The sequence below is a fragment of the Cynocephalus volans genome, chromosome 16 (genome assembly GCF_027409185.1).
Source record: "Cynocephalus volans isolate mCynVol1 chromosome 16, mCynVol1.pri, whole genome shotgun sequence".
Lineage (NCBI taxonomy): Eukaryota > Metazoa > Chordata > Mammalia > Dermoptera > Cynocephalidae > Cynocephalus > Cynocephalus volans.
This window is the reverse complement of record NC_084475.1, coordinates 71,148,639-71,220,727: the sequence shown is the minus strand read 5'-3', so window position 1 is coordinate 71,220,727 and position 72,089 is coordinate 71,148,639.

Genomic DNA, 72,089 nt, shown 5'->3' with positions numbered 1-72,089 from the left:
AGTGGCCCCCAATCAGATGTTTGCTGGAGCCAGCTTGCACTGGGTTGGAGAGCTGATTGTTTATCATCTCCACTCAACTCCTCTCTTCCTGATGACACTTTTATTAATGGCAAGTTCACAGTCTGAGATTAGACATAGCTGAAATTTGTATCATGGGCACCTGTAGTTGCTGGTTGTATTATTATTATTAATTATTTTTTCTGGCATAGTGCTGAACATACTCTGTTTCAACTTGACAATGGGCTTAGAATTCTGTCACTTAACATGGATATTAAATACCTTAAACAGGAAACAATCTATTCATAATGCTGCAATAGAAAGCAAAACCATGGAGACTTTTCATTGGTACTTAGTAGACAATACCAGGATGCTTATCTCACTCCACTTTCATAGCTATCTAATTCATTGGAATAAGAGATGGATGAAGAAGGTGAAGAGAGTTTGAATTTCTTTTTTTTTTATGTAAAGAAGAGCTTTATAGGAAGGTTCACTTTGTCTCATTTATACATATTAAGAATAATACCCAATAATTTCAGAGAGCTTTGTCCTCTATAAGAGTTAACATAATTTTTTCCCTATTTAATACTAAGAACAGTCTCATGAACCATATATGACTATTTTCATTTTATATGTGAATATAAAGAAAGGCTCATAAAATCAAATACATGGCATCAAATTCAGGATTTCTATCTCTATGTTCAATGTTCTCTTCACCATACCGCATCATTGTTTATGTACACGATCTTATTTAAACTACCTGGTTTGGGGTGTACAATAAAATTAGTCAGAATTCTTGCTAGTAGCTGGCAGCACAGTATCCTTTCTGTTCAACAACATCATGCTGAAGTTAAAAAAAAAAAAAAAGCATGAAACAAGTAGGCCTTCCCCAAAAGCCCTCATGAGACTGAAGTTTGCTCTTTCTAAAATTCCATATAAAATATTGGCATTGTCAAGGTGGGCATAGCATGGTTGAAATTTGTGTGGTGGAGGGGATGGGCATGCAGGCATTACTTTTGCATATTAGAAACGGGACTCACAGTTTATTTTTTATCCTTGAATTGATTAAACATTTCAGAATTTTATTTTTTAATTTGGTTTGAGACAAAATTCAAAACTCAAATGACAGTTTGTGCTCTGCCATAAAGCATGATATGAAGGATATATGTTTCATATATCTCCTTATATCCAACTCTTGTATGTTATTTTACAGACTATGTCACCAAAGATTAACATTCCTCAAATTCCTCAATCATTAACCAAAACCAAAACTCAAACAAAAGTCAATATTTCTAATTGAACTGTCTCTGCTTTTAGTCAAAACCAAAGAAGAAAATATTTATATCTAGGAAAAAAAGGAAATCAAATTAAGTTATCAGAATTTATAAAAAATACAGAAATTTCTCACAACAAAAATGTCTATGAATCTATAGTCCCTATAACAGAGAAAATTCTTGCTACTGTACAATTACGCAAAATGATTTAAACCAGTTATTAAACTTCTGGAAATTCTGAGAACATGAGAGAGAGTCTTTGGGAAAATAAAAACCTCCAGCTTCCAGAAAAATTTTTAGCATACTAGACATTAAAAGACATTAAGATATTAAAAATGTAAAATATTCCCATAATCTGTTATGATTTACAACATAACTAAAAACTATGTGCCATTAATTAATTTGGAGATCACCTGTTCCTACCTCCTCGTTTTACAAGTGTTAATACTGAAGCTGTGAATGACTGATAGTTGCAAAGATTAGTTACCGAAGTGGGACTCCTTTTCTCTTTAATCTAGTGCCACTTGTTCATTACCAAATGTGACAGAACTGTCATACTTATGAGATATCAGATATAATAAATAGAGAAATTAATTACTCAGTTGTGAATCAAGTCAGATGACTTCTCTGGCCAAGAAGAAACTGCTTAAGTGAGTATTTCTTTTTGTAACTATAATGAAATTCTAGAGACCTGTAGCATGCCAGTCAGAAAATCTGAATTCAGTCTTGGCCTTCCCATTCACATGTTAGGCTCTGAGTCTGTTTTCTCCTGAGTAAAAATGTCAATTAAAATTACTAGCTTTGAGAATCGTGAAAATCCAATAAGAAGGTGGATATTATTGTGTTGGAAAATCTTCAAGTGCTATCTAGACAAAGAAATACTGCTAATATGACAATTTAGATATAGTAGATGTTGGAGCAGCATTAACACCTACAAAAATGCTTGCTAGGGATGGGATCCAGAAGCTCTTCACCTGGAACGGAAAGTATGTGCTTACTCTCCTTTTAGATTTTTAGACAAGTAATAAATTATTATTGAGAAATCAAGTATCAATTCAAATGAACTAACAAGCAGGAAAATAACTGTTAATCCTTTCAGGAGCTTTCAACCCTAGTATATAGATATCTAAATATCACACTTGTCCAAATCCTGAATTTAGTCACCATTATTAAGATAAATGCTGCTGGCCCTGTTGATGTTTTAATCAACTTTTTGAAAGGAAATTGGAAGGAAAGATGGATGACTGAAGTCCCTAGCATGAGCTTCCAAGGTAATTGTTACCAGTCCAAAATGTCATTTTGAGGGCTTTTAGCCTCGACATAGTGCATTAGGCAAAACTCTAGATCAAATTATTAATTTGTACATTGTTCAACTTATGAAAAAGTGAAGACAAGCTTTGGAAAATAACTTTGTACTATGAATGGCATATTTATTAATATTTAGACATGTTTAGTCTTTCATCTTTAAAAGGTAATGTCCTTGAAAAGCACCTCCTGTAAATATGTGCTGTGCAGCTTGGTTTTTAGACTAAAGTAATTTACACAATGATACATCTTACTTATTATGCCTTGTGTGCTGCTTACTGAAAATCTATACAATTATTAAAGTGATGAAATACTTTAGCCATACTGTAGTTACCTTAGCAACTTGTTGCAATGTAGGTTGTAAATAACTGCCTCTTTTATATTACGCACCAATTTTTTTGAAAAATGATCATGCCATATAGGCTACTTTAAAATGACTTGAAGAACTCATGTTTTTGAATTTTAGCTTCATAACAGCAGTGTTAATTTAGCTGTAATCTAGTGTCGTTGTGGTAATTTTATACTTATATGTAAAACCAATCTATCACTAACTCAGTTAATTTTTCAAAAATGAACTATGCTTTTATGCATTTATTTGTTGAAAAAAATATTTAGTATTGTTCTCTGTAAGGCACTGTCCTAAGAGAAATAAAATAGTGACGAGACAATGTCCCCGTCCGTTTTAGCTTAGATACCATTGTGAAAGATAGATCAAAAATATGTCAAATGCATAGTTCAAAAACATAGCAAAATAAAATCATATAGAATGACCTGGGTTTGGGAGTGAGAGATTTAGATAGGTTTGCATGGGGTCAAGTTTATTACTTAGAGAGTGGAACAGAAGTCCTCTCCAGAGAGATGACATTTAAACACAGATCTGAGTGAAGACATGAGAACCTACTGGGGAGAATTACTCCAGGCAGAGGAATAAGGAACTAACAAGGTCCAAGTACAAAAGGAAGGCTGGTGTAGCTAAAGGTTGGTATAAGTTGAATAGATATGGTATCATCAGGGTTAGAATTTCTTAAAATTTTCTCTGGTTGTTGTGTGCAGATAGTGGGGTTAGGGAGCAGGGAGGGAAGAAGAGGTAGGAGTGGAAACTTGAGAGAAGTTAGGAAGACAATGCTGGAATCTAAAGAGAAATGATGGTAGCATAGTCCACTGTCATCATAAAAGGAATAATAATTAACCTTTTTCAAAGCATATTTTGAATAAAGAATTTATAGGTCTTGAGGCTTTCTTAAATCCAGGATCATAGGGTCTCTGGAGGCCTCCTTTAGAGATGACAGTGAGCAGTGCTTCCTGGAGCAAATTTCATTAATTTTGTAAGTGTTGATATTGACTTCAAAGGTCATCTCACCCAATTTTTCAGATGCATATGAACTCTTCCTGCAGGAGACCACCTGCAGGTGGTCATTCAGTCTTTTTGAATACAATCGCAAGAATGTCTTCTACTTTTCTGATATTGAACCTAAAATTGGCTACCTGGTCCTCCCTTTCGAAGAGGACATAAACCAAATTCACTACTTCTTCTATAACTATCATTTCTTCTTACAGTGACTTTACTGTAAGGCAAAAGTTTTAGATATACTACAATAAAGAATTTTTTTCATTTTGATTAAGACTGTGTTCCTAAAACTTATTATATCATGGAACCCTTGCATTTTTTAACATATTTATTCATATTTCAGAAAATTAGTGGATGTTTCATATTCTTTGTAATACCAAATGACTCTTCAACCTTTCTATATATGATATGATATTCAGATCCTAATGCAATGTTGGCTAGCTTATTCTGCACAGATTTATCTTGACACTATACATCGATAAATATGGCAGATAATTTAACAAAACAATTCTGATGTGGTCCAAGTAGAAGAATATTTTCTGTGGCTATCACTTCATGTAGATCTGAATGCATGTTCCTTTTGAAGTAATGTATGACTGTGTGAAATATGTTGTAACCATATCACATCATTGGTCAGAATAAACAGATGCCTCCTCTAGTGAAAGACTTGCCAAGGCATTTCTTCCCTACGTAGCTGATGTTTTTAGCATATAGGCTGGACTTAGAATTCCTTTTGAATTTCAACAGGAGTAAAGAGATTAACAAATAATTTTCATTTTTGATTCTATCCTTGTTTTTACTGGCAATACCGCCCAGCTTTGCATCATCTGCATCCTTCATATGTCTTGATCTTGGGCACTGATGGAATATGAATAAAAAAGAAGGCCAAAGACAGAAACTTAAGTCAATTTATTAGAGCCTTCTCCACAGTTTGATATTAGCTTGTTAACAAAAGTACAGTGAGTATAGTGATACTACTGGACAAAATTTGAATACAGACAAAATTTTGCCACCTTATTCCAAAGAAGTCATTGGAATTACATTTTTGAAAGAAAAATATACATTTACTGTGTTCTCACCTAATATACCAGTCTCTCTCTAATTTGAAAAGCATATGTTTATTCATTCTTAGACAACATATGTAGATTCTTAGTGCTTCCTATGCTTTCTAAATTTTCTTAAAAACCATTAGGTAAAAAAACTTCTGTTTTTTCTATGATTGGGAAATCTCTTAACCAACTTACATTTCTCAAGGCTCATTCTTGCCTTACGGCAAAGCAAAACATTTGCCAATTCCCTTTTTAATCTCTCTCAGGTCCTCTATGATTTCTCAAAGTTTTCCAAAGGTAGTCCTGAAGTCACATTTACAAGTGCTTTGATAGCATAATTCAATGAACTTAAAAATTTAAATCACTTTACAGCTGAAGCTGATATTGTGCATGTAGCTATTCTGGAGGTGAAGGGAGCCAACATAGCTAAAGAGAAGTGGGAAGGCAATTTGAAGAGGATGGATACTTAAAAAAAACCAAGAAACTGATTAATTTAACTACTCATATCTTGACAGGGTCAGCTGTGAGCAAAATAGGTATGTCTCACACAAACTGTACCAGTGTTTTGAAAAACTGCCTACAAGATATTATTCTGCCCTGCCAAACACATAAGAACACTAGCAGTACATTTAAATATATCATAAATTTTAGGTCCTGCCATTTTGTTGATTTAGCATATGAACAATAAATAATGCAAGAGTAAGAAATAATAAAGTAGACAGTTAAAGGGAGGTCTTGCCCATCTTAATGGTATTAGAAATCAGAAGATTTACCAATTCATAAGTTGCTATATCCATATGAATACTAGTTACCCAATTCATGGCACAAAAAGCTCTTCCAACCATGTGTACTCTGATCCTTCCTATCAACATAGGTTAGTGATGTGATTGGATACAACAGAGGGAGCTGTGATCATGAGAAACTATTTTTATTAACATGAATAAATAAAAAATATCAACTCTGTATATATGGGAATGCTGAAAGCAAACTTAACTGTAACATAGCAGATAAACATTCATTTGGTAAGTCAATGAGTTCCTTAAACATTCAGTAAGCACCTACTATGTGCCAAGAATTTTGCTGGGAATTGGAGAAGCAAGTATGAATGTATTATTATTATCCCTGCCCTCACAGAGTTCAAGACACAATCTAATCTAGGAGTCAGACATTCAAGCAAATACATCCTAATAGTAAATGGTAAGAATAATAGTTGCATGCCTAAGATATAGAGGTAACTAAGTGATGAGTGTGTTTAACTCTATTAGGAAAGGCAGGGAAATCTTTAGAAAGAATATTTTTGCATTTGCATTCCTATAGGAAAGAATATCATTTTCAAACAAAATAAAGCAAGAGCTGACTTTTTCACTGAATCGTTAATGTAACAGGCATTACAAGTTACTGTAGTTAAAATTAACAGGAAAATAAAAAGAGAATGGGAAAAATTAACCATTTTCTTTAACAAATTAGGTAGTAACCCTTAAGGTAAATGAGCCATAAGTTAAAGCCAGAGAAATTAGATTTTGCTCATCTTGAGAGCAAAATTTTCACTTAAGAGCATGGAACCTATGTAACAAATTATCTTTCCCACTTAATTTTTTAAAATATATCTACTTTTGTTGAATTCTATGTATAAATTGCTTCCTGAAATGTTAAGATATTGAATAAACAAAATCAATACATATCCTAATAACATCTGCAATACGGAGTCAGAAATTTTGTAAGTTAGGATGAATGACTATATAGGTAAGTATGAAACCAACAACATACAAGAAGGTGCGAAAAGAGATCTTAGGCATGGAAGGCAGTGGAGGGAGATGTGGGTACAAGTTTTGAGATTTCCTTAGAATGTATGAACAACTGATGCTTTGAGAGTAGAATGCTAGAACACTATTTTTTAGATTAGTTCTCAAAAGACCCAAAGATTTAATTGCACAGGAGGATTTAAAATAGTATAGATTACATTCTTTTTTAAGCTTGGATCATTGTATCAGGATCATTTTAAGGTGCTAAAAGATTAAACAGGAAGAACAGTAAAATAACAGGTGATACCAATTACAAACGAGAAGATTTTTGTGTTTATGTGGACAAAAAACATCAGGTCTAAGAATATATAGAGGATTTCTACAAGTCAGCAAAGAAGAGTACAGACAACCACACTAAAAAACGGGCAAGAGTCATGTTCAGGCATTTTACAGAAGAGGAATTAAGAATGGCTAAAAAATACAGAGATGGTGAGAATCTAAATTGGTCATAGAAATGCAAACAAACACCATATTAGAGTACTGTTTCATATTCTTTTGATTACAAAAATAAAAAAGCCTGTATAAACCCATATTGGAGATTCTGTATATTCACATGATATTTTATACATTCCTGCTAGAAATGTAATTTCATACAAACTCTTTGGACAGAAATTTGAGATTTCCCTCTATTGTGGAAAAGGCATATTCTCTATGACCCAGCAATTCCACTTGTACATTAGGGAACATATACAATAATGTTCATAGCAGAATTATGCACAATAGAATATAGAAATCACTTAGGTGCCCATCATTAGAGAGTAGATGAATTGTGGCATATTCACATAAAAGAGTCCAAAGAAATAAATTATTATACAACATATGAACAATATAACAATACATGGAAAAATACAAGCCCCCAATGATTAAATACAGGGGTATTTTTTTAAGTTTATGAAAATATTCATATTATCATTGAATTGTATTTTTCCACGAACCTTTTCAAATATCCTTTTATAGCATGATACTTCTTTCATAAAATTCAACAAATAAATAAAACTAAATTATCTTGTAGAATAGACATGGAAAGCAATATAAAAAGGAAACAAACAAATGATGAACATAGGATTCAAAATGATGTTGGAGAAAGGCAGGTTAGTTAAAGGATGGGAAGATAAACAGTGAGATATAAATTATTTTCAAAATGCCAACTTCTGTTATGAGTGATGGGGTTATGGTTGCCTAGAACAGTCTCAGAAGAAAAAAAAAAATTAAGTAACTACATTTTTAAAAAAGTGGGCCATTTATTCTTGTCATTTTTTTTTTCTTTTTTCTTGTTGGCAGCTGACCTTGATGGCTGAAGAGAGGAGATTGAATGTCCTCATCATAAAGAAATGATAAAGTTTTATGATAATGAATATGCTAATTATCCTGATTTAATCATCACACATTTTATACAGGGATTGATATTCAACTCTGTACTCCACAAATATGTATAATCAATTATGTTTCAATAAAAAAGTGCATCATGCATAGAACAATGATGAGGTGTGTCACGAACCAAGGATTAATAGTCATAAAATTCTGTAAAACTGTGGTCCTGTATGTAATACAAATTTATAACAAAAATATATGAAACTCTACTGAATATCCTAGACAAAGCCTATAAATTTGTTTCTGCTACAAGCCTAATATCCTCTTTCCTAATATTCCTGTAAAAGAAGCATAGTACAGTATAGAATTATGGTTAATATAGTCATTGTGCTGTGCATTAGATCTCTATTCATCCTGACAACTGCAACTTTGTACCCTTTGACCAGCATTTCCACATTTCCCCCTCACACCACACACACCTTCCTCTGTCCCTGGTAACACTAGAAGTTTACCAAGAGAATAGAGTTCAGGCGTTCTTACCACAATAAATAAATAAATAAATAAACAAACAAATAAATAAATACTTTAGGAAATGAATATGTTAATTCACTTGGGCATAGTAATAATTTCACCACGTATATGTGTATCAAAGCATCATTTTTTACCCTTTAAATACATAGAGTATTCCCTCTTATCCACAAGGGATACCTTCCAGGATCCCCAGTGGATGCCTATAACTGCAGATAATACCAAACCCTATACATACTTTGCATAAATTTACTTTTCCTTTTTCACAACTGCATGAATAGAAAATTCATTCTTACCATAGATCTTTGCAACCTCAGTTTACAATTTTTTTTCTTTTCTTATTTAGCTGAGAAATTTTACCTTTTCACTTAAAGGAAGCACTTTACAGCTTCTCTTTGGCATATCCAAATCATTTTTGAGCTTTGGGGCCATTATGAAGTACAATAAGGTTTTCTCGAACACAAGCACTGAGATACCTTGACAGGATCTGAAAGTCATTTAGGCTAGTAAGTGACGAACTGGCTGGTAACGCACATGGCATGGATATGCTGGACAAAGGGATGATTCACATCCTGGGCAAGATGAAGCTGGACAGTGTGAAATTTCATCATGCTACTCAGAATGGTGCACAGTTCAAAAATTTACAAATTGTTTACTTCTGGAATTTTGCAATTAATATTTTTGGGCTGTGATTAAGTACAGGTAAGCAAAGCCACAGATAAGGGGGTACAATACAAAATTCTAAAGAATAATTGTGGTTAATTCATTACTGGATAATTCAGATTATTCTGTATTTCACACAGTCAACCACTTACCCTTTCTCTCACATCCCATAACCATTTCCTGGTGGAAATAATCTGAGTACTGTTAGAGAGGTCAAATTGCCTTATTGCTATTTTATTGATGGAGGAAAGAAAGAGCAAATCATAATCCCTTTGATAATAAGGTTACCTGCCATTTAAGACTTTGTGGATCACGTTATAATTCAAAAATTTGAAGTATATTATGAAACAAAGAAAAAGAAATGGTCTCAAAGATATTGTTGTACAACTTGGACGGGAGGCTAAAGCAAGTACTACCCTCCCTATATCTATTGTTTATACAACTGAGACTACTCAGGATTCATTTAAAGAGATTAAAAAACAATGACAGCAAACAACAAAACTTGTATCCCAGAAAATTAGTAAAATTCATTTTCTAAAATTTTACCAGGTGTTCTTTTTTCTTTCAAAAAGTTGTGTTGGGCAAGTGGATCATTGCTTTCTTGAAATTTGTCAACACAGTCAGCAACTGAGTCTATCACTATGTTGCTTTATCTCTCCACTAAGAAAAAGAGTTGGCACTCTTTTTTATTCTTTGAGTTGGCACTCTTTCAGAAAGATGCATATTCATCTTACTGCCAGTACATTTCTTGGAACAGAAGCTATACTTTGTCTTCCTGATGTTGGTAAAGCTTTAGAAAACCTAACATCAACTGGCACAGGGCTGAAGCATGTTATACAACATTCAATCTAATGATGAAATTTTTCATTGATGTTTTATGCTATGTAACTGGCTTTAGAACAAAATTTTGGCAATATTTTCTTCAAAACTATTCTATTAAGAGACATGATTCTGTGACTGTAGGAATGTGAAAAAGGAAATTACAGAGTGTTTTTATTGGTTAAAATGCTTTGGAGAGATAATTGGGTGGGGGAAACAGGGTATAATCACAATTTGTGGTTATGGGCATGCTGCCAGTATGGATCTGGCCATCACATTTTAGGCACGAGTGGTGACAATTTGCTTTGTACCCGATGAATATTGATAACAAATTTTTTAAAAAAGGAAGAAAAAAAAAAAAAGAAAACGTTTTGGAAGCTATAAATTTTCAAGGAACAAAAGTTTAGTTCTGTGCTACTTGGTACTATTATCAACTACTTCATATGGCATTGTCACTGGAAGAATTGATATAATCCTGGTTATATCATTCATATAATCAATCATATTTTATTGATGAAAACATTTCAAAATCTATTTTTTGCACTTATGTGTGTAAACCGAAAGCATGCAAAACTAAAATATTTCAATACATTAATATTTGGTACTATTTAGCAAGGTCAAATTTTAGTGAGAACAAAAAAGGTTAATAATTTGAGACAAACGAACATAAAAAGTAAAAATATCTAGAGAAACTTAAGGATAATAATAAGACACCTATTAAAAATTCTGAGAAAATGTATTTAAACCCAAAATAACTAATAGCAGAGACTGAACAGCCTCTGACTTAGACAATTGGTTTTCTCTTTAGCTTTCAATAAGAGATCTCCAATTATCCATTGAGCGTACTTCCACATGGCTAAAAAGAGAACAGTTCCCTCAACATGCCTTACAGTCTGTTGACAGTCTGGGTGAAGATATTTTGGAAGAAGTATTATGTGGGACATTGTTGAGGTTGCCTTTTCACCTTCCTTTATCCTACTTTGTTGGATTTCTCCTGACTTCTTGGACCACAAAAAGACCTTGGGCGTGGAAGCCACGTTTAGCAGAACAACCTAAGACAGCCTGTGACTCTGACACAATGAAGCCTCTATATAAGTCCTGAAGTGCTCATCTCCAGACTTCTTTCATACAAAAGAAATAAAGTAATATATTATTTAAGTCACAAAATTACTGACAACTGAACCTAATTCTTACTAATATATGACCTATTGACAATTACACATCCACAATGTAATCAAGATGATTATAATCCCGATATTTATCTCAGAATTCAAGACAATCTCACTCAAGTTTAGTTTCAAAACAACTTCCGTCTATATTCTTTCATTAAGTGTCTTGTCCAATCTGTTTTACTTTCTGTGTATGAATATCCTTTTTATAGTCCCACAATATCTTGTTTCATTTCATCTTTATGCACTTTTTCTCTCTCTCCATTCGACTTCACATTCTCAAGTATTACATCCTTGAGAAAACAACTCCAATCTTTAGGAATCCTTTTTTGATCTTCCAATCTAGGTAATCTCATTTTTTCATATTTATAGACCTATTTTTTTAAACAAGCATTTGCACTTAATTGCATTCTGACTTGAGACACATTGTTTTCTTACATTGCCATTTAATGTTTGTTTTGATCTTTTTATGTGTTCATTTTGTCACCCTTAACTCTGCTTAAGTCCTCTTCCATAATGATCCACGAGCAAAAGCAGACAAATATCAAAAAAACTCTCCTGCCTGTACCTCCCTCATTTCCTGCCTTGGAAAACAGAAGTATCATTTGGATCTATACTTCTCCCACACCACTGCTACTCACATGAGATCAATCCTTAAATCCTGTTTTGTCTACCTTCTCTATCTCTCAATTTCTACACCTCTTTGCATACCTATGTTCACTGTCTTACTTCAGGCAACACCTCCAATTGCTAACTGGCCCAGTCTGCCCTCCTTCATTCTTCTTCCTCTAACCTGATCTAACGAGAATGAGCTTCTTAATGTCACACCAAGCTTCAAGCTGACTCTCCTGTCCCATCTCTTAGTTGCTCTTCCCTTCCATATTAGTTTGCTAGAGCTGCCATAACAGAATACTAAAGAGTGGGTGGATTATACAACAGAATTTGTTTTCTTCCAGTTCTGGAGGCCAGAAAGTCCAAGACCAAGGTGTCAACAGGTTTGTTTTCTTGCGTGGCTCTCTGCTTGGCTTGCAGATGGCTGCCTTCTTGCTGCCTCTTCATGTGGTCCTCCCTTTGTGCACATGCAACCCTGGTGTCTCTCTGTGTGCTTTAATCTCTTCTTTTTATAAGTATACCACTGAGATGAGATTTGAGCCCACGCTAATGGCTTCTTTTTATCTTAGTTACCTCTTTAAAGGCCCTGTCTCCTAATACAGTCATATTCTGAGATACTGAGGGTTAGTCATTGCTTAAACTTTGGTTTGAACATCTGTCTGCAGTTATCCCCAAAGGTAACAAACTCTCTCTCTCATCTCTCTTCTTCCCCTCCCCCACCCCATCCTATTTTTGAAAATTTTGCATAAGTTTCTGCCTCTCTGAATATTCAGGCTTCTGCCAGTTCTTCCTTCGAATGTATTCCTCTAGGTAGCAATCCCTGAACTTTGCTTCCTCATCTTTCACCCCATTTCTTTGTGTCCTACAATGATTTACAGGGCCCTTGAATGGGCTCCTACAGTACCCTTGATTATCTTTGGAAGAGTCTGAACAACAAGCAAGTCTCAGAGCCAGAATTCAAACCCAGAGGATTTAACTCCAGAGTCTGCAGATTAATTGTACACAGAGGTGCATGAATCAAGAGATAAGTTGTCCACAAGCTGCATGTTATCATCAGGGTGAATTTCAAACGCGTTGGCCTGTTATGTGAGCCCCATCCAAAGCTGTTCCCTAGATGATGACTCCAGTCTCACCTTCCGACTCTCATTCTAAGCACTGCTTTATGTTTAGGATTTAAGGAAAAGGGAAATTTGAACAAGGGCAGAAGTAAAAGCCTTTATCGGTTGTTTCATTTTTCTAATGTGCAATAGAGAATGGCATTCTGAAATTTTATAGAATAGCTCATGAATCCACTGACTGACAGACTGAGAGTTGAAGAAAAACATGCACCACTTCTGTATAAAAAAATCAAAGGGGCCAAAGTTATTGTAAAAAGAAAGGAACATTTATGTTTTATTCTGACCACATTACTTTGTCTGATTTCCTCCCTTGTCAAAAAGATGTCAAAAACAGTCACCAGGGTACCCACTTATCTTAGGAGGATGGTAAATGGTAAATCACCAACACTTAAAACAGTTTCTTCAGCAAACACTCCAACTGCTTAGAAAGGTATTTATTCCAACTCTGTGTTTGGTCTCTACTTATTTGTGCTAGGATGTGTTTTGAATTGAAACACGAGAATGGTGACTGAATTTTAAGCAAGTGACTTAACTGCAAACAAAACATTATAATTTAAATTAATAGTTTAAGATAAAGGCAGTGTCGCATAATGGTTAAAGCAATATGTTCTGGGTTTAAATTCTGTTTCTATATTTAGCGGCTGTGACACTTTGAGGAGACAATTAGCCTGATGTTGATTATTAGTAGAATGATTATAATATTGCCTAATTCATGGAGTTATTGTGAAAATTAAATAAGATAATACATATTATGCAATTAGCACAGTGCATGCCACACAGGAGATAGTTATTGTTATTGCCACTTGTACTTCTTCCTACACTGTTCAGTTTTTATCCAGTCAGGAGCCATGTACATGTCTGGCCTGGGAAGCCTGTGATGAACAGTAAAGCCAAGTTCCTGTCCTAACAGGCTTTAGGGCTACTAGAAGCCTTCTAGTACAGGTTAAGTAGCTGGGCTCTGAATTTAGATAGTTAAGATTTAAATCCTTCCTGTACCACTTTAGTAGCTATGTGACCCTGAAAAGGTTACTTAATCTCTCTGTGACTGTTTCATCTATAAAATGAAGATAATAATAATTAAGAGGTTTATTGTTAGTATAAATGAATCAATAAATCTAGTTCTCTTAGAATATACCTGGTACGTAAAAGGTGTTCAAGAAAAGTTGATTACTATTAGAATTAAACCAGAAATTTTTTGACCTATTTCACAAAAACAGATTTTTCAAATCAGACTGCCATGAATCAGAGATCATAAGTACTATCAACCTGAACTAAATATTTTCAGGGAGACAAACAAGAGGTTCACCAAGAACAGCTTTTTCCTTCCTATAACTGTCATGGCCTTCTAGACCAGAAGAGATCAGAGCTCCAAGAGAACAATGCATGGTTCCTCACATATGGGGTAGCATTTTAATTATTAAATATCTCCATTTTTACCCCAGAGTTGGACAACTTATATGAAATTCTCCAGGGAGTGATACTTCAAAGACCCCAGTTCTATCCATTATAGGTAATCCTTCACCAGAGACATTCTGTTAAGGACACTTCAATGGTAGACCTCTTCCTCCTAGCAAAAATTAGTAGTCTATTTACTCAAAGTAGGTCCAATTGACAAGGAGATTAGATCTGGTCACTTTCTGTTATGGACTGAAACTCCTCAAATTCATATGTTGAAGCCCCAACTCCCAATGAGGTGGTATTTGGAGAGGAGGCCTTTGGGGGGTAATTAGGGTTAGATAGGTCACGAAGATTGAGTCCTCATGATGGGATTAGTGGCCTTATAAAAGAGGAAGAAAGATCTCTGTCTCTTACTTCTGTATACACACTGAGGAAAGAACATGTGAGAATAAAGTCAGAAGGTGGCTGTTTGCAAGCCAAGAAGAAAGCATTTAGCAGGAACCAAATTGGCTGACACCTTGCTCTTGGACTTCCCAGCTTTTAGAACTGTAAGAAATAAATGTCTGCTGTTTAAGCTATCCAGGCTATGGTACTCTGTTACAGCAGCCCAAGTTAAGACACTTCCCTTCTTTCCCCCAAGGTCTCTCCCTTGAGCACATTTATTGGACAGGTTCTTTAACACCTCCATCCCACTGTCTTTTTTTTTTTTTTTTTAAGAAAAACTTTTTTAAGTAAAGGAGGAGATGCATCTGTTACACCCTTCTTTCCACGAAACTCCTCAAAGACACTATGTTCTTACCTCTGCCTTTGACACCATCTGCCTACTTACCCCAGAATGGGTAAATCCCTTTCATTAATCTCTGGAGACAACACCTTGCTCTCCCTTGCTATTTTCACCTAAAAATATTATGAAGACCTTTCCATATCAATACAAAGAGAACTTCCTCATTCTTTTCCATAGCAACATAGTCTCCCACAGTATGGATGTACTGTATCTGTACCAAATGATACAAACTGAAAACAATATTTTGTAATATGAGTTGCTGGAAATGACAACTACATCTCTGTACCATGCTCCTTTGTTATTCTGTATTCAGTGTTGTCTGTGTTCAGAGGCTTTTACTTTTACTTTTTAAATTGTGATACACAACATGAGATCTATCTTCTCAACAAATTCTTAAGTGTAAAATACATATTAACTATCTAGGCACAAAGTTGTACAGCAGATCTCTAGAACTTATTCATCTTACCTAACTGAAACTTTATAATAACATTTATAATAACATCTTCTCTTTTTTAAACATAGGGATATAAACATGAAGATAAACATGAAAAGTTTTCTATAATCATAAATTCATAGTGGCCTGACCCCTTCTCTCTTCAAGGAAACTTGCAACTCAGAATTTAACATTTTCATAGTAATAACGCCAAGAAGACATTATCATATTTTAATATAATAAGGAAACTAACTGTTCCAATGTTCCTGCACTCAAGTCAATATTGATTAGATTGCATAAGAGCTAAAGAGCTTATCCTAAATTTGCCATATTCCCTTATTCAGCATTACAAATATATAAATTTCCTTTAACCTTGAATAATTGAAAATATGGATGTCTGGCTATTTAAATAAAGCAAAGTGGTTAACACTGCTGGCTTCAAAGTCAGGCAGATATAGGTTCCATACTAACTCAATTATGGCAAAATAGTTTTGTGACCTTGGATAAAGTTGCATAAGGTTCATTCTCCCCATAATTTAAGTATACAGAATTTAGGTTAGTGGGTTGTGAAGAGGATCAACTGAGATGATGTACATAAATTACATTATATGGCAGCTACTCAATAAATGGCAGCTTTCATTATCATCATCATTTTATTCATCGATTTTATTCTGTATTAGATTCTGAACTAGATATTGGGGAATAACAATGTATATGACACCTTCCTTGCTCTCAGAGCTCACAATGTAGTGGGAAAGACATTCTAGTAAACAAAAAATAACTTTAATGTATAACAAAGCAATACATCAGTAGATTAAATCCTTTGCTCCAGGGAAATAAAAAGTGTTCTGAGAATATATTTTATAGAGCAATGATCTTAGGAGGTCAGAGATTCAAGATAGTCTTCACTGGAAGAGATACCACATATACCAACTTCAGTTTTCACTTCACAGAGAACATAGAGAAATATACAACAGTAGAACAATGAAGTAGTTATTTTAATTTTGTGGTAATGGTGAGATTTCGAAGGCTCTTGGATCTGACAATACATCAGAATCTCAATAGTTTTTTCTCAGTTCTTTAGATAGATGTATAGGTGTACCCTTTGACCTTGAGGCTTGCCTTTCTTATTTATTGCTAATTATGTTTTCTCCTTAAAAGCAAAGTGTGAAAAGTGAGGGTGATTCCTATCCTCCACTTTATTTGTGCAACAAAAAATAAATGTGAGCTTGGTTTTGCAACACTCCAAAAATCATTGAAGAAACTGCTCTTTTGCAAGAGGAATAAGAAGTGAATGCTTCTTGAAGAGGATCCATAAATCCACAGGTTTTTCACTTTGTTGAAGGTATTTAAAGTTAAGAATATTATGCTCCTAATTGCCACTGCTGTCTACACACCTTATAAACCAAAAACTCAATAAAGTGAAAAAAGACTCTTCCCTGGCTGCCACATGAGTTTCCACAACATTCCCCTACACCTTAAGGCACCCTTCAGGTATTAAACTTAATGAATGTTAAATGACCTATGTTTAAAAAAGGCTTCAAGAGCTGACAATGGCCTGTAAGTCAACAGCAACTACAAAAGGAATTTCAAGCCAGAATCTTTCTGGAGAGGAGTCTGCTCTAAACTCTGAATTTTCTTTCACCAACTTAGTTTCTTAATTATAGCTCTGTAATTCATGTCTAATAGTTTGCCACAATATTTTAATAACTGATAGGCTTAGATAATTAGAAATAAGTTAAAACAGATTTTTGTTGTAAATAGCTTATTAAAATTTTTATTCCCACTTCACTTTAGTATTCAACAGCCATGTATTAATTAGGAATAAAAATTAGAACTCGAAGAGCATCAAACCTTGTGGTAAGCAGACAACTTATAGATTCATACCAGGTTCAAGAACACTGCCGAATATCCTCCACTCTTGAGTCGCTGCAAAAAGTCAGTGTCCAACATATATCTCGAATATCAAACCTAAAAGGTCGCTCGTGACAAACCAATACACGAGGAGATACAATGACTCTATTTATTCCTTAGCATCTCAACTACCAAATTCATTCTTCCCTTTTCCTTCATGCAAGCTCCGCGTTTTAGCTTCAAGCCCTTGCCTCAATTGCATCCGAGGGAAAGTCCACGCGTTGGACCCACGCACTCCGACTCTTCACGCGCGGGTCTGTGAGTAGGCGAGCAAGTTAGCGAGAGGGTGTCGCCAGCGGTCGGTTAATTCCAAGGGGAAGCCTCTCGATGGATCAGCCAGCCTAATGACCAATAGTCCCTGTTGGTCAGTGCTTCCGCCAGAGTCGCCTTACACGGAATACAAAGCAGGCTCATCCCTAAATTCAGATTTAACGGCTGTAGCTACTGGCCCGCGGCCCCTGGGCGCTGTAACGCACTTTGAGATGCTCTGGATTGATGTCTGAGCTGTGAGTAGCGCTGTCTGCTAGAGCTTCTACCAACACTTTTCAACGTGCACTAAATCTTCCTCTTGTTCCAGTTTCGCGTTCCGCGACTCCAAGTTCAGCGCTCAGGTCCTCTCTTCCCAGCAACTTGAAGAGGACCAGTCAGGAGCCCCTGATTCCGAGGAGCGACCCGGTTGGAGACCGTGGCGGAGCGGTGTGCACAGCGCCAGAGCAAAGGGACCCAGCGACATCTTCGTACTGCACAACTTTGCGTTTTCCGCTAGAACGTCCCAAACCTTAGAGATTCGCTAAGCCCTCGAGCGGAGAAACTCATAGCAATCCTCCCTCTGTCCAGCACCGGGGAAGACAGAGCAGAGCACAAAGGCGAACGACGGTAAAAAACCAAGGGGCAAAAAGTTTACTTTCTGCCAACAATTAATTCCTGCAGCCCAGTCAGGGTAAAACAAACTCCGCTGGGAAGCTTCTTTCCAGAACGCTGTGGATGATCCTGGGACGCTCCTGAGAGCGAAGTCTCTTCGGGTTGGGACGCCCCAGTTGTGCGACACCCAGTGATCCCTCCTGGCCGTCGAAGGAAGAGAAAGAAGTTGTTGCATGAGCTAGCCAAGTCTCTGGTGCAAGCTACTACAGTGCAAAACCTTGGAAATGGCCGTTAAAGGGGCTGGGTCTCCAGCCTCCTAATCCCGCCCCTTTCTTCAGCTGCGCCATTCACCTGCTACCGTCCAGTTTACAATATAAGCGTAGATCATTAATTAGCCCAGTTGCAATAGTAGGCATCACAAATCCCTACGCAGTTCTTTTCAAAAACATCTAAAAGAGCTTCAGGAACTCCTTGAGGGAAATGTCACCTGAGGGAGTGGGCAAGAAAGGTGTGATGAATGGAGACTGTGTCCTGGAAACGATCCATGGGCACCTCTATTCGGAGGACCTCGGGGAGCCCCTCAGCTCCCTAGCGAGCTGCAGCAGCCACTTCAATTCTCCAAGATAGAAGATGCTGAGGTGGCCCTGGAGGGTGGGGATAGGGACAGGGTTAATCTGTAGTCCTGCGACCTCACGTAGGGTGCCAGGAGAAAGTTCTAGGGAGAGCAGATGTCAGACAGGGCAGGGACCAGGATGGTGGCAAAAGGGACTTGAGGGCTTGCAGCGAGAAACTGGCTGCCAGAAATCCGCTCACTAGTGAGGAGTGACTGAGTCTTCCGGTCATCTGCGTCCTAGGAATCCCTTGCCTCTCCTGGCCTCTCTCGCTTGCCAGTGGCCTGGGGCCGCCAGCGCGGGGCTGGGCGTGCGTGTGTTGGTGCGCGCGCGCGCGCGGTGCTGAGCGTGTGTCTGTGTGTGAGCGCGCACCTCGCGCGCCGAGCTCGGCCGCCGGGACCCAGCCGCCAGCCGCCCGTTGCCCATCTCCCGCGGTCCACCTGGTGTCCCTCCTTGCAGCCGCCTCCTCGCAGCTTCCTCACCTGGCATCCGCCGCCAGCCGCCCGCCCAGCCCCGCTCTGCTGCTGCTGCCACCCCTCAAAGTTTCCTCAGCCCAGACACCTCCGCGCTGGGGCTGCCCAGGAAGACGGGGTTCTGAAGCAGTGCCTTGGAGTGGCTCTTCTCACAGCACCGCTCCACCTCGTTCGCCCCTACGCCGAGCAGAGTAGAAGATTTTTCAAATTAAGGGGCGGAAAAAGGCAGGGGTATTATCGAGAGAAGGAAAGAGGAACGCCGCAACTGAGAATTACACTGCCCAATGCCAGGGCAGTGACTGACATGACTGTGGGGTTACAGAGGAAGACTGAATAGGCAGCCAAGTTGGCCGAGGAGGGGCTGGGAGGCTTCCGGATGCCCGGAAGGAAGGTTGTCCCGGTCTCCGTTTCCACAGGCGTGGAGGTTTGGAAGCGCCTCCACTGCGAGGGCTTTTTAACCGCCACCCCCTCCCGATCCCTTTGAAAGAAAAAGCCGGTAGAGTCGAGGCAGGGGCAGTCAGGGAAAAGCCCCTGGACTTGGGTGCGTCGCATCCTTGGCTGTGGATTTTAAGGGCATGAAGGAGAATTAACAGCGCCTCAAGGTAAGAGACAGCAAAACTGCTGCGTGAATTGTCAAAGAGAAGAATAACTTAAAGTAGGTGTTGGGGATGGGTTGGGGGTTAAACCAAGTTACGATGTTCTCTCCAGGCGTCGTCACGCGATTGCACAACCCGCGCGAATGGCTCGGGGCGGGCAAGCCAGGGAGTAGCCGGTGCTGCTGGTGCCCAGTTGGGAGGCAGGAAGGCGAAGGAGCGTCCTGTCCTTACTCTTTTTGGTACATATTGGAAACAGGTGTCGGGCTGGGTCGTCTGTCCAGGCTAATTTACAGCGTGGATTTGTTTTTTTGTTTTTTGGGTTTTTTTCCGGTGAGATTTTTTTTTTTTTTTTTTTTTTTTTTTTTTTTTAGCACTATAGACCCCCTCGTTGCCACAGAGAGCTGTGGGCATCGGCGAATGCAGCTAGGACGCTGTGGCAGGTGAGCCTGGCGCAGGTAGGCAGGTGGGGGCGGCGGCATCCGGCAGGCGGATTTGGGGACGCGCGGAGCCCACGCCGCCGCCTGGCCGGCTCCCTGCAGCCGGCGTCGGAGGCCGGCAGCGGCGGGTCGGCTGCGGTTCCCTTCGCCTCCGCTAGAGGCTCCCAGCGGGCGCCGCGAAGCGGGTGGGTGTGGGGGCACCGGGAGGCGGAGGGGCGAGCGCGGGGAGCGAGCGTGCCCGCGGGGTGGCGGAGCCGGCGCGGCAGGGGGAGCCGAGCCCGGCTGGGGCGGGGGACGTGAGCGGGAGTCCCGGCTCGCGTCCCGGCTACGCGCAGCGCCGCGGGGCGCTGGTCCGAATTCCGGCTGAGCTCCGCAAAGCTGTGCCCCGAGCGAGCTACTTCGGGGATACGATCCTGGCCCGCGCCCTGAGGGCAGCCCCGGGAGGTAATGCCCTCTTTCTCCTCTCTCCTTTGCCCCCCGGTTCTCTTTAAATTCTCGGCCAAATAGCCAAGGTGGGAGGGAGAGGAGGGCGCGAGCGAGTCTGCAGGGTCTATACCTAAAGGTGCCTTTCACTCTCGCTTGGCGGAGCTCCTGGGAATGTGTATGCGAACTAATCTCTAATTTCGGCCGCCTCCCCTGAATATTTGCCGGCTTTAAGAGAAGTTTTCTGCAGAGAGCGCCGCGTGCCTGGTCTGGGCCGGGCTGCTCGGAGACGAGCGAAGGGACCCGCTGTGCCCCCTCGGAGCTGCAGTGGACAGAAGTGTGAGACTGGAGGGTTGGGGTGTGGTGGAGGAAAAGAGTACCACACCCTCTTCTTTCCCTCTCCTTTCCTCTTCACCTGGTGGTGAAGTGTCCCCATTCGGCATTTTACCGATTTCCTTTCCCCAAGGATTGGCTCAGAGGGAACAGAGCAAAGCTGCTGAAAGACTTGGAGAGAGAGAGAGAGAGATAAGGAAGGGTGAGAAGGAAGTCATGGCCGGAACATCAGGGCAGGGAGGAGGGTGAAGTTAGGCTTGTGTGTTTGGGAGCGGGGTCCGGGAGTCTAGTTTGCTCAAGCCACTAACAAATACCATTTGTGCCACATACTGCCTTGGGCACGGTGGGCACTGAATGTGTTTGATGGTTGTGTCTAAGAAAAAAACAAAACAAACAAAAAACGGATATTGCGTGCGCTTCGTGGGATTACCTCGTGTCTGTCAGCCAGCAATGTACGTGTTTTTTAGTGTGCTGTGTTGTGTTTGTGAATACCATATGTGGCCATTTTACACTCTGTAATGCAATTTCAGGGTCCTCGAAAGGTGGCTCTTAACAAACACGACTTGTGATATTAAACCTACCGCAGAATAATACAAAGAAGACAAAAAAAAAAAAAAAAAAAATGGGGCATGGAATATTCTAGGAATATTGAATGAAAGCCGAGATCCAGCATTTGTGAAATATTGGCCACATGCCGAAAGAGTGAAAAAATATTTTTCAAAAATGGGAAGCAGTGGTTAACATTTTAAAAGAAGGAAATATACTTCCAATACAGTTGGAGTACAAGGAAGAAAAAAATAATGCACTTCCTGCTGAAAACCAGTAAAATATTTTGTGAGGTACTGTCAGGTATTTCACCTTAAGAATTTTAATGGAATGGATTGCTCATTAATGATGGTTGAAGTGGTTTGGTTATCATTTATGTAAAGGACATCTATTATTTTTGATTAAGGTAAATATGTAAGTTAATATATTTTATGTAATAAGTGTACTTTAGTGGAAATGAAAGCAAGACAGTTATTAATGGTTTTCATTCCAGACTAACACATAGCATCATCTCAGGGAAGACATATAAAGTTTGCCTTTCATGCATTTGATAGAGCTCTGTGTGGATGGAAGGCAAGAATAAATACCTTGCTGAAGTTCCCAAAGGATGGTTTACGTTCTTTTTTTTTTTTTTTTTTTTTTTTTTTTTTGTCTTTTTCGTGACCGGCACTCAACCCGTGAGTGCACGGGCCATTCCTATATAGGATCCGAACCCGCGGCGGAAGAGTCGCTGCGCTCCCAGCGCCGCACTCTCCCTAGTGCGCCACGGGCTCGGCCCTGGTTTACGTTCTTAAAATATACTGTTTTAGAAATTGTATGCTGTAAAAAAATATACTCATTTAAATATCGTTATGTTCGTTAACAGACAGGAATTACTTATTTGTTGAGCTAACCAAGACAAATACATATTATGGGCTCAATTGTCTTTTTGAAAGACACCTCTGAAACTAAAGGAAGATTTGCTAGTATTAAGAATCTGTGTATATGATTCATAAGGGATATTGTATACCTCTTGACATTTCATTGAATCAAACTAGTGAGTCTGGTTTGTAATCTCAAATTCAGCTTCAGGACTCTATCTCTAAAGATTTTCTCTCTCTAATAAATAATTTTAAAAGAGACCAGACATTGAAATGTTCTAGGGATGTATGGACCTGAAAACCATTTGAGTCCTCTGAAACTTCATGTCAAGAATAAGAAGTGAAAGGAAGTTGTCACAAATTAATTGGCTTGATGCTTCAATTAAAAACTGATTATTATCTGGCTCTGGCAGTCATTATGGTTGATTTCATTTGGTCTCTAGGTATTCTGTGAAAGGACTCTAGGTGGAAATGTATTCCTGTAGTACAAGGAGGGAGGTCACTAAATGCAAACAGGCTTGTCAGTTACTGATTCTCCAGTTTGGGTGCATTGTATGCATAAGGCAGCATGTTAGGTTGAACAACAACAACAAAAAATCAGTTTGCTGAATTTACATGAATATTTCGCTCTTTGTCCTATCCCTCAAACAACCAGTGTACTCCAATTATAATTTTGATGAAGAAATATGTCACCAAGCCCTTTCCCTGTATGGTTTAGAGGCTACTTTGGTGTTAAGAACTTAAAGAAGTATTTAAGCGTAAAATACCATATTTCCTGAAAGAAGATAAATTTAGCTTTCAAAAGATGTTCGATAAGGAAATGAAAGAAGAATAGGAGAGACAGGTTAAATCCCAGGTATCAGGCTTACCCACTGAACTGCACATACCTTAACAATTTCTTTATTTGCCACCATTTTTTGTTATGCTTGCTTTTAAATATTTTTTTTCTATTCTTCCTTCCTTTTGTTCTTCTTTTTCCTTTCTTTTCTTTTTTTTTCTTTCCTCTTCTCTTTTTTGGTTAAAATATTTCTTTTAGAATGAAATTATGCTAATTTATAGTAATTTTACAATTACCAGCCCATGATTAAATTTTAAATGTAATGTAATCTTATAAGATTAATACTGTCGCTTTTATTTTTGAATTTTATATGCAAAACGCTCCACTAGAATGTGGGTTTGATTCTTTAGGGAGTCCCAGTCATTGGTTGATCATCATCTCCTATGTTGTGGATGTCTCTTGTGTCTGGCTGCAACTCCACTGGCTTTTGTTTATAGGATCATGGACAGTTAGTCATTTAAGATAGATGGACTGTGTAGGAACATGGTGTATTTGTGCTTTAAGTAACTTATTTCCATGTAGTCAATATTCTCTGTATGTGCAAATTGGCCCATGTAATCAGATATGAAATGTTCATGTTAAACAAATAGTTCAAATTATACTTATCCATGTATACCTGTTCAGTAATTAGTAACCCATTTTAGGAAACCTTAATTCCATCTAAGCCTTTAGTAAATGTTATTTTTTTTTTCTCTAAGTGAAGACACTCTACAAATACAGTTGCTAAATGGTTCTTAAATGTCCTCAGAGAGAAAATCCATCTTCCAAAAGTCTCCCATGAGAGACTAACTCAGTGCCACTGGGAGGCAGCATGAATAAGTAGAAAAAGTATTGCATCTGATAACAGAAGACTTGAATTTTCCTTATGTCCCGTATGATCTAGTGTCACTTTTGGAAAGCTCTTTTATTTTTCTAAGTCTCAATGTTGATTTCTGTATAATGCGAAAAGTTAATATCTATCCACTCTATTCTTATGTTTAAAATTTGATCACACCTAAGTTTAAGCTTTGGAAAAAGAAAAACAAAACTTTCAGGTGTCAAGTAAATGTCTGGCATTGTAACACTTGATACAAGAACAAATGAAATATATTTAATGGATACTTACAAAATTTCATGAAGAAGCATGGATTTTGACATGACTTTGATGAGAGGATTTTTTTTTTTTTCTGGATGAGCTATTAACAAGTGTCATGAAAATCAAATTTAAATTAATACATATGTATGGGAGATGATTTTCTCAGTGTTATCATTAATGTGGCACAAATTTTGTGATGTATGACGATTGTGTAATACTTATTGTATGAGACATAAAAGTCCATCTCGGAATTTGAGCTGTTCTTAAAGAGTCGTGATGACAAAGAGAGGCAAAAGAAAAGAAGAGTAAAATATTTTTTAATAATAAAGTTTCCATGGAGTCTGTGTTCTTTTGTTTGTTCTTTTGTTTTTTAGCAATTCTATGTTATTTTTTCTTCTTGTGCATACTTAATATGACACAGGTATCAGCTATCATTGCTTTCATTACTGTCAGGTCAGTTACCCAATTTCTTTGAATACTTTAAAAATATTTAGCTTGTGAAATGTTGGTTCAATTGTTTGATCTATAAAATTGAATGTAACCTAATACAGTATCTTAGATTGTTTTTTTCTTTATTTTAAATTTTTTTTGCAGCTGGCTGGTATGGGGATCTGAACCCTTAATTTCAGTGTTACAAGGCTGTGCTCTAACCAATTGAGCTAACCAGCAAGTCCATATATCTTAGTTTATATAGTGAAATTTGCCCAGGAACAGTGATAGGCCATTTTGTCCCATTTTATTGTAGTGATTTTAGTGCCAGTAATATTAGTTATAAGTTATTTTCATCAAATGAATTAGTAAATGGTAGATATTAAATGACTCATGGATTTGAATAAAATTTTAAAAGCTCCATTGAAATAATTATTTGCTCTTTTGATAAAATATGAGGCCTGGTAGGATTTGAAAGTGGAATACATTTTGTTTCTTAAATGTATTCACTAGTTAATATTAAGAACAGCCTATCTTTATTGGTTGTAAGGTTAAATCAAATACCATTTCCTTCTCTAGAATTCTGGCGTCATTGTCAGTGTAAACCATGAGTGTATTGTCTCTAACAAAATGAGTAAGACTAAATGCAGACCTAGAAACCTAGGCTAGAAAACTAGTTACGTTTTTTGTTGTTATTGCAGATATAATGTCATAAAACATAATATCAAATTGTCTATAAAGACAAAATTATTGTCTTTAGAAAAATAACTAAATTTCAGCATAACAGAAATATATGCAAAAATCTAAGATTCTCAGAACATTTCAGTTTCTAGGTGTAGCACCACAGAGTTTTTGAAATGGATTCTAAATTGGACTGCATAAGAGGATTTTGTGTCTTCATACAGTCTCATTTTATTATAATGTAACTATGGTTAACTGCAAGATATCAATCTAGTAGCCAGCATGAAAGGAAATAATTAGCATAAAAACTGTATTGCTCTTGGCGTACCAGGGGAGCCAACAACAGTGCCTTGTGATAAAATGCCGATTTTAAAATGGTGGGCTTGATTTTTCAAAAGAAAAGCATCTTCATATTAATAATTTTTTACTGGGACATAAAGATGCACACACAATACATTATATAATATATAGATATACATATGCATACATGCTCCATATATACAGTACTTTATATACACTATACTTTATATGTATTCTATACTTTAAATAAACATTCTCTGTGTGCGTGTGTGTGTATAAAACTTGCTGAAAGCAGTCCTTCTGAGAATGTTTTTGATTGTCACCTGCTGGTTAAGCATATAATTATAGATTGCAAGTAGTTTCTCATTATGCAATTTCATTTGCAGATAATACTAAAATGCTAGCTTTGGTCTCAATTACTTAAATTCACATCAATACGCAAATATTTGTCGATGTTAAAGTGATTTTCTGTTTGATATTCAGGATATAATGGTGTATGTGAATTGGTCTTTTCCTTGTTCTTTGGAAACTTGTGATCTGGTCAAGCGGAGAAGGCAAAAGTGGGTTATAAGCTAACAAATACAGAATAGGCTGTCACCTCATTCAGGAAATACTTAAGTATTTATTGTTTACAAAGCTATACAAAATGACGATGCAAGAGTTGTGTTACAAAATGACGATGCAAGAGTTGTGTTACCGGGCAATTCAGAATAGGGTGAAGTGAGAGTGGCCTGGGAAAGACTCATAAAGGTGGAGGAAATTAGACTGAGGGTGAGTATTATATAAATTAACAATAAATACATAACCCCACTAATAATCAAAGGAATGTAAATTAATGCAATAGTGAGATGGTCTTTGCTGATGAGTTGGGACAAATTTGAAAATATTGATAGACTCACTATGTTGGTAATGGAATGAGGAAATGATACTCATATTTAATTGGTATCATGAACTGGTTCAACCCATCTGGAGTAAAATTTTAATAATTATATAAATGCATTAAATTATAGATGTTCATAATAATTGCCTTCATAGTTCCTTTTTCAGGAATTTATCTTCAGAAATGCTCTCATGAATCTTCAGAGATATATTATGTATACACCAGAAGATATAGATAACTTTAATGGCTATGAATCTTTTAAAGAAATTATATTTGTAGTTAAAACCTTTCCATACCAAATCACCTAATGAATAAACAAAATAAGGTATATCCATACTGTGGAAAAATATGCATCAATAAAAAGAAATGGAATATTGAAACATCTACAACATGGATAAGCCTTAACAACATTATGCTGTGTGAAAGAAGCCAGAAAGAAAAGACCACATATTGTGTGCTTCCATTTATACCAAATGTCCAGAAAAACAAATCTATAGAATTTGAAAGTAGATTGGTGTTTGCCTGGCACTAGGAATAGGGCTAGTGAGTGACTGAAAACAGAGATGAGGAATCTTTTGGGGTGATAGAATAGTTTTATAATTAGTTTTATAATTGGATTGTGGTGATGGTTGCACAGATCTGTAAATTTACTAAAAATCAGTTCATTGTTCACATAAAATGAGTAAATTTTATGTTATGTAAATTATATTGCAAATCAGCTGTTACAAACTCAAACACAAAATGAAATCCCCAAATTTTCCCACAAAGTATACCCGCAGACACATATGACCTCACTAATCAAGTCTTCCTAACATTTAAGGAAAAAAATAATACCAATTCTATATAAACTTTTTGGTGAAATTATAGAATAGGTAACATCTCCCAACTCATCCTATGAGACCAGCATTACTCTAGTACCAACACCATGAAACGTTTTATAAGAAAACTACAGACCAATATCCTTCATAAACATTGATATAAACATAATTAACGAAACTTTAGCAAATATAAATATCAACAGTATAAGAAAAGATAATACATCATGACCAAATTGGGTTCATCCCAGAAATGTATTTTTTTTTGTAACATTAGAAAATAAATAGTTTATCATATTAACAGAGTAAAAAAGAAAAAAACAATATGATCATCTCAGTACATGCAGAAAAAAGTATTTGAGAAAATCCAACATTTATTCTTGGTAAGAACTCATAGCAAACTAGGAATGGAAGGGAACTTCTTCAACTTGATAAAGAATATCTGCAATAAACCTACAGTTAATATCATACTTAAGGTGAAAGACCAAATGTTTTTCCTCTAAACCTGGAAGTAAGGCAAGAATGTATGCTCTCATCATTTCTACTCCACGTAATAGAAATTCTAACCAATGAAATAAGGCACCCCCCCCCCAAAAAAAAAACCAAAGAAACAGTCATGAAAGCAGACAGATTGGAAAGGATAAAGCAAAACTATCTAAACACACATTTGTTGAAGAATTGAAAAAAAATAATCCAAATGTACAATAGGAAAATAGTTACACAAACTTTGGGATATTTATACAATGGATGCTATACTACTGCTTTAGTAAGAATGTAAATGGAATGTTGTAGTTCTTTTGTTACTGAGACCCCAAAGGTCTGTTTGCTCGCCACTCAATAGCCAACAATTGAAAGACAAGTGTAGATGTCAGGAACGGTAGCCTTGAATTAGGAAGCCAGCAACCTGGGGAAATGGTGAACTTATGTCTCAAAGACCATCCCTGCCTCTTCCAGGTTTGTCAAAGAGTTTTTTTTATAGGGGTCTGTGTTGGAAAGTTGATTCATGGTGACCAAGTGGGTATGTGCGGACATGCTTGAGTGTTTCAGATAATCATCAAGGAACTTCCCTGGGTGGGAGTTGACCAGCGTCATACGTCATTCTCCATGGGTTCAGTTCCTGTTATTCGCAAATAAGATCAGGTTAGCAAGCTAGCAAAGAATGGCCATCTGTGTTAATAACTTTCACTTAATTATTTATGAACAATGTGAGAGCAAGATCATTGTGTTCTGGCAATTAACTGCAGACTATGTCGCTCGGGTTACAGAGAAAGTTTTTAAATTCTAATGTTTAACAAAATGGAGTCTCTTCTGTTTAAGTTGTTACACATTAAATACCATCATGGGAAAATCTGCAAGATATATTGTTAAGGAGGAAAATGTGGTTGTAGAACAATTCTTAGTCTATGGTGGATTGGTCGATGCATTCAACAGGTATTTATAATGTACCTTCTTTGTGTTAACCACTGGGGTAGGCTCTGGGTCATATATTATCTGTGGGAAGGGGACAGATACAATCCTGCCTTTGAGAGACTTACAAGCTAATTTAAGAAAGAACTTACAAGCGATTGAAAGAAACTAAATACATAATGAGAAATTGTATTATGTGCATGTAAGAAACAAAGTTAAGTGTGACAGGAATTTACCCATGAGTCTTGGGAGAGGGTCGGGGAGATTTCTCTAAGAGGTGTGTGGTCCCTAATAAGCACTAAGTAGAGAATTATTTTGATAATAGACTAATCCAAATCATTTGTCTTTTTTTAATCTCACCTTATTTTCTTTCATATCTAGTAAATTTAAGGAATACTTGGTATACTTCCTATCACAATAACTTCCCTTGTGTTGTCGTTACAGTCTTTCCTCACTGGGAATAATTCCCATTATCGTCAACATCATTCCTCTAGCATCTACTGTGCACACATGCATTATTCTAAGTAACACAGGTTCATAATTGTTTAAGGCATATACTTATTAATTTATTTAGTCTAATTGAAGACCTTTTCTTTGTATGTAATTTTTTTATGGTTACAAAAGTAAAAATTTGCATCAGAAAAATATTTAATGTTACAGAAATACATGATTTACAGAGTGAAAAAGCTTCCTGGGTCTCCTTTGCACCTAAGGTTTTGACAAAGTAGGAAGCTATGCTGCACAAGAAATGAGAAAAGAGAAGAAGGGTGGGACTAAGTGCTGTGTGGGTAAAAGGCAAGAGGATTAAATGTCTGGGGACCAGAAGGGACTTGAGAAGATACAATTTTTCAGTTACAGTATTGATCTCTGTGTGTGGCACTGCTTCCTGTGAACTCAAAATCTTGAGCAAAGTCACATGACTCTTAGTAACAGTATGTTTAGAGGCTGAAGAGGTAGAGGCTGGAGACAGAGTTTATTTTTGTCAAAATTGGGGCAGCAGTGCAAAGAGGTGGCTTGTGTGATAAGAGACTTGGGTCACAGCACACATGTGAGTCACAGATGCTCTCCCTTGGATCTTTACCATGAGTGGCCTTAACCATCTAGTTCATTTACTCATGCCTTAGATATCTTCCTTTCAAATCATCCCCTCCAAGTAGGTGTCTAACATATTTTTGAAACACTGAAGCAGATTGTCTTTCTGTATATGGTTTTAATTAATATTTAAATTCCTTTTTCCATAAAAACTCATCCTTCAGAACTAAATTAGATCGATGGTAGTACATTTCCCTTTTTTTTCCTAAAGACATTGTTATTGCAGTTAGTGGAGAACATTCTAGAACAAATTCATGAGTTAGTGATCTTATGTTTGTAGATGCTCAAAATAAGATAGAAGCATTTGTGTATATGGTTGGTTCTGAATTCAAAAGTCTTCTCACAGGGTACTACATAAATTTTCACTAAAGACGTAATCCATCTTCAGCATATTGTAATCATAATAATCATCGTAATGATCATCGTAATAAAAGCATGAGGTATTTTGATTAATTACACTTAATATGTGTACGAACAAGATTGATGAAATAAAGTAAAGTGAAATAAATTCTGTGCGTTATTTATACTTTTAAGGTTTTATGTAGCCTAAAAAAATAGTTAGGTCCAAGTGACTGCTAAGAAGAGGTGGATTAGATGACTGTCCTCTTGGACCTGGAGTTTCTGTTCCATCCATCCACAGGAGCACCTGGTTTTTGTAGAGATGTTAGGAGAGTAAAGCTAAGAGCATTACTAGCTGGCTCAAAAAAGTAGATTCAATGATTATGTTAAAGTAAAGCTAAAGGGAGGGTGTGAATTTTGATTCAGTAGAAATTAATGGTTTCAATTATAGCTTTAGAATCTGGATTATAATCAGATATTTTTTCAGTAATAATGATAGAAAACAATGGAAGTTATTTGAATTTTTGACAGGGATAATCGACCATCTTTCCATTTAGCTTTTCTTGTGGGATAAGAATATAGATATATCAACTGTATTAATCGCTTTAGAAGAATAATGTACTAATGAATTTAATTAATAATTCATACTTAATATTTAGGTGTTGGAAACAGTATTTAAATGTAAAATAATCTAGTACTTACTAATAAAACTGTTCCATTTTTGTATATCTTCATGGCTTTACATATTGGGATCCTTTCAGCTGACATAACCTTTTCCAGATCATTTGGGCTTACTCCTAGTCATCCTTTAAGAGCGAACCTAGTATTGTATTTTCAATAAAACATTCCAGAAGCCCTGCACAAGCTCTCTACTTGTACAAGCTTCTGTTTTTATATGTATTATTTAATATATTATTATTTTTGTTCATTGGTGTGTGTATCTTTCCAAACCATGTGGCCCTGGAAGATCAAGTTGTATCTTATCAATGATTTTTAAAAAATAATTTTGATCTATCTACCCGAACTGAATCATTGTGCAGTATATTCATGTATTGAAACAACATACTGTACCCCTCAAATATGTACAAATAAATGTCAAAATATTTAGGAAAAAAATAGTTTGGGGTATAGTCAGTTCTTATTAAGTATTTTTGGAATAAATTGAAATGTGATTTTTAGAACACTTAGTTTTAAATTGTATCAAAATCATAGTAATTTCCAATAGGTAAAGGAGATAACATGAAATCTTTAAATTTTTAATCATTGCATTTCAAATCCTGACTCTGCCATTGATTGCTAATTATTGGAACCTGAGTAATCTCTTAATCTCTTGAACTATTATTTTCCCAATATGTAAAATAGAGCTAATGACAGTTTTTTGCCCTGCACACCTTACATGGAGTATCTCACGATAGGATAGATCATAGGTAGCATATGAAATAAACTTGTATATTCAATACCTACACAAATGAAGTCATTCCTGTGTTAAGTGTACAATTAAATGCCACTGATAAAATAATCTTAAATGTATCACTTTTGTGGTGCACGAGTGGGGAATTTGTACAGAAAAACAAAACAAAACCAGTAAACTTGAAATATGTTTCTTTTTATTGGATTTCACTGTCTTCTTGTAACATAATTTCCTTAAATTTTCATGCAATATAAATTTTATTTTATAGATTATAAAATAAGTATAACAGTATAAATCAGAATATTATAGGACCTGATTATAGCTGGCCAAATTGATAACTTTCATTTGGCCATTTAGACCTGGTTTAAAGACTGTGGAGCAACTCTGTTTCTGAATAAGGACCACTTGTTACCCTGCCTTCAAATTACAGGCAATTTACATAAAACAGTTAGTATTTTACTCTTTTTTTTATTTTGCGTGTTTGACCTCATCAAGCACTTGTACCCTATATTCTGTTTTGATACTTTCTGTATCACTGACAGAGAAAAATTCAAAGATCAAATAGTTACTGATTTAATGGTAGTTTGGTTCTGGGAGTTCCACTATTAATGTGTTCTGATAGTATAAGGGGTTATCGCTCCATGACTAAATCTAGTTTGTTGGAAATAAATTATGTTTTTTGTTTCTGCTTGGCATTCCTATTTGGCCAATCTTACAGAGTCTAATCAGATTTTCTGCCGTTCAGTTTGCTGTGATGGAATATTTTTCTAGGTGTTTGTGACTTAAGTCAGATCCTCACAGCATTTTTATCTTTAATTTTGGTTTCATGTATCTGGGAAACACTCCATGGTAGTCTAGCCGGATTTCTAAACTTTTTTTCTATTTCTATAATAGCTTTTATCTTAATGCTTCTGTGATTCTCTTGGTTATATGTGATATTTTTGTCTGATTTTCTAAAGATACTCTAATAGTTTTGTTTTTGTTTGGATTCACTTTGAAGTTTTATTTTTCCAGTTACTTCTTCTCTCTGGCTTTACCATTCACTGAAACTTTATTCATCTAGCACAAAGTTTTTTTCATATGTATGTTTCTTATTTAAGCAAACTGGTGTTTCTCCCCTTTGCCTCCACTACTCTTCATTCAAACCTGCTCTATGGGGCTAAAATTTTTCTTACTCAAAATCTCAGACAATTTCCATATTTTACTTACTGTCAGAAAATAAAACATTCTTCACTAATTACTAATTATGTAAATAGTATCTTCTCTTTTTCATGTTTCCCCTACCTTAATTCCAGCCAGCTTCATTTCAAATCCTGACTCTGCCATTGATTGCTAATTATTGGAACCTGAGTAATCTCTTAATCACTTGCATTGAGTAAAAGAGGAGTTGCTCAGCTTCTCCTGTGTTTCCGCAATTGCCTTCCATAGTGTCTATCCTTTTCAAGGAGGCTGCCTCTGGCTTTTCTAGGGGTTGAGCCTCCGAAAGATAGGAGAGGAAGTTGAGGTCTGACTTGATTGACTTGAATGTAACCTGGGATAAACTTCCATGGGTTTGGTGGATTCAATCTCACTTTTTTTTTTTTTTAGTGACTGTTTTACCTTAGGGTTGTGTGGTAGATGTGTGCCTCCTGGACGCATGGCAGGATTGAACTTCCTGGTTTTCTGTGGTCGGGTGAGGCCATGTAAGTAGTTCTTACCAATGAGTTGTGAGCAGAAGTGGGAAGTGTCCCTGATAGACTGAGCTGTTATGAGAGTCTCCAGAGTTCTTTTCCTTCTGACACAACTTTAGAGATGATGGCTGTTCCTTTACTGTGAATCACTGAAGCATCAATGGAAGGAGCTGGCCTCTGCCCACCACTGATTCACAACTGTGTTGCATGAGCAGGAAGTAAATATTTGCAGTTTTAAGCCATTAAAATTAAGGGGGAGTTTGTTGCCATAGCATAACATAACCTACTGAAGCAGAAAGATATGACTGTTTCTCAGAGGCCCCTACTGTGACTATTCAGCTACATTTTCTGTGACACAGGAAATGCATTTTCTTTTCTTTTTTTTTTAGATTTGTATTATCTTTTTATTCTATTTTTTCATCAACTTTTTTTATTGATTATGCATTTGTGTAGTACAGAATTGAATATCAATACATGTGTATAATATGTGGTGATGAGGATAATTAATATACTCATGTTTACAAAACGTAATCAATCTTTGTGACCCTTAACTAGTTTCTTGCCAGCCCCCCTCCATTTCCCCTATCCTACCTCTAATAACCACAGTTCTGTTCTCTTTCTCTTTTCTTTTTTGAAGATTAATGTATTATCGTGTTTCTTTGTTTGTTTCTTTATTGTAGCTCCCATTTATGAGTGAGGACATGCCTTATTTCTCTTTCTGTGCCTGCCTTATTTCACCTAACATAATTTTCTCTAAGTTCATCCATGTTGCTGTGAATGGCCGAATTTCATTTTTTTTATGGCAGAGTACTATTCTATTGAGTATATATACCACATTTTCCTTATCCAGTCATCTGTCAATGGACCGATGTACTAATTGACAGTCTCACCAACAGTGTTCCCTTCTCTCCACGTCCTTGCCAGCATTTGCTGTTCTCTTTTTGATAATAGCCAGTCTAACTGGGGTGAGATGATATCTCAGTGTGGTTTTGATTTGCATTTCCCTGATGCTGAGTGATGTTGAGCATTTTTTCATTTGTCTTTTGGCCATTTGTATATCTTCATATGAGAAATGGCTATTCTGTTCCTTTGTCCATTTTTTAATTGGGTTACTCGTTTCCTTACTGTTGAGTTGTTTCAGTTCTTTGTATATTCTGGATATTAATCACTTGTCAGATATGTAGTTTGCAAATATTTTCACCCATTCTGTAGGTTGTCTTTTCACTGTGTTGATTGCTTCTTTTGTTGTGTGGAAGCTTTTTAGTTTGATGTAATCCCATTTCTTTATTTTTTCTTTTGTTGCCTGTGCTTTGGGGTCTTATTCATAAAGTCTTTGCCCAGTTCTACTTCCTGAAGTGTTCCCCTACATTTCCTTTTAGGAGGTTCATAGGTCTTTCATTTAAGTCTTTAATTCATTTTGAGTTGATTTTAGATATCATGAGAGGACTGGATCTAGTTTCATTCTTCTACATATGGATGTCCAGTTTGCCCAGCACCATTTATTGAAGAGGCAGTCTTTTCCTCAATGTATGTTCTTGTTGCCTTTGTCAAAGATCAGTTGGCTATGAGGGTTGACTTCTGGGTACTCTGTTCTGTTTCATATGTCTGAGTGTCTGTTTTTATGCCAGCACTATGCTGTTGTGGTTACTATAGCTTTGTAGTATAGTTTGAAGTTGGGGAGTGTTATGCCTCTGACTTTATTTTTGTGCTCAGGATTGCTTTGGCTATTTAGGGTCTTTTGTTGTTCCATATGAATGTTAGGATTTTTTTTTTCTGTGAAGAATATCATTGGTATTTTGATGGGGATTGCATAGAACCTATAGATTGCTTATGGTAATATGGACATTTTCACAATGTTAATTCTTCCAGTCTGAGAGCATGGAATATCTTTCTATGTTTTTGTGTCCTCTTTAACTTCATTCAGCAGTGTTTTGTAGTTCTCACTGTAGAGATCTTTCATCTTCTTTGTTAAATTGGTTCCCAGGTATTTTATTTTTTTGGAGACTATTTTAAATGGGGCTGCTTTCTTGATTTCTTTTTCTGTTAGTTTGTTATTGAGTATAAAAATGCTACCGATTTTTGCATATTGATTTTACATTATGCAACTTTATTGAAATTGTCGGCTCTAAGAGATTTTTGATAGAGTCTTTAAGGGTTTTTCTGTATAGTATCATGTCATGTGCAAACAGGGACAGTTTGACTTTGTCTTTTCTAATCTGGATGCCCTTTATTTCTTTCTCTTGCCTGATTGCTCTGGCTAGTAGTTCCAGTACTATGTTAAATAGGAGTGGTGATGGGGGCATCCTTGTCCTGTTCCTGTCCCTAAGGGAAAAGCTTTCAGCTTTTCCCCATTCAGAATGATATTCGCAATGGGTTTGTCATATGTGGCTTTTGTTCTGTTGAGATACTTTCCTTCTGTACCTAATTTGCTAAGAGTCTTTGTCGTGAAGGAATATTGAATTTTTTGTCAAATTTCTGCATCTATTGAAATAATCATATGGTTTTTGTCCTTGGTTTTGTTGATGTGATGCATCACATTTATTGACTTGTGTATGTTGAACCATCCTTGCATCTCTGGGATGACTCCCACTTGATCATGGTATATAATTTTTTGATATATTGCTGTATTCTATTTGCTAATATTTTATTGAGGATTTTTGCATCTTTGTTTATCAAAGATATTGGACTGTAGTTTTCTTTTTTCATTGTATCTTTGTCTGGTTTTGGTATCAGGGTGATGCTGGCTTCATAGAATGAATTTGGGAGAATGGTTTCTGTTTCAATTTTTTGAAATAGTTTGAAGAGAATTATTTTAATTCCTCTTTAAATGTTTGGTGGAATTCAGCAGTAAAGCCATCTGGACCTAGGCTTTTCTTTGTTGGAAGATGGTTGCATTTTCGTCTGGCTGAATCATAGTATTTCTCCCCTAGTTCTTGGAAATCTAGAAATTTATCTCCTCTGTTTGGATTGCTGCATTCCTCTATGCATTTTTTCTTGGACAGGATTTGAAATGTCTTTCAGCAAGCTCTTTCTTCTTAGTTGCCCTCTTTGGTGTTGGGGAAACATTTACAGAATTTTACTTCTCTCAGGGAAAGAATAGACAGCATCTCTCATTGCTCTGCCAGTTCAAGACCACAGCCTTTCACTTTTAATTTTACTTATGAATGGCTTGAAAATACTGAATGAAACAAACTGTGCTTTAGTAACCTTCTGGAACTCCCCCTACAACAATGGTTTTAGGACAGGATGTTCAAAGATGCATATCAGACATTAACTATTGTGTCACCAGCATCAGTGTACACATTCAAATTTTTGAAGTTGTCTTTTTAAAACTGTAGAAATTCGAGGTGAGGAGATGTTAGTGGGATTTATAGCATATTAACAACTGCCCCTCACCCTAAAAAAAATATCTTTTGCCTGGTTTTCAACCTTTTTGACCTCTTAAATTTCAAGGGACACTGGCTCACAAAACTGGTTTTTAAGAGCCTCCTTTGTGAATTCTGCATAGATGACCTAGCACTTTGATTAAAAATGTGTGGGTACTTGTCAACTATTTGTTTCTTGGCTTTTGGGTCTCAACTGAAACCAATGCAGAAAACGTCTCATTTTAACATCCTTTTCTAATATCATTATTGCAGAGTGTGTTCCGGAAGGTTATTAGAGCATAGTTTGTGTCATTCAGTATTTTTTAAGACATTGATAAATTAAATTAAAAATGCATTTGCCTACAACGGAAGAGTCATGACCTCTCTGAAGGAATCACAGAATGTTTTATGGGAAATACTGGCAAGTTATTGTTATTTTATATTTGTTAAGATCAGTATGGTGCTATGCATAAATGGTGTACATTCACTCACTGCTCATTAAAGCTATTTGGTGTTTCTGCAAGTGTCACTAAATAAAATTTACTGAAGATACTTAAGCAAAATGTATTTTTTGTTGACATTTCTAGAATATCCATATCAAAACTGTTGCTGTCAGTCACTGCACATTTATTCCAAAAGATTGCTCTGGCTTAAACAATTAGTGAATCAATCTTTGAGACTGATTGATTATCTTAGAAGTAATATGAAATACTCCAGGATTAGTGGAAGGGAAGATACTGAAACTCTATAAAAGCATAATGCATATTATATGTTAGTAACCTTAGCCAATGTTCATTATAAAATTTTGAACTTAATGAAACCATGAAAGGAGATGCTGCATTTTGTTACCCTGAATTAGAACATTAAATTGTTTTAGCTAGCAAACATACCTCTAAAAAGCAACCATTCTAGTGTATAATACTATTATAACTTTGCAAATATTATTATTGCATCTATTATTATCATCATTATTATTTTATCGCTGTCTTCTGATTCAGTGTTCTTCATGTGATAAGTATAGTCACATTGTAAAGGCCTAAGCTAATTTGATAATCAAAAGTAGAAATTGTCATACAAAATATTTTTGAATCAACCTATGTCTTTGGGGATGATATAATTAACATTTGATGAGTTCGAACTGTTTAAGATTTTCAGTAGATTAAGAAAGGAGCATTTTCAAGGGTGAGTTTTCATATGGTAGATAATTACACACAAGTGTAAGTTACTATCTTCCAAAGAACGCTAGCTATTTAAGCTATAAATTTCTGAACACCAGGTGTTTCTTTGTAGTGTTTGTAGAATGTGACATAATATTACATACAGATGATTTAATGTTAGAACTGGACACTGCCACCATCTGGTGGCCTTGTACAATTTCATCACTTGACTCTATATCCTAAGCTTTGGAGCATCTATCAAAGTAGCTTAAGTGAGGTTAAATGAACTTTAGGCAGAAAAGAAACAAAAAAAGAAGAAGAAGAAAAAGAAGAGGAAGAGGAAGAGGTAGAAAAGAAGAAGAAGAAGAAGGAGAAGAAGGAGAAGAAGAAGCAGAAGGAGGAGAAGGAGGAGAAGAAAGAGAAGGAGGAGGAGGAGGAGGAGGAGGAGGTATTTGTATTGCCAATTGTATCTGAGTATACCCCACAGTTCCTGGTAGTGAATAGAAGAGTGAGTTTCAGAATCTGGGGTAATGATGAGGAAGTGTGAGGAGGGATGGACTACGATACCAGATAGACACACTTGTTCCTGAAATATTTTCCATTACTTCTGATAGCTTCTTTCAAAGTCTTCTCTGCCCCAGCCAAGAATACCAGGCATTTGTTTTCTGCCACCTAGAAAATTTTCTGTATATAATGCATTAGACTCAATTAGCTGTATACATTTTTGTAGTCTTTTTTATTAATTTTTAATTAGTTAATTTGGGTTAATCTTTTACCTAAAGTTAGGCCATAGGCTTCTTTAGGACAAAGGTATATACATTTATTTTATGTGCTTCAGTCCTTTCACACTTAAGAGCATTCAGTCTTCACTTGATCCTGTGGAAGGTTATCTATCAACATAAAGGTGGCATTTAGGAGACTTTTCCATCACAGCAACCATTTTGCAAAGTAATAAGAGGAAACCATGATTTTTATTTGTTAGTTTTAGCATCTCCTTGAATCTTTAAAAAGCTTCAAGTTGCCTATGTTAAATGTAATGTTTGAATAAGATTGTAATATGAAGAAGTAAGAAGGATATTTCTTTAGACTAAAATAAATTAAAATATCCCATGATATTGTAGGTATCTCCTTATACATAAGAAATATGAAAGGAAGTAAGTTGCTCATCAGTCAAATTAAGTATATTCTAGGAAAAAGGGAAAAACAATGGAAAATTGGGCTTTTTGCAAAAATTGTAAGATGTGTAGATAGAAAGCATATTTAAGAGAATGCTGACATTTTCCTGATTGGAAGTAATCCCAGGCTGCTCTGCATGTCCCAGGGTGCCAAGGTAATTTGAGGACCATTAAAGACAAAAAAAGAACCACAATATGTCCAAAAGGTGTAAAGTATCAAACATTCTCTCTTCAGGTTTTCTTAGCTGAGTTTTGTCATCTAAGCCAGAACACATAGAAATGATTTGTGTAATTTTATTTTCTAAACTCTTCTAAGGGTGTTAGATAACTAGTACAATGCTAGATGCAGAGGAGAGAAGTTAACTTATTACATTCAGTGATGCCTTTGGGCTTTCACACTTAACTCGAGTAGAAATCACTGTTGAGGTAAAGTATCTGTGGCATCAGAAGATGCTCAGTTAATCTTTTTATAGCAGAGATGTGCAAAGCAATGGATATTCTCTTCAATATATGCTGTCTGTGAATAAATCTTGGTATACCAGGTACTTCAAAAAGTTTGTGGCAAAGTGGAATTAAAATATAATACAGTCTTTCCATTAACTTTTGAAGTCCCCTTGTATTTAGTATGATAAAGAATATCCAGATCAGATTTAGCTGTTTTGCTAGTAAAGGAAGTTTAATATGAGCAAAGTATTTTTTCCATTTGATACTTTATAAACTGTCTTGAGTTTAATATAATTTTTTCTTAGTTATTAAGCAAAGATAAATAATCTCTAATTAGTTGTGGAGAAAAGGAACCCTTGTATACTGTTGGTGGGAAGATAAATTGGTAAAGCAATTATGGAAAATACTGTGGAGGTTCCTAAAGAAATTAAAAATAGAACCTACCATATGATCCAGAATTCTGTCTTCTGGGTATATACTCAAAGGAGATACCGTCACCACCTTGGAAAGATGTCTGCACTCCCATGTTCATTGCAGCATTATTCACAGTAGTCAAGATATGGAAACAACCTAAGTGTCCATCATTGGATGAATGCATAAAGAAAATGTGCTATAATGTATATGTACAATGGAATATTACTCAGCCTTCAAAAAGAGGATCCAGCCATTTGCTACAACATGGATGCTAAGGACATTATGCTAAGTGAAATAAACCAGATACCAAAAGAAAAATAGTGCATGATATCACTCATTTGTGTAATCAAAACAAACAAAAAGTCAAATATACAGAGATAGGGAATAAAATGGTGGTTACCAGGGCAGGAGTGGGGTTGGGGGAGGAAATAGAGATGTAGGTCATATGTTACAAAGCAGCAGATACATAGGATGAACAAGCCTAGAGATTTAATGTAAAACCTGAGGACCATAGTTAATAAAATTGTATTGTAGTTGGGACTTTTGTTCAATAATTACATGTTAGCTGCTTTTATATAACAAAAAATAGTACCTATGTGAGATGATAGACATCTTAATTTGCTTCACTATAGTAAATATTGTACTATCTATATGTATCCCATAACATTATATTGTAAACTTCAATTATACACAGAAAATTTTATTTAAAAAATTACTAATTAGTTAAAGAATTCTGCTATTAATTTTGTAAGTTGTTTTGTTTTAATAGAGAAGTTCTTAGTTTATGTGCTTTCTCTTAACCTTCTAAGTTATTTGAGCTGATGTTATTGCCACAATTAGGGCTGTTCTGGTAACTGTTGGCTTAGTTTGGCGTAGACCTTGAGATAAATTCACTTTTCTTTGGCTAAGTCCAAATGCAAGCACCCAATAAATGAAAACACTGAATAATGTGTTCAAAATTATATATGTCCTGGAGTAACTTTACACCTATAGCCAAAATATGAACCTCAAACTAAACCTAACACCTTAAACAAAAACTAATTGCAACTGTATTGTTGACTTAAATGTAAAGCATGAAACTAACTTTTAGAGAAAATTATAGGAGAAAATCTTCAGAATTAGTTGTAGGCAAAAAATTCTTATATTTGACACTGGACATATGTATGACCTGTTAAAAAGAAAAATTGATGAACTGGACCTTATTAAAATTAAAATCTGTGAAAGCCCATGTGAATAAAGTAAAAAAGCAGGCAAAAAACTTGGAAAAAATATGCACAAGCCATATATCTGACAAAGGACTAATATCTAGAATATATAAAGAACTGTGAAAACTACATTAAAAATCTTAACAGTCCACTTAAAAAAAGAACAAAAAGCATGAATAGACTTTCCTCCAGAGCATATACAGATGGCAAAAAAACACATGAAAAGATATTCAATATCAATAGCCATTGGGGAAATACAAATTAAAAACACAATGAGATATTTGCATATACCTACCAGAAAGTGTAAAATAACATGAATTTCTGTCAAGGAGACAGAGAAACCAGATCATTAATACATTGCTAGTTGGAATATAAAATGGCACAACCACTCTGGAAAACAGTTTGGCAATTTCTTGTAAAACCAAACACATCCTTTATATATGAACTAGAAATTACATTCTTGGGCATTAATCACAGAGAAATGAAAACTGTATTTATGCACACACAGAAACAGTATACCAGTGTTCATAGCAGATTTATCCATGATAGCCAAAAACTGGAAAAAATCAAATGTTCTTTAATGGTGATCAGTTAAAAAGACTGTGGTGTCCATTCCATAGAACACAACTCAACTGTAAAAAGGGATGACTTATTGGTATATGCAACAATTTATATGAGTCTCCAGGGAATTATGCTTAATACAAACAACCTATCAAAAGGTTACATACTGTATGGTTTCATTTTGTAATTTTTTTTTTTTTTTTTTTTTTTTTTGTCTTTTTCGTGACCGGCACTCAGCCAGTGAGTTCACCGGCCATTCCTATATAGGACCCGAACCCGCGGCAGGAGCGTCGCTGCACTCCCAGCGCCGCACTCTCCCGAGTGCGCCACAGGCTCGGCCCATTTTGTAATATTTTTGAAATGAAAAAATTATTGAAATGTTAAAGAGACTGGTGTTTGACAGGGTTTGGGGGCAAGGGTTGAGTAGGATTACAGAAAGGAAACAGTGTTCCTTGTGGTGTTGAGTCTGTTCTGTATCTGAACTGTGGTGGTGGATACATAAACCTACCCATGGTATAAAATTGTATAGAACTAAATACACATACACTCAAAAATGAGTACAAGTAACTCTGGAGAAATTTAAACATGAGTGACTTATTTCATTGTTGGTATACTGGTAGTGATACTGTACTATAATTTTGAAAGATTTTATCATGGAAGAAATCTGGGTCAAAGGTACACAGAATTGCTCAGGAGAGAGTTGAGGGTGGATTTCAGAGGGTACACCTACATCCTAATCTTCTAAGTTGCAAAACTACTCAGAAAGCTCCTGCCACCTCGTGATCAGAGCAGAGTTAGTGGGGTGGAGGTAGCTTTTGGGAAAATTTGACCTTCATTTCTTGGAGTTTGGAGAGTATAGGGAGTGTTGCCTGATCTTTCCATGAGAAAGTGAAAAGTTAAAGTATGGCTGAAGCTGTCTGAGACAGCAGAGCAAAGAAAGAAAGCTGTACCGAAAGGAGGTTGTACTTTTTCTGTTGGTGATGGGGAGGAGGTCCTGGTCTGGTAGATTATAAAGGGCACTGGGCACCTAAAATTAGATGTTAGTCAGTAGTCAGCACCAGGGTAAGAGGACCCCAAAATAAGAGTCTATGTGCAGTGGACCGTGGCAGTAGGAGTTCGGGGAGGGAGAGGCATAAACATCCAGCTGCGAGAGCACGGTCCATACCAGTGAGCATTTCAGGGGAAAGACTTCAACAAACACAGGGTGGGTACTGGAGGAGAAGTTCTCCTTGAAAGAGACAACACTTGTGGTATCTGCTGTGTCATTATTGACTGTGGCCTTTTGCAGCCTTTTCCTTTTTGCTCATTTGTCCATCTTTCTAACTTGGGAGAGGCTAAAGATAAAACAGGGAATGACAGAGGAAAAGTGGAAGAATGATGCAGAGAAAGAAGAAAAGATATGACTCCTCCCCCTCAACTCTCTCCCACTCCCCAACCCTATGCAGGTTTCCAAGCCTAAGACAGGCAGGAGGAAGGGGAGAAGCAGCAACTTTATTTTATTTATTTATTTATTTTAATTTAAAAAAATTTTATTTATTTATTTCGAATATTCATGAGATACAAAGCTGATTGTCCCCCCTCCTGCCCATGATATGGGGGCCAGATTCATATTGGGGACATATCTATTACCAGAAATTGCTTTTGTACCCTTTGTCCCCTTCCAATTATCCCCCAACCTCCCTCTACCCCCCCTCCCCTCAACTTCAATTTGTAGCCCTAGTAATGTTCCCTCCCTCTGTTGGATCATGGCACTACTGTGGTCTTTCTTTCCTGCCTTCCTTTCTCTCTTGGCTCCCACATATGAGTGAGCACATGCAGTATTTATCCCTCTGTGCTTTGCTTGTTTCACTCAATATAAGTTTCTCCAGTTTCTCCAGTTGTTGCAAATAGGAGTATTTCATTTTTTTTTTATGGCAGAGTAGTATATACTATAGTATACATATAAAACAGTTTCCTTATCCAATCATCTATTAATGGACATTTAGGTTGGTTCCACATTTTGGCTATTGTAAGCAGAGTTGCAATAAACATGGAGTGCATGTATCCCTTTGACATGATGATTTCCATTCCTCTGGATATATAGCCAAAAGAGGGGTTGCTGGATCATATAGAAGATCTATCTGTAGTTGTTTGAGAAACCTCCAAATTGTTTTCCAAAGTGGTTGTACTAATTTACAGTCCCACCAACAGTACAGTAGTGTTCCCTTCTCCCCACACCCTCACCAGCATTTGTTATTCACCATTTTTTGATCATAGCCAGTCTAACTAGAGTGAGGTGGTATCTCAATGTGGTTTTAATTTGCATTTCTCTGATGACTAGTGATGTTGAGCATTTTTTCATGTATATGCTGGCCATTTGTATGTCTTCCCTTGAAAAATGTCTATTCAGCTCCTTTGACCATTTTTTAATTGGGTCATTTTTTTTTTACTGTATAGTTGCTTGAGTTCTATTCTGGATATTAGTCCCTTGTTGGATGCATAGCTAGCAAAAATTTTCTCCCACTCTGTGGGTTGTCTTTTTACTCTGTTGATTGTTTCTTTTGCTGTGCAGAAACTTTTTAGTTTGATATAGTCCCATTTGTTTACTCTTTCTTTTGCTGCTTGTGCTTTTGGGCTCATATTCATAAAGCCTGTGCCCTGACCTAACTGCTGAAGTGTTTCACATATATTTTCCCTTAGTAATTTTACAGTTTCGGGTCTTATACCTAGGTCTTTAATCCATTTTGAATTGATTTTAGTGCATGGTGAGAGATGCATATCTAGTTTCATTCTTCTGCATATGGATATCCAGTTTTTCTTTGTTGAAGAGGCAATCTTTTCCCCAATGTAGATTTTTGTTGCCTTTGTCTAATATCAGATGGCTGTATACCTCAGGAGTGATTTCTGGGTTAGTATTCTACTCCACTGGTCTGAATGTCTATTTTTATACCAGTACCATGCTGTTTTGGTTACAACAGCTTTGTAGTATAATTTGAAGTCAGGCAGAGTTATGCCTCCAGCTTTGTTTTTTTTTGTTTTTGTTTTGCTCAGGATTGCTTTGGCTATTTGGGGTCTTTTGTTTTTCCATATGAAAGGTAAGATTGTTTTTTCCATTTCTGTGAAGAATGTCATTGGTATTTTGATGAGGATTGCATTGAATCTGTAGATTGCTTTGGGTAGTATAGACATTTTTACAATATTAATTCTTCCAATCCAAGAGCATGGAATATCTTTCCATCTTTTTGTGTCTTCTTTAATTTCTTTGAGAAGTGGTTTGTAAATCTCACTGTAGAGGTCTTTAACCTCCTTGGTTAAATTGATCCCTAGGTATTGTATTTTTTTGGTGACAATTGTAAATGGGCTTACTTTCTTTATTTCTCTTTCTGTTAATTCATTATTTGAGTATATAAATGCTACTGATTTCTGGGCATTTTGTTGTTGTTGTTGTATCTGAAGCAGCAACTTGAAACTGAATTATAAATGAAGTTTTGGGTGTGAAAATTAGAATTGTACTTAATACCTCAAATGGACAAGAAATCTTTGAGATGGGCCTAAGTTATTTTCCAAGGACCGGAAAGAGAAACAGAATAGAGGTGATGTGAAAGGCAATGAAGACAAAGAACAAAGTTGTTCTCTGGTTTGCTCAACACTGAATCTAGCCGTTCAATAAACTTGTATATAGATGCATATATATAGATGTACATCTTTGTCTTCATTTTAATGAAAGACTAGAAGTTTACGTAATAAATTATTAATGGAATTTATGTCTAGGTGATGTTATTATAGCTCTTTTGTATTTAATTCTTTAATCTTTTGTATATTTTCTAAATTTTCCACAAAGAGGACACTTTACTTTTATAATTAGAAAAGGCTTATTTTAAAATAATGTTGGAAGCATTGTGAACCAATTTAAGAGGCATAAAACTATTACCCAGTACTTTATGAGTGTTTTGATTTTTTGCTGATCTGCCATACTTCCCAGATTTGGGTAATCCATATCTGGGCATAAGAGCTAAGTATATTTTTAAATCTATAATTGAAGGTTGAGGTAGATGATAGTTAATGGTTTTTTCAGCCCAATAAATCTTATATATTTTTCTAAATGATAACTTATACACTGTCCTTATACGTGCCAGCCCTTTTCTAGGCATTGGTATTGTAAAGGTGAGTAGGAGTCCTTCTCCTGAAGCAGCTCAGTATGACAGATGGGATAACAGGGAATTACAAGTCTTTGTGGTCAGTGCTACAGCAGGGGCATATACAAGGTGATGCAGAATCACAGAAGCGTAGCACTTAATCAAAGACAGAGGAGTCGGGAGGCTATCATAAGGAGGTGGTATTTGAGCTGAAACATGAAAATCAACAAGCTAGGCAGAGAAGTGAAGGAGCAGAGAATGCCAGGCAGTGGAAGCACTCCAGAAGGATCATGAAGACTGGAGAGGGTATGATACATTCAGGTTCACACTGAGTGTGCAGGGACTGAGTGGGGACAATGGCAATGGGTGAGGGTGGTATACTAGATTTGCAGCCAAATGGGAAGCAGGCAGTAGGGAAATAAATTAGACTCTGAGGATCCTGAGAGCCTGGAAGAAAGACCAATTTGAAGGCAGTCCAACTGTTCCAGGATAGAGATTATGTGGTCCTAAAGAAAGGCAGTGGTAATGGGATGATAGGGTTAGAGACACAAAGTAGTGTATTTGAATGTGAATAATGAAGGCAGGGAAGAAGTTAGGTGATTCCAGTTTTATATCTTCCTCCATGCACCACCCCACCCAAAAAAAGGGCAAGGCTGTTGTTAACATATATATTGCCTTGTGAAAGTTACTGAAAGATTCTGCCTCTTGACAGATGAGTGGTAAAAAATAAAAGATCATCCCTGGGCAGAAAATTGCAAAGAGGCACGCAGATGATGCCTCTAAGATGCCCCAGAACTTGTCAGTCCTGCAATAAGGCACCAAATAATTTGTCAAGTAGAGCAGCACAGACTAGATTTCAGTCTCCACTTGTCCCCATGGCCAGCATCCTTTGTGAAGTGAACAAACTGCTGAACCAGGAGACTGTGCCCTGACTGCAGCCAGAGGAACAGAGTTTCTTAAAACCTCTTACCTTTACAGAGTTTATATCAGAGGAAGCCTGTGAGGTGCAGAAAATCAAACAAAGTAGCATCAAATAAAAATTTTTTACCACTGCTTAGCTGAATTGAGACAATACTTGGTTTCTATAATGTTGAGAGCAAAGAAGACATTTATGAAATGTTATATCACCAGCAAGTTGTTCTTTCCCAGCAATTTAAGAAAACATGTTAATAACGTTTCATAAGAAAAATATTTTTCTCTTTACTGTATATATATAAAAAGATAAATTGTTTTTGTATATTATTTCTAATAAATTTTGGGACCACCATTACTTCTGTAGGAACCAATCTCTATTTTAATAATGGAGGTTATCGAAAAAAGGTAATGTGAAGAATACAAATGCAGTTTTAACTTCTCAAAAAGCTTTTTGCGGTATACTTTTAGAACAATAAAAAAATATAAGATAAATACAAATTTCCCTTCATATTTATTAGTAGGTTGATAGGATTTTTAGGAACTATAGAGTCATCCCTAAAATCAGGAATAAACTAACTGTATGTAAATATAATATGAATATCTAAATCAAGTTATGAAACTGAAGCTCTAGAGCAGAATTCATAATATGAATAAATTTGACAACTCTGATATAAATGCTGGTAGTTAGTGCAATTTATAGCATCGATCCTGCAATTGGGAGGAGGTTGGAAAGTGCAGGTGCTTCATTACAGATAGTACATTGGTAATTAGATTAAATGATTGATCCCCTACCTAACAAATACCAAAGAGTATTTTGCATTAATGTTGCTTCTACTTTAGTGGGAAAATCAAATTAGCTATAGATCATAACTTAATCCTGAATTTAAAGGTAGATGAACATAGCAGTAAGAAAGTTTGAAAAACTCACAGAAAACAGAGTGATAGCGTTCATAAGAAAAAAAAATTACAAAATAATTGTAACTCAACATTATTTACTGCTATTATTTAATCTTTTTCCTCTTGATATCCCTGGAACCTAGCACAGTGCCTGAAATTTAGTAGGTGCTTCGAAAATGTTCCAGTAGTCATTAGTGGAACATGCTTTACAATTGTTTTATCTTACTGATTTCTAGATTGTACTACCTTGACCATGGTGTTAACATAGAGCAACTAGACAGTGAAACATCCCCAGAATGTTTTATTTGTGTTCTCATCAACTCAAGCAGGTTAAGACCCTGAAGATGAGCTGCCAGATGAAAAACAATGAGAGTAATAATGATAATTAGCACACAGATCAACAAAACTAAGTGGAAAGTGAGCAGGAATGGTTATTTAAAATCATTGTCTCAATAATAACAACAAAAGCCCCCAAACCTGTCATGATAAAAACATCAGCATGTACATAATAATTAAAATTGAAAAAGAAAATTTGAAAATATAGCTCAAGTTCCTATTTACTAATAATCATATGGAAATAAAATGTACTGGAGTCTTACGAGTTACATTACAAGTTCTTAAGTTATACAGCTTGCTTTCAGGTTTTTCTCATATACACTAAAGCCATAGCAGTGATGCATTTAAATACATCTAACATCTTGAATACATTTTCTTTAAAGAAATATATCTTACTTCTACTTTTGTATTGAGGGTATTCCTTAAATTATGTCAAGTGTTTTGACTACTTTCTTATTGACTCTTAAGAGTGTGAGCCAGTGGGATTTAAGTGTCTGTAATGGTGGCAAATGTGTGGTACCTCTCTTTCATCATGGACTAATATTGTTTTATGCATTCATTGTTTACAATTATTATCTTTTTTTGTTTACAGTTATTAAAAATCTTTCTTTTTGATTATCAAATTGTTCCAAACCAGGGGTCAATAAATATTAATCAACCTACATTTTAGAGACTATATAAAACCTTCTCTTTGATGGTGACTTGCTATTCACTTAGTGTGTTTTTCCATCCAATGCCAATAAACCTCTGTGATTAGCATTTGAGATAACTTGATTTCTATAAATATTTAGAAAACTGAAAATTATTAAAATTAGCAACAATGCCATACCAATTAATTAGCATGTATTTTTGGAATGCTTGAGAAGCTGGTAATAATCTTTAAATTATTATAATGTTTTCATAATTAATATGAAAATTTTGGACAGAAACAAATAATTTTTTTTTACACACACACAAAAAACTGTTCAGGTTATAGTGTCCCTGTTGCTACTGATCTTGGTTTTACGTTTGTGTATGAATTGTTTGAGATTAGGTAAGCCTGAGTAGTTACAATGTTGTCCTTTTTATATTAATTTATCTAGCAGTACTCCTACTTATATTAATTATATGTGCTAAATAAGAGTCATTTTCAGAAAAGCATATTTTCTAAAATGTATGTTAGCTTTTTGTGAACTGTAAGAATATGTTCAGGCATCCTTTTTATTGCCACAATATCAAGTAGAAATGTGTACGAACAAGTCAGTTTACTCAAATTTTATTATAATTAACTTTTTTGTAATTTACAGTAATTACTAGCAATTAAAATATGTTTAATTATTATAATTGTATATTTTGTACACTTTATTCTAGTTAGATTGGCTGTCTCATGACTTTTTAATCTGTTTGTAGTAACAATCCCTAGATTATGATTCAATACGGACTGCTCTTTCACAAAGAAAAATGATTTTTAAAGATTCTATTTTAATGCATCCTTAAAGTATGAAGTTCACAATAAAACTGATGAAGAGTAATGCTCTTCTCAAAAAGTTGAAATGTATTTATTTTTTGTTTTCAGACTGTATTATATTAGATGCTCAGAATATTGTATTTACACAGCAGATGGGATAGGATTGCTTTATGTATCTATATCTATACCTATACCTATATCTGTATCTATATCTATAGCTATATCTAATCATGTGGATTTTTCATTTCTTTAGGAAATAGACTAGATATATCTTCCACTTGCACTACCCAATAATAAGATGCAAAGTTATAGTTTGAACTTTTTTCTTTTTAATCATATTGGTGTTGGCAAAGGCTAAAGAAAAGTAGGTAAGTTTCATCATATTTTTAATTTAGAGGTGTTATACATTTCTGTGAACTGGACACAGATTGTATTGACAGGATTAATAACAGAGTAAAGAGCCAGAGACTTGAATCTACATAGTACTTTTAGAGGTTAAAGTACTATAAGAATATAACATTCTAGAATTTGATTTTATTTATCAATAGATATTAGGTTAAATTGTTTTCTTGTTTCTTCTTATAATAAGATGCAATGGGAAAAGATAATTCACGTTACAGGAATTTGACTTATAATTGTCTTTGCTCAGTTCTCCAGCAGAGTGAAGCTTGCCTATATATTCATTTTAGAGATGTAATTATAATTTTGGTTGGGCTATATGTAATGTTCTATGCAGGTGGATTGATTGTGAAAGAACATTTTATGTAAGGCTGCGGTATAGCAGGAAGAGTTCTGGACTTGGGCTCAGAAACGTTGGTTCAAATTTCATCTCCGCTTCTTTGCTCGCTTTGTGAGTCTGTGCAAGGAACTTAACTTCATTGAATCTCTGAGAGAGATTCAATGATTCTTCTGTCCATAGTTGAAATTTGTGTGTGTGTGTATAAAAACCAGATGAGGGAGTCTATGTGAAAACTCTTTAAAATTGTAAAGTGCAATTTTATTATCATTGTCATACATAATAATATGCAATTTTTACTTTCAAGTGCTGTGCTTTGTGCCTTATGTCATTTAGTTCTCAAAACAGCTATATCCAGTAGGTATTTTCAGCAACCCTATATAAAGAGTGAGAAAATTGACATTGCCTAGAAAGTAGGTGAAGCCACAAGGCAAACAATCTTTCTAAAACCCATGCCTTTAACTAGTGTGCTTTTAAATGTCTTCATGTCAGTGCAGTTCTTAACCATATTAGAAGTGTTATTCTGATGGCTAGTTATCCAGAAGACCAGCAGTTCTTTGGATTTCTCTACTTTTGGGCAGTTATTTTCATTTCTTTTTGTACATTAGTTGCAAATTTTCAAGCTTGGCAAGGATGGGGAGGTTATTAAATTTCAATGTATTTATATCAATCCTTGGTTCTAAATATTTGACTCCTCCCCCCCCCCCGCCACACACACTGCACAATGTAGATCCCTTTGTGGGTTACTTAATGTAATAAATGAAAGTCACATATCTTTTTCTTTCTTTCTTTCTTTCTTTCTTTTTTTCTTTTCCTTTCTTTTCTTTTTTTTTTTTTTTTTTTTTTGTGGAAGAAAATGAAGCTCCTTCATGTCCATCCATGTAACTAACGGCAGAATCTCCTCTTTTAAGGAATCCTTGGGTATATACCCAGAAGAAGGATTCCTGGCTCATATGTTAGTTTTATTTTTAATTTCTTTAGAAGCCTCTATATGTTTTCCATAATGGCTTTACCAGTCTATATTCCTACCAAAAGTGTGCTAAGTGGAATAAGCTAGACACCGAAAGAAAAAATGCATGATCTCACTTATATGTGGGATTAAAAGAAAAAAGAGCTCAAATGCATACAGAGAATGAAGCAGTGGTTACCACAGGCAGAGGGCTAGGGGAGGGAAAATGAGGAGATGCAGGTCAAAGGATATAAAATAGAAAATACGTAGAGGACTAAAGTTAATACAATTTAATTGTATTAGTGATTTTTGTTAAATAAGTACATTTCAGCTGCTTTTATCATACACATAGAAAAGTAACTAGGTGAGATGATAGATATGTTAATGTGCTTCACAGTAGTAACCATTTTACTATCTATATGTATACCTTCATGTTGTAAACATCAAATATGTACAATAAAATTAAAAATATACATATATATATAGTAATATAGTTCAATGGTAATTTAAATGGAATCATTCAATATAGTAAGAATTAATTTTGTAAATTTTATAAGTTTTGGTAACCTATAGTTTAAGTATAATCCATAAAGAGGTTCTGAAAGACCATATAGTTCAAGTTTTACATTTTACAAATGTGAAAAATGGAATATGAGAAGTAAAGTAACTTATCCAAAGTCAAGTAGAAACTTACTAGAATAGCCTGGTTGTATGCAAAGAAGGGGGAAAGAAAGATTTACCTAGAAAGTTTGGTTTGGGCTACTGAACATGAGCATGCACCTTGTTTGTGTTTTTTGAAAGATCCTAGATGCCTGGTCGTTTGGTGTTAAGAATTCCACATCACCTTATGGCTGTTTTTTGGTTTTCTTTCAGTAAAACCAGCAACTTTTGAGATGTAGCATATGTGTAGGCCTGTTTGGGGATCTACTTTGATTTTGTGATGTTTGGAAATGCTGCAAATCATTGTCTACTTTGGGATGATGAGGCAGCATGATAATGAAGAATGAGCACTGGTCCTGGAATAAAAGGAATGAAGTTTTACCAGTTCTCCCTGCCTTTCTGAGACCCATTTTAAAAATGAAATACTCTCTGCTTTACCCAGTTCCATTTTCTAAATTAAAAGGAGAGTTTATATAAAAGCCTTTTGCAAAATATAAATTGATTTTTTTTCCTAAATTTTTATAAAGTTAGCTGTGCGATACTGAAAGCTTATTATTCCACTTCTTTAAGCATTAATTATATCTTCCTTATCTCATGGGGTTATTTTGAGTATATTTTAAGTAATATATTTAAAGTAGTGTAATGTGCAAACAATAGTCCCTTGCATGTAATAGGCATATGTGGCGGATCAAATGCAGAAATTTCCCCAATTTTTCATATTTAATTGTGTCCATACCCATTGCAATGTGACTTTGCAATTCTTCCCATTAAGAGGTGGAATTTATTTCTCACCCGTTGAGAATTGTTTTGTTCCACAGAGTGCTATTCTGAGGGTTGGCATTTCTGACCTAAGCCTCAAAAGACCTGGGCATGTTCTTTTCTCTCTTTAGGATTCCTGCTGCCACCATCAACATATGCCTGGAGCTATTCTACAGAAAAATAGGACACCCTGTGGAGTGCCTAGTCATAGACCAGTCAGTCCCTTGCCCATTCACCAGATGTATGAGATGAGCTAAGCTGGGACCAGATCAACGGGACTTACCATCAGATTCTAGAGAGTCTATTTAGAAGTGAAAAAAATAAAAAAAAAATTTAAAAAGGTCATTGTTTTAAACCACTATGTTATGCAGTAGTTTGTGACACAGCAATAGCTAACTGATAGCACATGCGGGGAAAAAAACAAAAAAGGGAGGTATTATTAACATTATTAGGATTTCTGTATATGTAATAAACTTCATGACAATGGTTACTTACATTTGGAAACATTTATTTTGGTTTGCATGTAAGGTAATTTTTTCAAGCTTTTTAATAAGCCCATCCAAAAATAAAGCCAAAATTAAAAAAAAAAGGAAGAAGTAACTAGAGAGATTCTTGTTATGTAAAAGTATTTAAAACATAAATGCATATGGTGTAAGGTAATGGATAATTAATTCAACCACCTAAATTGGGAGATGGTTCCCTCCCAAAGAGAAGTATATATTTTGAGATTGTCTCATGCTTTATTCTCAACTTGAATAATGATGCTTAGAAGCAGAATCATCTTCCCCTCTACTTCCTCTCTCCCATCCTGTAGAGTATGAATTTAATGTGCTTTAAAATACATCTACTTGGCAGTCCCAGTGAAGATATTAACCAAAACTTTTAGGATGACCTTGAGAATATATTAAGTGACACTCCCTGGGATTTCATATAAAAATATTTTTTACTTTCCAGAACACCGATTTTTGTCTCATTTCTTTATTGTAAACATTTAGCCAATTGCAAACACAGCATACCACTTTCTCTTCCTTTGAGGAAATATTCAGTACAAAAAGGATATGGTATATCGAGCTTGCCTCTTTCAAATCTGGCATTTAAACAGTGCTTTAGACTGCAGAGCACAGTTAAGCAAGGGTATTTACATATGAAGGTATATACTTGTTCAATTACTTTCTCTATCCTGTTATTCACATTGTGGTGCTTTAGATAAGAGCATGTTCCTTCACTGCAATCTTCCTATTAAATTAACTTTATTTTCAAGAAGCTCTAAAGATGAAAAGCACTCTGGGTGTTAAATATCATTTAAATATTATATGAAGTGCTTCTCAAGTGTTACATTTGTAGGTAACAGGAAAAAGAGAAACAGGTAGGCAATGTGAATAGAAGGCTGAGGGGCAACTTAATGGCAGTCTTAACATTTTGGAGGGCTACTTTGTATAGGATCTCAAACAGCTATTCTCTCTTGTCATCAATGACTTCACAAGTGCATAACATGAGAAAATGGCATTAAATAGTAACAGAAAGAACCCATAGAAAATAGTTTATTCTTTCAATGTAAATTAAACAAATGTTTATTGAATGCCTGCTGGGCAAGTCCCTGTTCTATGTTACCAGAATAAAGGAGTGAGGAAGCCAGAAAAAAGTTCCGGCAGTCCTTCCAGTAAATATCTTCCCACTCAGGGAATTATTTGAAACGCAAAAGCCATATATTCTAACTCTAGGTATACTTCTGGCACCTGAACCTTGCCCTTAGTTATGGAGCTACAAAATGAAGATGCCGGTATTGTGGACACTGCCAGATGGTGTTGGGGAATGTTATTGTCACCATTAGTCTAGTCATCCAAGGTTCTAGTTTGTCTCAACCCATAGCCTCAGTTCTTCTTCATAGGAAGGATGTCCAGAGAGATGCTGGGACACAGTTCTTCCACTCCACATGGAAGATTTTCTGATTAACTTTTTTAGTCAATGGGCTATTCCTTTGAGTTAGTAATTTCTTAGCTTACTCAAACAAAATCTCTTGTCCCTGGGCTGTGGCAATTTATCTCTTTTGTTCCCCTTGAAATAGAAAATTGATTGACCCTGGCATTCTGGGTCCTATTTTATCATTTGCAAATTTCCATCTCTATTCCATTTATTTTCTTTCTACTAATATGGGCATATTTCACATTCTGGGTTGATTGTTTGTCAATTCCTAGTTTTATTTTGCATTTTCTTTTGCTCCCATGCAGGTTTTGCTGCTCATGTTACTTTCACATACTTCTTAGTCTACATATCCTAAGTAGGTGTCACTTTTTATTAATTGAGATGTGAATAGCTCTGGGTTTAAATCTCAGTAAGTTTGAATGTCCTGATTTTGGTGGATTTTTATCTTCTGTTTAATACACCTCCTTGAAGGAATAGTTTAAAAATATAAAATTTGTTATATTCTTTTCTCAAAAATATGAAGTGCTATTGATTTTCCTTCTGGCAGCACTTTACTCATAGCCATAGATGATTGATTTATAGGCTAGATCAGTGGAAGGAAGGAAGGAAGGATGGAAAAAATGTGTAGGTCTATTTTTTCATCTCTTTACTTGAATAACAGGCAGAATGCTTAAACCAAAGAGGATTAAGCTATCTACCCACCTTTGATTCACTTGCTGGCTTTGCCACATAGGGATGCCATTGGTCATCATTTCTCCGTGGTAAGAGAGCTGGAGAACTGGTGAGTTGATCATCAGTCATCTGGGAAAATACAGTATTCACATCTGTAGTACTTACATTTTCTAGTCTGGCCTCTTTTTCAACTATAACTTTTCCTTTTCTACTAAGATAGAAAAGGGTTGGGTTCTGTGCTTGTATTAATTTTGTATGTACTTCCTATTTGAATCCTACCATGCCTAGGACTTGGATCCTTTATCCTGATTCCTGTCCATGGCTCCCATCCATGGGGCTTTTTTTTTTTTTCCTGTAATTTATGAATGCTAATCTCTTACAAAATAAGAGATGCTTTACTGAACAGTTATTTTTGCTGTGATGTTTTGTAAATGGAATCATTTAAAATGCATTGTGATTACTTTCCATTTAAAGATTACTGGTCATGAGGTATTTTATAAAGTGAAAAACTTTTTTACAAGGCAAATTATGACCTTCACCCCCAAATTCATTTCCCTCTTTCTTTTTCTTCCTATTTTCTGTATAAAACATTTCCAGAATGGGAAACTCCAGGACCAACCCCATGGCCACATAGGCTGTGTACTACACAGCTCCAGGGGATGTCCTTCACAGAGACCACAGTGTCAACAGCCCTTAGCACTGCATGGAGTCTGGCATTTCAAAAATTTATTTTTTTCTTTTTTTCAACCTGACTTTGATATGACTTTAATAAACCCATTACTTGTTAACTTGCCATTCTTTTGATGTCTATGATAATTAGTAGATAGCTTGGCTTTTTAAAAAAACTCAAAGGAATAAAAAGTAGGCCGACAGGGGTTGTTTTGCCTGGATTGTGTGGCATGTCACATTTGCTGGCTTTAAAAGCCTGTGGCCTGTCTGGAGGAAGTCCCTTACCTGATTTCTTTGTTCATTGCCTAGCACATCAGTTTATTTCAATTTCAGCAGCCTCTTTTCTTCTATTTTTTCCTTATATGATTGTTTTTGGATTCTCACTAAACTCAAGGAACCCTCTCAATTTGTCTTCTGGTCCTCATATTGTCATAGCAGCTAAGAATGCTACAGTGTCTGTCTGATAGGTATACTTTTCATATGACACTTTCCAAGTAATAAATCATCAGGAGAGAAATAGCTCTAGAATATTTTTTTTTTTACTCAAAATTAGACACATAGTTTTTGATCTCCTGATGATATCATAACTGATGGAGTCAGTTTAAGCCCCATATTAGAAGATACACTTTTAAAAATAAAATCTACTTTGTATTGTCTGTCCAGTCTGTATACAAAGAAACCATTACTGACTTTCACAGTAACTTCATGAGATCAACAATTTGGTTCCCAACTTCAAAGATGAGGAAAATAAACTCTCAGAAGTTTTGTAAACTGATCAAAGCCACACACACCACTAAATAGTGGCAGAGCTGGTGTTTGAATCCAACTGTTCTAGTTCTAAAACTCATTCTTTTTATTATACGTTGCTGTTGCATAAATTCTGCCTAATTTTTAATTCATATGGCAGTTACTTTGCCACTATAAATACAGAGTATTCCCTCAATAGATGTTCATACTGCTTTTAAGGAGTAAATTCTACCCAGAACCACTGACAAGAAAGTAATAAAATAAATAAAAGCCCAGCCAGTTTTACAAAATATACATAACCTCTCCATCTGGGAAACATTCCTATATTGTTTTGTTGTTGGTTTGTGTTTGATTTTTCCCCCTTCCATTCCTTCCTTTTCTGTTATTTTGTAGTCCCAAAGACTGTAACATAATATCATTAAACACTTCCACCAATGGCTCCGCTCACTTTGCCTATTTTCCCTTTAGCTGTTATTTGATAGAAATGGACCATGTGTTTCCAGATACCCTCATGGCATCCCAAACTCCTTTATTCTTAGGTAATGATTCCTTTGTAGGGAGAAGATATGGATGGGGGAAAAATGGAGTAGAAGCTTTGAAAAAGTATGTGAGCACATATGGGGAAGCAGCCTGAAGAGGCAGGATGTTTTTAAATCCATAACACTTGATGCCGTGGGGCAATTGAAAGAGAATACAAAAGAAATACAGGGGACTTGTATAGTCATTGGCCTGCTATAGTAGTCTGGATTTGAGACTTGCTTCTTTCTGGGCAAATTGTGAACTTGCTGAAGCCAGGATAATGTCTGTAAGGAAAGAAATTTGGAAGGATATACATTCCTCCAAACCTGAAAATACACATACCTGTCACATGTAATGTGGGAAACTTCCACTTACTAAAGAGCCCATAATCTAGTAGATGCACATTCGCGTTCTTGTTCATGATTGTCTTGTTCTACAGAGTCACAGGTTCAAATAGTGGTTTATTGGATGGGACAGGAAACAGAAGCCAAAACTGTACCAGATATTCTTGTTTACTCTCCATCTTCATGTTTGTGTATACAGAAGAGAGAGAGAATGTGTGTGTGTGTTCCCTGATACTGAGATAATGAAATGAATGAAAGTTCAATTCTGAGACTCCCCTTACCCCAATATGCTGTCTTCCTGTACTTCTGCCTTTATCCTATCTACCTACTTATTTTTTTTTTCTATCTACCTACTTACTGATCCTTTTGCATTTTTTATTCATTCAATTTCATTGAATAAATGTATTTTTCAGTAAGGCTATCTAACGGAGTTGCTCACATTTAACCATTTTCTGATTAAATTTTAAGTTTTGATTTTGAAACTAAGTAATGTAGAACATCAAAAATGAGTTGAATATTATAGTAATGATGACTTGAAAATATGTGGACTTTTGCATAAGGGTTCACTTTATTTTATATTTTAAGATGTCTGTAGTAATTTATCATGAAAGTATATTGCAAAAATTTGCATCTAACCATACATGTATTTTCGAGTATATATTGGGAAGTAATAGCACATAATAGCACATAAGCACGTAGAAGTAAATTCTCACAACAATAAGGAACTTAGCATTCTACATAGCCATTAGTATTCTAGAAAGATTTTTTGATTAATTGGGAATGTAAATAAGTTTTCGTGAGAAACAAGCCTACCTGGGACTCTAAACAGTGATATTTGTCCAGCAGTTCACCTCGTTTTGCTAAAAAGCTGTGAACAATAGATCATGGAGCAAGGAGTAAATATGATACATATAACATCACAGAAATGATTAAAGTAAGCCTTTGGAAGAATTTTAGGTTTAGGGTAAGAAAATAAAATTTTATCATGTCACTTTTCTAGAAGATAACGACCAGCATCTTTAACAAGGTCAACCGGTCCTAAGTGATTTGACCCTTACCTCCATCAGCAGACTTGATTGACCAAGCCCATAGCTCTTTGAGTCTAGTCACCGCAGAAGCCTTCCTCCAGCTTTTAAATGCCATAATCCTTTGCTCTTCAGGGCTTTGCTTCTTCCCTTTCCTCTTGGAGGGCTCTACCTGTCTGCTTAGTCGATCCCAACACATCCTTCAGAACTCAGCTCAAAAGTTACATCTTTGAGAAAGTTTCTCTTCACTCCCATCAGAGGAGGATTCCCTCACTGTACTTATAGCTTCCAGTAAGCATCTTTTGTAGCTTGTAACATGATGGAAGTTAAACATACATTATGTTGTCAATTGTTTACTGTAGAATATATGTTAATGAGGGCAGTGCTAACTTTTGTCTGGGTTCCCCATCCCACCCTCCATGCTTAGTATAATGATGGCATACAGTAGGTGCTTTGTACATACTTACTGATTGATTGAATGAGCAAATGGATGGATAAATGTATGAATGTATAGAAAATTCAAAGCCAGAATTATGGAGACAGAAAAAGTGTTTAGAATAAGGAAAAAAGAAGCAGAGAAAAAAAAATGAAGGAATAGAATAGAAATACCAAAGGTGGGAGAGATAATGGGAGGTGATGGTGGAAGATGATGTTCAATACTTGCAAACTATTTAGAAAAGGATATGGTTATGGAGGTGTGGAGCTTGGTGAGAAAGAGATGGGGGCAAGTGTTTGCCTTTATAACTTCAACTTAGTCAGGTACTATTTCCTTGACATTTGGAGTATTTGGGGACAATTTCAACATGATGACACTGACACTGTATTCATCACCTTTCTTTGAAGTGGCACTCAGAAGATAAACACTTGTTTTCCTCCGTCTAAAAATTGCAAGAGACTAAGAATACCTAAAGTATTAGTTAGAAAGAAGGAAGAATTAACATCACAACTAGTGTAGAAGAAGCTAAGATATGAAAACATAAACATCCTCTTATAAGTTTAAAAAAAAAGACCCTTGGATTTAGGATAAGATCTAAGTAATAGTTTTGTCTCTGCGGGCAAATGCAGATTTTCTGGATCCCTGAAGGTTGTATGTTTTGAGAACTCTCTTTTAGAATGCTAATACAAAATTAGATACAGGAATTTGGGAGAGGCCAGTGAAAATAAGGGGCCTAAAGTTTAATTACATTAAAATTTTGCTTTTGCTCAACCATGTTCTTACTGCCATGCAAATTTGGAGATGCACAGTAACTTCTTTAAAACTGGGACAAAGTGTAATTCCCAGTGAAAGGTTGGTGTGATTTTGTAAGTTTATAGTTTATTCTACAGGGAAAAAATGCTTTATAACTTGGAAGTGCTATAGAATTAGTCATTGCTGCTGTTAAAATATTTATTAATTTATTTTATGTTTATGAACATACTTAAAATATTACATTTTTTTTTTTTTTTAGTGGAAGAAACAGACATGTTACTATTTTTTTTAGTATTTCTCCCAAAGAACTAATTGCTGACCAATACTTTAATGCTGTTTTCACGGACCCTCATTTGTTCGTGGTGGTCATGCTCATTAAGCATTGACCATTTATTACAGCTGTGCTGAGTCAGGTGTGGACCTAGGACAACTGACTGACGAGGGCTAAAAATACTCAATCTCTTCTGTGTTGCTCAGTTGTAGTTTTTTCTTGATTCTAATTCCTACTTGTCATGTCAGTCAAATGATAATTTTTGTCTTCCGGGAATGGAATTATTTGATAACTCCCTTTCCCTTACTGCTGCTGGTTCTTGTCAGACTGTCAATATATATATATATATATATATATATATATATATATATATATATATATATATATATATATATATATATATATATATATATATATATATATATATATATTATGATTAAAGTAAAAAATTACATTGAAGCTTGTAGGAATTCCAGATATGTTGTTATATAACATCTGTCCCTTTAACTTGAAAGTTGTATCATATTTCTGCACTTCCTAGTAGCATTCCCTGGGGGCTGCAATTCTTAGAAACAAATTATTGTATTTTCACTTATTTCTTAGATGCCAAGTTTCCTGTACAGAATGTAATTAGATAAGCTTTTTTCCCCCTGAGTATAAATATAAGGACAGACGCACAAGATTAAGCACAGTTTGCATAATGTAATATTCATACCCGTTTGGGATGCTGAAGAGAAGCCCAATGCTCTTGGTTCTAATCTTAGCACAGCTGCCGGTGTGTGTGTGTTTGGGGGGAGGGAGGTGGTGTGGGAGGGTGGCCAAGGCAAAGTCAGGGAGAGGGAAATACTTGTTCTTAGAATGTGTCTAATTATCTTACCACCTTGCCTAACTAGCTATCCTTCAGATGTTAGCTCAATTCCAGTCCCAACAAAGAACATCTGTCTCTGAGGCAAGCAGGATAGTGCTGGTAGCAGGCTGAGGGGGCAACAGGAGTGAGGGAAGGAGAAAAGGCAATGTGGAGGCAAGGTGACCTTTGGTAAGTTGCCTATCTTCTCACGTGCCTTACTTTCTCATATGTAAAATGAGAATAATCATAATTACCCAATATGATTTTTGTGAAGATTAAATGTGATATTGTGTTTAAAATTCAGGAGGTGATCAATAAATATCTGTCCCTCACACAAAAGGTTTTTGAATGGAGTTCTGTGCATATCAGGGGCTTGGTGCCAAGCCTGTCAAATAGGAAGTGCTCAGTAAAGATTCCTAAACGAAAACCTAAATGCAGGGGCTGCTGCCTGGGGCTTACTGTCTCAACACCGTGAAATCGAGTGTGGAAAAAAAGAAGACAGAGAAAAAGGGAAAGTGGAATGCTGTTACGGAAGAATTTAATGATTAATTTTTTTTTTTTTTTTAACATTTTTTACGTTGAAAACCTCAGATAAACTTTTTTAAAAAACTCCCTCAGGACTCATGATCTCAAAAAGTTGTTTATGAGTAGGCTGTGAGTACCCTGAAAGAAGCCACCACTTAATGTTGCATTTTAGAGCAGGCGCTTAAAATGTTCAATACAGTGTGTGATCTCCTAGAAGCAGTGAAACAGCTGTTTCTTCAAGGAGCACAATCAGAACTCTATGTGGTCATATTTTTATATCAAGAAAACTCAATATAAAAATAGTAGTCCATTGATTTCAATGAACAGTGAACACTGAGACGGGTGTTGCCATTAATTTAATGAGAGGCTCAGAGCATCAAAAATTCTGTCCTAGTTCAAAGAACTAGTAACTGATAGAGCTAGAGTTCAACCTTGGTCTGTTCTACTCTATAAATACCACAACAAACTTTTATATTTTTTAAATAAATTTTTAAAAATCATTCAACAAAATTCTCTTTGCCTTTTGACCAATTTCACCTGAATTTCTTCATATGCACATAGACACTATAGGTATCTAAACCACACCCTGAGATATATTTATAACCTGGTCCCTCCTGGTCCTGAGTCAGCCTTTTATGAGCTGCCTTTTTGCATACCTGTAATTGTTTCGATTCCATCCAATCATGGTTAGCAAATAAGAACTTTTAGTAGACTTGTACATTTTATTCTTGATAAATAATTGATAGGTTTTGTTGCCATGAGGCATAAAAGGTATACTCCATGTAACTGCATTTAAGATTATACATTTTCAAAAGCTTAGTTAAAAGGCTTCCATGGGAAATTTTGTTGAACAGTTTTCAAGAAATCGATCTGAACCTGGGAGGTAGCATGAAATGCAGTTCTTGGAGTTACGTGTCTTCATAAAGACGCAACATAAAGGTCTGACGACAGTCAGGCCATGTTTATTTTACTCTGTTCTTCAGTTCAAGAAGATTTGTTTTCCCTTTTTCTCAATATGGTGTGCATGAAGGATGCCAGCTGGTAAAACTTACTTCTTATTTATCATCCATGCCTTAGGGAGGATAAATGATGAGTCCCAGGGAGAAAATGGAAACACATGGCATACAATTTTATTTCAAACAATGTGAACCTTCAAAAATATAGTGTGAAATAGATCATTTTATTTAATTTCAAATCCTTGTTCAAAACAACAAGGAAAGCAAGCACTTTTTAAATTAATATTTTAATATTTTTGTTTTTTAGACAAAGCATAATCTCATTTTTAAATATTTTCCCTAAATTGCTCATTATCTCAGACATGTATAATTAATGCTCTATCCTATGTTTGACTAATGGTTTTTCATAGACAACATGGTAAATCCTATGTATATTTGTTTTCAATTCTGACTCTGGCTCATATCATACATATGCACTGAAGGGAAATAGAAAAGATTTTTGAAGGAATGCAGAATGCTATAAATAGACTAGATCATTATGTTACTGTGAAGAAATAGAGTACAAATTTATTCTTATTTTCTGAGATTTTGAATTTCCTTCATGCCCTAGACAGATTTACATATTTATAAAGAATTTTAATACTTACTTCACAAACATGTGTAGACCCTTTCTGGTATATATGCCAGAAGCTTCCTTTGAGATTTTTAAAACTAGACTTTATTCTTTCTTCATGACAGTTAATATCTCTTTAAAAAGATGAAATTCAAATGGCCATTTTAGCTTAGCAAGATTAATCTCACATATGGTTTTCAAATGGCAGATATTTAAGATCAATCGAAACAGGCATGGTAACTTGCAATTTGAAGTAATGGCTGAAAATATTTTTCTTCCTTAATCACCTTTGATTTTCTCCTGCCACCTAAAAAACTAAAATCTCACAGAGATCAAAGCAATTGAATAGAAAGAACTTGCTCCTGTAAATCAGTGACTTGCTGTTAGGACTATGGTGTAAATTAGGAAATCCTTTACCTTAGCTTTTATTTTACAATAATTCCAGTTTTCTGTATGCTGCGTGTATAAAAGAAAGCATGTGTGTTGATATTAATAAAAAGCTGAAATGAAACATAGGTAGAATAAACCATTTTTCACAGATGTGTCCAGGGCAAGTGGAAAACGTCAATTGGATGGTTTCATGGATGGTTTCCATTTCTGTAGGAATGAGACAGAAGGAAAAGTTACCTTGTGCATAATGTCACTTAGTTCAAAAGTGGGTAGAAAAGATTTTGTTTTTGTACAGACTTCTAATGGCTTTAAAATGTCACCAGGTTTTGTTTTGTTTTTTCTTTTTGCTTTATTTTTGTTGTTCATAATCTCTCCCCCAAATACTTCTTTTAGGGAATATCATCAAGGTATTTTATTGTCCATTGTAGAAATGAGTTCCAAAGCAATCCTGACATGTCACATATAAGCTCTTAAGCTCTCTCTCCTTTCAAGTGATAATGCAGTACTAAGAACATTAATGTCTGAAGATCTCTTTTGCTGACAGTCAGTCTCACATCCTTGTTCAGATAAACTAAATTTTAGTATGAAAACAGAAGTGCTACATTTGCTGCATTATGAATATTCTAAGTACCTGAGGTAATAGAAGATGATCTGTACAGATTCCTATTATGTTAAGACTGTTTGTTTTTATTCAAGACATTCTTATTCAGTCGACATACTGATTTTGCAGAGATGGCAATTTATAATTCCTTTGATGTTTTATGGTCTGTTCTTGAATATCTAAAAAGTGAGGAAGAAAATCCTTTTCCCATTACTTGTTTATGTGCTACAGGATAAGCTATTTTTCCTTGTAATGTGTATTTTAGATTGCTTGATTCCTTCTAAATAGAAATAAGGAAATTAGCTTTTTAGATGAAAATATTCCAAATTTAGTAAGACATCTTTTAAAACCTCTTTATTAAAAATAAATAAATAAAAGAGAGTCCCCCTTTTCTCTATCTTTTGAGAATTCTCTGCCTAAATATAGTTCTAGTAATTTATCTATTTCATGATGATAAGAAGGAGGATCCAGTTATAGGATGAGGTAAATTAATTTTGAGGTGCCTATAATAAATTTAGAAATGATTTTGAGGTGCCTGTAATAAATTTAGAAATTATTTATGTGAATGGATTTTTTAAAAAAACTAACAAGTTGGAGAGAATAGCTGAAGTTATGCAAAGAGTTTATCAAACATTTCAGTTGAATATGCTTTGGACTAGAAGTTATATATTACAGAATAAATGTAAAATGGTGAGAAAAACATCCATTTATATATTAACAATTTATAAAATACCACTTACGCAGTAATATTAATTAAACCGTATGTGTATGCTTTGGACAATTAATTATATTCTCAGACTTTAGTTTTTCATCTGTTAAATGATGAGATGACTAGATAGTGTCATAGACTCAAATGCCCACGGAGGCGAGAGTGAATAGGAGTGGCAGGGACTCTTTATAACTGGAGAGTTCATGTTCTAAGGTGGTCTGTTCCTTCCTTCCTTCCTTCCTTCCTTCCTTCTTACCTTCCCTCCCTCCCTCCCTCCCTCCTTCCCTCCCTCCCTCCCTCCCTCCTTCCCTCCCTCCCTCCTTCCTATATTCTGGTTCAAATAAAACCTGTGTGGGAACCAAATTTAGTCAGTGGGACTCCAAGTTGCAATTTCTGAACTAAGAATAACTAAGATTACATCCACCTTTAAAAATGAGTATTTTTTTACAACCATGTAAGTGAACCATTTCTTTATTCTAAACTTCTACCTGCCTAATTCTCATCACACTTAAAATTTGACGATGTAATTGACTTTAGATTCTTAGTTCTATCTTAAAGTCATCAAACAGCTAGTATTTTGATGGTGAAATACATTGATTATATATGTATATAAATTATTAAACATATGCTGTATACATACATATAATGCTATCCACACAGACTTATGTACTATATATACATAATTTTTTTTTTTCTGGAGAGTGACACTATCACTGGCTTTGAAGTTAGATGATGTAAAACTTTTTAAATAAAAAATGAACCCAGATCTATTGCTCTGAAGAAAATCAGAGTTTAAAGATTCAGTGGAAAGGAAATCACTCATTACATGAGGAATTGTCTTATTCCTTTGTATGACTCTTCATTTCTCCCTTTTCTTTGCCTAATCAAATTCTTAAACTGTGAGCATGATTTGATTATGGTCACTTAATTTTATACTTTGTAAATACTTAGACTTAATGGAAAAAAGAATAGATTCATTTAACAAAGGATTTTTTTTCCCTGCAATTCATGTCCCTCCTATTATCTATTCCTAGTAGTTATGAATCTTGAATAGTTAAGCCTGAATACTTAGGACTATTTAAAGAAAATCAATTACAGCTTATCCTAGACTCGGTAGACATTGTACAGTTCTGGTGATTTTCAAGTTTAAGATTATGCCTGGGTCATTAAGTTATGTTCAGTATCATGTCTGTGGGAAAATGGTTAATTCTAGGTTATTCAGTCTACCACAGAGAGTCTTCATAAGCTTTTAGATCTCCCAGAAACTCCAGGAGAGCAGGGACTTTGCAAAAAACAAAGTACCACTGCTGTATCTCCACTGCCTGGAATAGTTTTTCTCAATGTTTTCAACAGTTTTATGTCAGGTCATAATGGTTGTTCAATAAATATGTGTTTAAATGACTATTGAATTAATTTGGGGAAAATATTTTAGGATGCCAAAAATAGATAAAGAACATTTTTCCTTTTGAGAGCAAATTTTAGTCTAGGAGAAATATAATAGGGAGATTGAAAGCTATTTTCTTAATAGGTTTTTGAACTATGGGATAAACATTTTGTTTTTCATTGCTGTAACAGCAATCACCAGGTGAAGGTTTGAAAGTTAAAAGAGATTTTCATTTTCTTAAAATTTCCTAGAAAAAGCTAAGAGGATAAATTAGATGTTCACCTCAGTTGTACTATTAAATTAGGATTGAAATAAATAATGTTGATTAAAGATACCCTTACTATACCTATTCAATAGTTATTAAACGAGTAAATAAATGTGTTATTAACTATAACTGTGTGTACTTGTTAGTGTCTTCAATAAGATAATTATGGAATTATTTCATTAATTTCCTATATTTGCTTTGCAGGTACACATGCACACTTGTGCATGTATATGTGTGTGTACACACACAGATTGGCTGAGGCTGGCTAGCTAATTTTGATATTTATAGAAATTGTTTCTTATGTGGGTTGTCTGCAATGTGCACTGCTTAATTATATTTTTCTTAATTCCATCCAACCATAGGTCATTTAAATTCTGATTACTTCTACTTTATAATGAATATATTGCACATTTCATTCCTTAATTAATTGATAGCATTGTATGATTTTGAGTTATGAAAACTCACCATGTAAGATAAATGCCTATTTCAAAACAACCACCAATTCATATTTGTTTTTGTGTCCTCATTATGTTACTTCATGGTTGTAGAGCAGAACATTGACTAATGATTTGTATCAATTATCTACTGCTGCATTAGAAACCATCCCCACTTGGTGGCTTAAAAGAACAATTATTTGTGTTGCTCATGAATCTTCAGTTTGGGCAGGAATTAGCAGTAGCGGCTTGCTTCAGTGGGGTGGCTCATGTGGGAGGTGAATAATTCAGCTTACTATAACTCACTCACATGTCTGGCACAGTGGGGAAGACCATTGGCTGGAAGCTCAGTTGGGGTTGTGGGTCAGGGGCCTTGTTTTCTCTCCATGTAGATCCCTTCACTGGCTATTTAGGTTTCCAAACAGCATGGTGGTTTGCTTTCCTAAAAAAGAAGTCATATGTATGTGGCATTTTTATGACCTAGCTTTGAAAGTCACATAGCATTTCTTAATTCATATATTATCGGTCAAGGCAATCACAAAGGCCCACCCAGGTCCAGGGGAGTGTACATAGTCTCCGTCCCTTGACTGTGTATTAACAAGTTTCTAGAAGATCATGTAACATAGGAAATGCTTTTGTATTCACTTATGAAAACTACAGTTTACCATATGACTATTGATTTATCATCATGCTATAAAACAAAAACCTATTCTTTTCAGATTTTCAAAACAAAGTCTTCTGGAGAAGTCTTTTGACTCTTAGAAATGCCTTTACACAGCTCTCTTCTGAATTGGGGCTATCACATCCTTGGGGCTTAGCATCTTCTCTCGTATATGTAAGCCACGGTAAATGTCCACTGTACTTACGAGTGAATGGATAAATGCGCTTTTCTGCCATGGTTTTCTTAAAATTTTCCTGATAACCTACTGTTTTAGTCCGTTTTGTGTTGCTATAACAGAATACCTGGGACTGGGTAATTATAAAGAAAAGAGGTTTATTTGGCTTACAATTCTGGGACAGCTGTATCTGGCACGGGTCTCAGGCTGCTTCTACTCATGGTGGAAAGTGGCAGAGAGCTGGTGGGTACAAGCAGATCACATGGCGAGAGGAAGCAAGAGAGAGAGAGAGAGGGGAGGTGCCAAGGTCTTTTTAAGCAACGAGCTCTCGCGGGAACTAATAGAGCAAGAACTCACTCATTACTCCCACCTCCCCCAGGGAGAGCATTAATCCATTCATGAGGGATCCGCCCCCGTGACTCAATCAGTTTCCAACACTGCCACATTGGGGATCAAATTTCCACATGAGTTTTGGAGGGGACAACACATCCAAACTCCATCACCTATAAAGGACCTTTTCTAGGATATATTAAAAATCATAAGTATCAGTCATGAGCATGTTTTCTGTGTGTTAGATGTAAGCTCTATTTCCTATTCATTGTTTCTCTATATCCACAACTGCATGTGTACATAAAAAAAAAAATTATTTACTCTTTTTTTTAGCTTATTCTTGGTGCAAATTCTTCTTTGTAGGTTCTATCCTTAAATACTTACCCTAAGTAGGCTATCTACCCTAAGTGAGTCATTGTGCATTATATGCATGTATTGAAACAACACACTGTGCCCAACAAATATGTACAAATAAATATCAAAATAAAATTTTAAAAAAGGAAACTTTGGTGTGAAAACTGTCAGTAAACTGGTGAGTTAGAAGTTTTCTGTAAGCTGTATTTTTAGAAGTATTGGAAAATCAAACACTCAAATTTCTGAAATCAATATTGATTTTGAAAATGATCAGTTGGATTATGATATAAGCACCACCCCCAGCTCTTTTCTGCCTAAGGTGATATTTTGGTAGGATGAGTATTTTACTTGGTGTTAGGATGTAGTTTTGATACTTTTGAATTCATTATACTTGTTATACTTGTGTCTTAAAACTTTTATGATTTATGCAATTACAAGCTCTTCTTTTCTGTATTGAGTGGAAATAAAATCTAGATAATGTGTAATGTTCAGTCTGCTTCTCTCTTATGCTTTTCTTCTTCTTCTGTCTCTGATGGAATCTGTAAGATTCTCAGACTTGTCAGACCAGTGAAGCCAGGCATTTTCTTTTCATAAGAAAGCAATGCTACTGAAGCCAAAGTTCAGTGAAATAATCTTGTGGGTAATATTCTTTGGAATAACTTGTTTGTTGCTGGTTTTCAGTAGATCATTCTTTTTTCTAACCATAATTACTTTTAATAATTCTATATATTGATTCAATTTAATAGAAAAATTAATAATATTATATATTTATATTAATTATTTTCTAATGAATTTTCATTCAAATTATGAAGATTATTTAGTTTGACTCATGTTATACACTAGCCTGTTTTATTTTATATGCCATCTATTTCTGGTGGAATATTTGATAACTCAGGCATTTTGTTCAGAAGTGCCCTTATATACATTCATTCATTCATTCATTCTTATATTTACTCATTTACTGTGGCTTTCATGACTAGTCAGTCAACATATATTGACCTTTCTCCATGTGCTTGGGTCAGTGTTGTATATAAAGTAAAATAAGACAGTCTCTGCTGTGGATTGAGTGTCCTCCCAAAATTTAATTCCCACTGTGACAGTGTTAAGAGGATGGGAAATCCTATTTTGGTAATTGAAAGGTGGGGTCTTGAACAGGAGATTAGATTGTGAGGACCATGCCCAAGTAAATGGATTAATCCATTGATGGTTTAATGGTGTTCATGGGTGTGGTTCTGAGAGCTTTAAAAGGAGGAGGAGTGAGGAGATTAGCTCTCGCCCTGCTTCCGCCGTCCATCGTCTGACACCCTGCTTTGCTGTGAAGAGTCACTACCCAACAACAAGACTCTCACCATAAGTCTTCCCTGCACTTTGGACTTCCCAGCCTCTGAAACTTTAAGCAATAAATAATTTCTTTATAAATAATAGTTTCCTTGTAAATTACCCAGTTTTGGGTGCTTTGTTATAAGCAAAAGGAACAGACTAATCCATTCTCCCTTCTCCGAAGTTTATTATCTGAGGAGGTTATCAATTTTTATTTAAAATGCTAACGGCAAGCATCAGTATATTCAACCATGAATTCATAAAATGGCTTTCTTGGTAGCTCTATTGTAATAGTTTCATTTGTATATTAATCACAGAGATTTTCTATATGAATTTATTTTTTCTTATTCCTCATATTATGTGGATCAGTGGTCATCTTTTTATGCTATCAAAATCACTTCTCAGAAATAATAGAATATTGAATTATGGTTAAAGACCACTTATAGGGTACAGATGCAAGAAAATAAAGCACTTGTAGTTTTGATTGTTAAGATATGGTGTCTCGTCTCACATAAGACCCTTTCTCTCGGGTATGTACTCTCTATTTCTATGACTAGGATTCTTCACCACAAGGCAATGTTACCCCTATACCAGGAGTATCATCATCACCTAGGAGATTGTTAGAAATACAAATTCTCAGGTTCCACCTCATACCTACTGAATCTACTGGAGGGGCAGCACAGACAGAAATCGGTCAAACCCTCCAGGTATTTGTTATGTTCACCACTGTTTGAGGACCAACATTTAAAGAGTTCATAAAATGGCTTTCTCTGAACACACTTATTTCTCTGATTTAAAATCTTGAGACATTTATAGGATACTGGTAGTGCAGATATAGTTGCTTTACCTACTTAAAATTGAGTAGAAGTTAATAAGCTTATTTTCTCCTTGAAACATCTATTCTATAATCTAATGACATAAAGCAGGCTTGTCCATTTGTCAAATTATTTCTATTCTTTAGGAGAAGAATCAAATATACATCTATTCCTTACCACGCATGGGTTTGGTACTAAAAAAAAATCAAATATCTATGTAATTTTATAATAATTGCTTCACTTTCATTTATAATTGAATGTTTATTATCATTGGAATGTTGACCTAATTTAAAGGAATTTTAGCAGGATAAAGCAATTCTCTAAAGTAATATTCTAAGAGGCTGGCCGGTTTGCTTAGTTGGTTAGAGCCTGGTGCTGATAACACCAAGGTCCAGGATTTTATCCCTGTACCAGCCAGCTACAAAAAAAAAAAAAAAGCCTCTAAAGTAATACTATTTGAAGAATACTTAATAGCCATTGATTAATTCTGGGCCACTCTAAATGTTATCTCAATTAATTTTCAAAAACACTCTGAAACAGGTACTACTCCCTTTTATTGATCAGTAAACCAAGGGACAAAGAAACTTATCATAGCTAGTAAATGGTGGCGCCAACACTCAAACCCAAGAGTTGTGGCTTCAGAAACAAACTACTTAACTAATTGTGCTTCACTGTTGCAGTGGGAAGCACATTGAGTCTGGTGTTAGATTTCTGGATCAGCAGTATCTGCATGATCTGGAAATGTGTATGAAATACAAATGCCTTAGCTCCACACTAGATCTACTGAAGCAGAAACTCTAGAGGTGGGTACCTCTAGAGTTCAAGCATTCCATGATTGAATAAACTCTTTAGGTGGTTCTGATATAAGTTTGAAAACTATTCATCTAGGTTTGAGACCAGGTTCTATTATGTATTTTCTCTAGAATTTTAGACAAAGCACTAAATATTTTGAGTGAGTTCTTTCATCCTTCAAACGAGGCTCATCATAATCCCTACATGTTAGATGGTTGTGAAAATTCTGAGGTAATGCATGAGAAAGTTTTGTGATTTGCAAAGTACTCCTAAGACATTACTTGGTCTTAATTTACCACAGAAGACTGTGAAGGTGACTGAAATTTTTACCATAAGTTATGGTTTTAGGAGTGTGATAATGTCTTAAGAAGCTTGTGTGTTAGCTTCTAAATCGACAGCTTCAATTGATTAAAATGTATTAGTGTGTTAACGAATAGCTTGCTGTTTAAAGAAGCCAAGCTTGAAGGCCATAAAGAGACAAGATGAGGATGATTGGGAAAGATCTTCCTCGAGTACTCACTTTGGAAGGAGAGATCAGTAAGTATGTGTCCATGGAGAATTACGGAGTTCTTGGGAGAAGAGATTAGAAAGAGAATTTGCCAAAATACACTAGTGCCAACCCTCTCATTTTAATTCTGCCCATTCCTGATGCTTAGGGTACCATTCCATCTTTTGCATGTGACTAAAATTACTCCATCCTTAGTGTGAATCAGTAGCCTTCAAATTTAGGGTATAGTGCAGGGGAGCTTTGGGTCATTTAAAGATGGTTCCAAAAAGAGGACTGTAGTTCAGAGAGGAAGAAGCCTAGGTGACTTGAGCTCTG